The 68,443-nt window shown below is 53.5% G+C and overlaps 4 protein-coding genes across 4 annotated transcripts in view; 1 reads left to right on the top strand and 3 right to left on the bottom strand.

The window, feature by feature from the left end:
* The window catches only part of CD6 (CD6 molecule), a 31,768-nt gene extending 4,461 nt beyond the window's left edge, over window positions 1-27,307 (bottom strand). The window contains exons 1-7 of the mRNA XM_016200427.2: window positions 27,247-27,307; window positions 6,837-6,905; window positions 5,574-5,900; window positions 4,495-4,806; window positions 2,972-3,274; window positions 1,742-1,807; window positions 280-420 (exon numbers count right to left, since the gene is read on the bottom strand). Coding sequence (XP_016055913.2) covers window positions 280-420; window positions 1,742-1,807; window positions 2,972-3,274; window positions 4,495-4,806; window positions 5,574-5,900; window positions 6,837-6,905; window positions 27,247-27,307 — 1,279 coding nt within the window. The remainder of the gene's footprint in view (window positions 1-279; window positions 421-1,741; window positions 1,808-2,971; window positions 3,275-4,494; window positions 4,807-5,573; window positions 5,901-6,836; window positions 6,906-27,246) is intronic.
* Window positions 27,308-33,168: 5,861 nt separating this feature from the next.
* On the top strand, window positions 33,169-45,044 carry SLC15A3 (solute carrier family 15 member 3). The gene is made up of 8 exons (XM_087821905.1): window positions 33,169-33,717; window positions 36,684-36,973; window positions 38,741-38,888; window positions 40,451-40,561; window positions 41,226-41,394; window positions 42,760-42,918; window positions 44,242-44,397; window positions 44,849-45,044. Exons 1-8 carry the CDS (start codon window positions 33,169-33,171, stop codon window positions 45,001-45,003), a joined length of 1,737 nt encoding a protein of 578 aa, XP_087678031.1. The 3' UTR covers window positions 45,004-45,044.
* Window positions 45,045-45,055: 11 nt separating this feature from the next.
* Window positions 45,056-56,561, bottom strand: TMEM132A (transmembrane protein 132A). Its single transcript, XM_087821904.1, has 11 exons — window positions 56,406-56,561; window positions 53,911-54,125; window positions 53,458-53,676; window positions 52,472-52,803; window positions 51,028-51,177; window positions 49,787-49,985; window positions 49,560-49,703; window positions 48,326-48,528; window positions 47,337-47,622; window positions 46,748-46,939; window positions 45,056-46,337 (listed from the first exon to the last, which is right to left on the bottom strand). The coding sequence occupies exons 1-11, from the start codon at window positions 56,491-56,493 to the stop codon at window positions 45,288-45,290; spliced, it is 3,078 nt and encodes a 1,025-aa protein (XP_087678030.1). The 5' UTR covers window positions 56,494-56,561; the 3' UTR covers window positions 45,056-45,287.
* A 1,394-nt stretch (window positions 56,562-57,955) lies between these two features.
* TMEM109 (transmembrane protein 109) lies at window positions 57,956-61,486 on the bottom strand. Its single transcript, XM_016200494.2, has 3 exons — window positions 61,242-61,486; window positions 60,025-60,127; window positions 57,956-59,512 (listed from the first exon to the last, which is right to left on the bottom strand). The coding sequence occupies exons 1-3, from the start codon at window positions 61,476-61,478 to the stop codon at window positions 59,121-59,123; spliced, it is 732 nt and encodes a 243-aa protein (XP_016055980.1). The 5' UTR covers window positions 61,479-61,486; the 3' UTR covers window positions 57,956-59,120.
* Between the last annotated feature and the right edge of the window lie 6,957 nt (window positions 61,487-68,443).

Below are 68,443 nucleotides of genomic sequence, written 5' to 3'. Positions count from 1 at the left end.
GACACTTCCCTCCTCACTTCCCTCTGCCCAAACACACACACACACACACAGAGTCTGATCCTCTCTTGCAGCCTGAATTGGTCCACTTCTGCTGGGCATGCTGGGAAAATCCTTCCTATCAGGAGATGCTCCCGGGTCCAGGGCTGGGTGGCCACTGCTGAGTCGCTGCTACTCCTGCTGGGGTCTCTGAAGCTCATGCCCCCCTGGGTGGGTTGCGCCTCAGGCCTGCTTCTCCCCATGCCTGGGCCTTCCCTGTGGCTCCCAGAATTCTGCACCTACCGTATTTTCCTTTGACTTTCAAGAGGATGACGATGATGATGATGAGCGAGCCAAGGAAGAGCGCTCCCAGAGTGATGCAGGAGATGAGGAGCATTAGCTCCCGGGATTTCCAGCCCTCCATTTGCACTGTCACAGAAGGCTCTGGAAGCAAGAACCCCAAATCAGGGAGACAGGAATGGACAGGCTTCTCCTTGCCCTTCTCGCCTCTGCAACCTGCCTGTCGCTGACCCACTCTTCTTTGGACCTCTCCTCCTCTGCCCTTTCAAAAAGCTCTCATCTGCTCTTAAATGCCCGGTATGTAGTAGGTGCTCAAGAAACGCATCTTGAATGAATAGCTGGCTGAGCGAAACTTTCTCCTGGCCAGCAGCCCACAGGGATCTCTCTCTGCTCAACCATCACTGAGCGCGCACTGTGTGGCAACAGTGTCGCAGGCCATCAGGGTCTCTGCCTAGTGGGGCAATCAAAAAGTCGACTCCATCCAATCAGAGAGATGCCCGCTGTGGTGGAGGTGTGGATGGGAATCTGGGGGGCACGAGGCCCTGCCAGGGGCACCTAACTCTCTAAGGGAAAGATGAAGGTTGGCTTCCCAGAGAAGGCAACTCTGAACCACCCTAGTAGTGAACATGCCGGGGGCTCCATGCCTGGACTAAATAGTCACAAGAATAGCTGATCCACAGACCGTGCTTACTGTGTACTAATCCCTATTCTAGGTGCTTTGTAAAAATTAATTCGTTGGGGACTACCAACAATACTAGGAGAGGCGCTATGGTTATCAATCCCATTTTCTAATCAAGGGATCTGAGGCTAAGAGAGGTTAAGAACTGGCCAACATCACACAGCTAAATAGATAGGGGGCTGCGCAGCTGGGATTTGAGCCCCAGGAGTCTGCCCCTAAGCCGGCCAAGCTACACACAGCTGGCAGATAGAGCGTGGATCTGGAATTCAGAACCTTGGATGCAAATTCCAGCCAACACTGGCTGGCTGGCCTTTCACCCTCTGAGCCTGACCTCCTTCCTCTGTGTAAGGGTCATGATGAGACCTCCCCAGGGGGCTGCCGAGAGGATTAAAGGGTCAGGAAATAATGTCCACAAAGTGCTGGGGCAGGACCTGGAACCTTATAAACACACTGGCCGTTACCCTCAGTGTCCCCACCCATCTGGCCAGTGTCGGACCAGCTCAGCCCTCCAGCCCTATCCTCCTGCCCTGTGGGAGCTCGCAGGAGAGTGGGGAGTGGACTCCTGCCCACGCAATATCAGGATTCAGGGAGCTGTGCAGCTCATAAGGCAGGGAGTGGAGGGGAGAGGAGTGCAAGGGACCCAGAGAGCCTGGGGGAGGCAAGTCCAGCATCTGGAGGTGGGTGATGGAGGACAAGCCGTCAGGCCCCACCCAGGCAGACACACGCGCACACAAATGTACGTATGCACCCGACTCTCTGTGACACTTCGTACCCAGCGACACTCACCTATGGTGACCGGCAGTACACTTGTAACAACTTCAGAAGTGGACAGATTGAGCAACTTCTGGGAACCTGTCAGGAAGCACCACTCGTTCACTTGACACATAATACCAAGCACCTACTGTGTGCCGTGACAGACAAGTGACCTGAAACTGGGGGCACAGTCCTGGGAGGGCACATGGCTAAGGGCACCTGTCTTTCCCACCCTCCACAATAAGGAGGAACAGAGATTAAATGCTGGGAAGGTCCTTCGGTTAGAATATGGGGCTAATGAAAGAAAGCTCTTCCTTCTGTGTAATCTACACACCACACATCCCTTTCCCATTCAGTGGGGTTTGTTCTCAGGTGGGCCTCAGGAGGTGGGAAACTGACGTTCTCATGATCAGAAGCACTTCACAGGCAAGGAATGGCAAAATCCCAAAGTCCCATGGTGATGTTCCCTGATCTCCCAGCTACCCTGGGAGTGGCTAGTATCAGCATCCACATAGTCATGAAACCAAAGCCTCCTGCCTGGTAGACGGCAGAACTGGAATCCATAGCTGACATCTGAACTCCATAGACACGCTAATACCTTAGCATGTTCCCTCAGATCTAATGCTCTGGTGTTTTCAAACCTTAACACCTCTGAAATTGGGGTGATGACATCAATCATTACAACTGATGACATGTCAAGAGTTTATTTTGGTGGCATTTTTGTCTGTTGTGGTACATAAAATAATAATGGTGTGACATATCAATGCTGTCTTAGATTTGCTAAAATACAGTAGGATATGATTCATAGAGTGGATGTGAGGTTTAGCCAAAATAAGACATACCAAGGGCTCGGCAATGCCTAGTGCATGATTAGGGCTCTAGGCACTGTCACTGAGATTATTATTAGTGTCTCTTAATATTATTTTTCCTATGATCACCAGCCCTGGGATGGCAAGTTGGTTTCATCTCCTGAGCCAACTCCAGTCCACAGAAACCACTGTTAGCATATAATAATGCGCGATAAATATTTGGTTCATGATTCTGGGGCTGAGTCAAGGATTTGTGGAAAAGATGCCCTGGCTAATTAGCAACATCTGCCTGGGCATATTAGGGACAATAGTACCTCTAATACCAGCATTTGTCATTCCTGACCTAGTCCAAGCTGTGGTACTTGGGCTGCAAGTTTTTAGGCTGTGGATTCAGGTGGAATTCCTGGTCCAAATCTGAGGTGAGGGTGGAAAGGGGTGAGTGGGAGAGGAGTACCTGAGCAGAGGACCCTGGCTGCCCTGGATTGGCTGCAGAGGTTGGAGTTGTTGTACCGCCAGGAACAGTTCGAGAGGGTTGGCTCATGTCCCTTGCATGAGTAGTACATCCGGCCAGGCAGGGAGTGGGGCAGCCCCTTGGGTATTAGGGTCATGGTCCCACAGCCCAAGGCCCGGCAGAGCACCTGGGCTTCCGGTGTGTACCATTCGCTGTCACACACTGTGTTCCAGACCCCACGGAAGTGTACCTCCACCTGCCCCTCACAGCGGTCAGTGCCCCCAGTTAGGCGCAAGGACTGGTGCTCTGTAGGGGAGGGGTTGAGGGAGGCAGAATTAGATCAGGGTCCTTTGGGCCCAAATCCCCACCATCCCAGACCCATAACTGAAATACCCCACAGCCAGTCTCCACTTGTTGCTTTCCCTCCAGCACCTACATCCCCTTCTCCTCTGCCCCATCTGCCCTGGCTGCAGTACCCTACATCCTTGCTACTCAAAATGTGGCCCATGGACCAGTAACTCTGGCATCACTGGGAATTGTAGTGGGGAATGAATATGCCATATTTATATAAAACTACCCATATAAATCTTAGTAAATATCAAACCCAGCTTGTTTCTCTATCCTGATTTTTCTCTCAAAACTAGAGCTTGCATGTTAAAAGTTTTTTCAGTATACTTTATAGTTCAGCAGTTTCAGCTCCTGAGTGAACCTAAAGAGCAGCCTGACCTCAAAGGTTTCACAAAACCAGATGGCCAACTCAAGGATGCTGGCCGTGGAAATCCATATTGGAACTAGCAAGTACACTGCCTGCACCTCCACAGCCCCTCCCCCTGATCTCTCTGTTCTACTTTCCCTCTCCCTCCTTATAAAAACCTCTGCCTGAACTAAGATATTAAGATGGACTTTAGGACAAGAGTCCCCCAGCTTCTCAGGTTGCCAGCACTTGAATAAATCTCTTTCCTTCCCATCAACACTTGTCTCACAAGTTTGGCTTTCATTGCAACAGGCAGCCAAACCTGGGTTTGGTTACAGAATCTTGTTAGAAATGCAGAATCTCAAGTTCTGCCCCAGAACTATTGAATCAGAATCTATACTTAATGAGACATCCTCCCCCTCCCTCCCCCCAATTCCTGTGCACATTATAGAGAAGCATTGGCTGGATAAGTACTTCATGGCCTCATCTGGACTGCCAACAGGCTCCTTGGGGACCTCCCTGCCTCCATCTCCCCTTGCTGCACTGAACCAGGTGACCACCTCCCACTCAGGAAGAGCCTCACCCTAATGTCACCTCTTCCAAGAGGTGGGTAGGTTTATCCCTCCAGCTCTGGATTGCCTGCTGCCTCTAAACTTCACTTGGCTTTCTTTCTTTCTTAGGGTTATGTTTGTCTGGTTCTCATCTTCCCTCCTGGACAGTGACCATACAAGGACAGGGACAATCTCTCCAGCACTAACTCCAGGCCTGGTGTCCAGTAAGCCTACAGTAAGTGTTGGTGGAGGACTGAGGTTCAGAGAGGTCATCAACTGACCTGAGCACACCACACCAGCGTCCTCCTTGTGGCCACAGTAGAGGTCTCCAGGCAGCCCTGGGCAGTCCCACAGATAGGCCTCGGCCCCAGAGCAGTTCACCTGGTCCCGGTGGATGGGTCCTTGGCCTGGGGCAAAGTGCAAGCCTGGCAGGGCCTTGATAGCCCAGCCGCAGCTCAGTTGTTTGCACACCACGTGGGCATCCTCCAGGTCCCACGTGTCATCGCACAGAGAACCCCACTGGCCATGCTCCAGCATCTCCACTCGGCCAGCACATGGGCCGCCACCATCCACCAACCGCAGGTCACGGTTCTCTGGGGGTAGGAGGGGAAGAGATTTGTAGATGTGGGCAGAGAAGAAGGAGAGGAAGGGAGGGGGCAGCCAGGTGGTCCAGACTGGGCCAGATAGTTGTGGGAGGGGCTGTGAACCCAGTGAGAGGGGCTGTAAACCTGTGGGCAGAATGGGGGAACCCTGCAGGGCAGGGGACTTGGTGAGCAGAGGTGGGGGGACTGGTCAGGACTATCCAGCTGGGGGCAAAGCTGGATACTTTGTAGGCAGGGTTGTGGAGTGGGTGGGAGGGTCTAGTAACCTGGTGCAAACTAGTGGGTAGGGCCAGACCTCTGGTGGGTGGGCCCTGAAGAGCAGGGCCCAGGCCTGGGGGAGCCTGAGTGCTAAGGGACCCTGGGAACGTGGCATATTAATGTACATTCTGGGTAGGGACAGGAATAAAGGAGACAGAGTTCCAGAGTGGGATGAGGGATAGGACCAGTAAATAAAGCCTAGAGGTTCTGTTAGGATTGGGGACATATGGTGTGGGGTTGGGGACCAAGTGGGCCAGTTGGAGATGTAGGAGGGGGAAAGGTCTGCAGGCCAGATCTGAGGAAATGCTCAGGGCTGGAAATGATAGTAAATTGCAGGACTCGGGTGTGGGGCCAGTTGTGTTTGCCTTGGTGGTGGGTGGGGGTGGGAGTCAGGAGGGTGAGGCTTGGGTCCAGTGCCCAAGGCTGAGGACAGGAGTGAGGAGCAGTGGCTGAAGGCCGGCAAGGCTTGGGGGGCTCAGTAGGGGCTCAGACCACTGTACCTGTACAGGTGACCTGGGCCGGCCTCCAGTTGCTGGGACACGGGTACTCCACCTCCTTGCAGACCTGCCAATCGGTGCTGCTGCACAAGGCCCACGTGGTGTTCAGGGTCCCGCTGGCATTCCCTACCGCCCAATCTGGTGGCAGAGTGGGCTGGACCGGTAGCACCCCATCTGCCCCGCCGCAGCCCAGCACGCGGCACACGGCCTCGGTGGCTCTGGAGTCCCAGAGCACCCCGCACCAGGGCTCCCAGGACTGTCCTCGCTGAACCTCCACTGTCCCGCTGCAGCGACTGCTCCCGTTCACCAGGCGGACCCCGAGCCGCTCCCCTGGAAGCACCAGACACCATCTGAGACCCCCTGGTGGATTCAGACTCTGCCGATGTCAGAAATGTGGTGGGGACAAGCAGGTAGCAGGGGCCCCATCACTGGCCTGCTACGTGACTTTGAACAGTACCCCACCGACTCTGGGCCACAGGGGTTGGGCCAGTTCATCCCCAAGCCCCTGTGAGGCCTTGGAGTCGGGAAGAGGGGCTGAGGGTGACTCTAGAGGTTAAGGTGAATTAGGCCTGGGATGACAGAGAACCAGGGGTCCGGTCTCCACAAACCTACCTCTCTTGCCTCATCTCAAGAGCACCCTCATGTGAAAGAAGGGCAGTTCTGGGTTCAGAGGCCCCCCTGATATTGCGGGTGCCATGCATTCTCACTGTTCTGATGGTGCTAACCACAGTGGAGTGCCACCATGAGCCTAGAACCCTGGGGGACAGATGGAGGTGGAAGTGGTGATGGGGCTGAAGGAGTGTGGTGTGTGTGGTGGTTCTCCCTTCCCCAGAGCCCCTCCTTGGGGAATCACCCTCCCATTTTTGCCCAGCATTGCACCCTCAGTGTTAGCACATAGCTTTACACAGAGTAGGTCCTTTATAAATATCTGTTGAGTTAATCTAGGAACCATCTGGTGGAACCCATCCCCACCCCATCAAGGCTTCTTTAACTTGTTCTCAATTAATCCCCTTAAAATGCTCACTGAGCACCTTGTCACGTGTATGTGACTTTTTATCGGTGGCCTCTCAAAGACAGTAGTTCTAAGATCTCCAAGTGAATCTAATGTGGACCTTCAGCCACTGGGTTAGGAAGGAGAGGTGTTGTCTGAAGTCAGGGAGCCTCCCTGTTACCCTAAAAGTCCATTTCTCCTTCCTGTCACTCAGGGGCACCACGTGCTTGGTCTCAGAAAGCTGACCAGGGACTCCAGAAAGATCATTTCCTCACCTGGCTCCACAGGCTGGCTCTCTGCACTGCTGGTGTTGGGCTGGCCGGGCGGGGCTGGAGACGGGTGACCTGAAATCAACCAATAGCAGCCGTGGTGGGTGAGTGAACTCAGGCAGGGAGGGCACAGAGGTGCCTTGAAGGGCAGGGGGCACTTTCTGGAGCCTGCTGTGGCTATATGGGGCAACTGGAAAGACATGGGCCTGGACCCTGGGCCTTTGCCTCTCTTCAAAGGAGGCAAATTCTCAAGCTTTGGAGTTGCAGCATCCCCCACTTCATCGATTAATTGTGCACATGTCCTCAGAGATCACAGTGGAGCAAAGAGGAAGGAACAGGCCACAGGGCCAGAGCCACTCACTGGCTGAGCGACCAGGGAAGGCTCGGTGGCTTTTTCTGCCAGAGTCCCAGCTTGTTGGCAGTAACATTTAGGGAAATATTGTGGGCTAAAAGGATATAATACCTGGAAAATTAAAAGGACATAATATCTGTCATACAAAAGAAGCTTGAAAATGGAGTTATTTTTAGGAAAAACACTTTTGTTTGGAAAATTTGTTTGAGAGGTTCATACCAGATTTTAGGGTAACTGGTGCATCTTGGGTTGCGAACCATTGGACTGCAGAATGCTTTCAGACACTGAGAAATTAACATTTGTCGCGGACTGATTAGCCAGGCCTTTGCATATATTACTGCATTTTCTTTCACCAACACCGCGAGGTAGGCATTAGCATCCACTTGTCACAAATGAGGAAAGGGAGGCGCAAAGAATAGAAACCGATTGCCCGTGCCAGGTAGCGGGCCTCTGTTCTCCCAGAGCGCTGGCCACTTGGCCTGGGAGGCTGACTTGTTTGGTCTAAATGAGCATCTTCCTGGGCCCTTTGGCTTCTGTTCTGCTCAGCCAGCGGGGAGCCCCAGCAGAGACAGGAGGGAAGCCATGGAATTTATTCCGTGACTCCCTCCTGGAGAGATCCTTCGAGCAGGCTATGTCCTTCATCGGGAGGTTATCCTTCCTCTCAAGGTAGTCCCCTCTCCTAGACTTTCCCCTTCCAGGGCTCACCGAGCACTCCCTGGTCTGTGTCCTTGGACCAGGGCCGTAACAGCTCGGTTGCTCTGAGCTCCTGTTACTGTATCATCCTTTGTAAACAGTGCTTTTGTAATTAAGCCCCCTTCAAACTTCTATGTGCCCCCTGTTTCCTGTTAGGACCCTAACTGATACAGGGCCCGAGGCCACCAGCTAGCAAGTGGTAGAGCCAGCATTTGAACCTGTCTCCAAGGAATCGGCTCCAGGCAGAGCGGGGACATTCCAGTTTGTAAGAGCACAAAGGGACCATTGTGGTCACTGTGTGACAAGAACAGCCTTCACATTTCTGCACCTCTTGTGCTTAGGTTGGGGCCGTTGAAACCTAGGCAGGTGGACATGTGCCCACTGGGGGGCCAAGGCAGGTGCAAGGCAGTGAGCCTCCTCTGTCTCCATCCTCTCTGGTGTGGCCTGGGTTCTGGATGCCACGACAAGGTAAAGGGGGATGTTGACCCAGCTCGAATTTTGTGTAAGAAGCGAACATTTATTGTGTTGACAGGAAGATTGTGGGTGTATTTGTTACCACAGCCTGGTCTGGCCTAGCCTGACCGATACGGGGCTGCAGACACAGGCATGACTACCACACATCCCAGCCTCACCTGAGAAGATTCCGAGGACTCACCCCCAGAGGGGCGTGCATGTACACACATGCACACGCACCCCCCCCCCGTCCCGGAGGACACAGCTCTCCCACAAGCACCCGTGGGGGCCACTCCATCACTCAGACAGAAAGTAATCAGGCCTTTAATTGCCCGTCCTCACCAATTCCCTGCTTGGCTGCCCAGCCTGACCCCTGAAGGAGAAATGACTCAGAATTCAGAGCACAGACTCCACGGCTAATGAAATATTCAGAACAAGAATTCAGATGCCTTCAAGTTAGGATTTTGGAATCCCAGTTCCCACGGCAACAATCCCAGTGCTCCAGTGCGGTTTTCAATATTTCCACCAGTGCTGGGCAGGTGGGGAATTGGGATGCTGGCTGCAGTGCGGATGTGTGCATGACTCTGGGGTGTGTGTATGTGTGGTTGTGATCGTGTGTGTACCATTGTGTGTATGTGTTTGTGTGTTTGTATGTATGCGGAGGGCTCCAACTCGGTTCTGTGTCCTCTCTCTCTGGGTCTGGGAAGCCACTCTGTCATGTGTAAAGGCACAGGGGTCTTTTGCTAGACCAGAGAACCCTGGAGGGCAGGGCTCAAGGTTGAGTCAGCCCTGTGTACCCCAGGGTGCCCAACACGTTTGTTGATTGACTGACTGACTGACTAACTGACTGACTGACTGACTGACTGAGCAGGAGCTTCCAGCTCCAAGGACAACTTTTGCCAAGACAGTTTATTAATACTAAATATACTCAAAGGTTTATTTTCTGTGTCGCAGGCATCCTCCTGACCCCTGTTCGAGAAAGGGAGCCTGGCTTTTGTGTTCTTTGACTTCTGTGCTGCTGGAACAGAAGCAAGAACTACCTCCCTCCATCCAGGCCCCTGCTCATGGAGGCCCAGTGCTGGATCGGTGCTCCCCAGCCGTCGTTACCACCTGCCCCTGTGCTTCACACTTGTCTTCAAATTGGATTCATTTTTTTTGCTGCAGTAAATTTATTTGAAAATGAATCTTTAGCCTTTCTTGGGAATTGGCTTTACTGCATTAAGATGCATGAACATAAAAGTATTCATTACAGTTCTTTGAGCAGCAAACAGCTGGAAATAGAGCGAATGCTCATTTATTAGGAAAACTGAAAAAAATTACGGTCCATTTATAGCGTGGTATCTTATGCAGCCTTGGTAAAGAATGAAACAGACTCACACCGCTGGCTGGAGGCTTTCCACGCTGTGCTGAGCAAGGGAGCAATGTGCAGAGAAGAACACGTAGTATGAAACGACTTTTAAAAAGACATTGGTCACAAAAGCCCCCTTCTATAAACTAGTTATGATTATGTGAACATGGAGAAAGGTGTGGAAAAACACACAGCAGGTGATTAAAGTGGGCAAATTAAGAAGGTGGGTGTCAGGGGAAGGACAGAGCAGGGCCAGTTTCCTGGGGTTGTGACTGTATTCATGGGGCGCTGCACCAAGAGGGGCCCAGACTTGGTTTACTGCTCTGCTGCCTGCATTTTGAAATTCTTAATAATTTCTGAACAAGAGGCCCTGCATTTTCGTATTGCACTGGGGCCTGCAAATGATGTAGCTGGTCCTGGGGCTGAGTCATGACGGTGGGAGGAGAGGAGGGAGAGAGGGGAAGCGTTTGTCCCACCAGCCCCAGACCATGGACAAGATGAGGCCTGGCAGCCCAGCCACGGGCTGCCCAGCCCCTGCCCACCGACGCTCCAGCACAGGCTGGTTCCAGCACCATCTGAACCACCTTGTTTCAGTTCTGAGGCCAGAGGAGAAACGGACCAATGGAGCAAAGAGGGTCAGCGACTATTAGAACCAGGGAGTTTACGGGAAAGAGGGGGTCCCGGGACTATAGTGAATGTGTGTGTTTTGTGTGGTTTTTTACATCCCCTTGATGTTGTTAATGGTGAGTTACCGATAAACAACTAGAAAGGAAAAAAGAAACACCTTATAATTCTAGAAGCATAGCGTTGTCTCCCATAAGTAACTATGACTTGATTCAGAGGGGTTAGCTTTGTTCTGTCTTTGAAGGGACTTGGAGAAGTTGTGACACCCAGTTGGGCTGAGCTACTTTGTCATGAGACTGAGGCTGTCTTGTGGGCTCGGCTGGACAGCATGGTCCTTGCTCCAGAGGTGACAGGCATGGAGTGGCTGTGGGGAATAGACCAGGCTGTACCCATGGGGACTTCCCAAGTTCAGGAAGGTTGGGGTGACTTCTGTCCCTTCAGAATCCAAGGGAGAGTCGGCAACTTGGTATGTTAGTCTTATTGAAGTTATTTTACAGGATGTTTGTTCCTTCATTTCCATTTCCTCTCGTCACACCAAGGAAGGGCTCGGGGACACAAAGAACACTCGATGCACATGCTGTGAACTAAATGGTTGTGTCCCCTTAAAATTTATATGTTGATGCCCTAATCCCCACTGTGACCGCATTACGAGGTGGGGCCTTTGAGAAGTAATTAAGGTGAGATGAGGTCTTGAGGATGGGTCCTCAGGATTAAAAAAAAAGAGCAAGAAACATGAGATGCCTCTCTCCAGCATGTGAGGACGTGGAGATGAGGAGGTGGCCGGCCGTCTCAAACCAGGGAGAGCACCCTCCCCAGACACCAGGTCTGCTGGCACCTTGACCTTGGACCTCTCCCCCTCCAGAACCGTGAGAAGCAACCTGTTGAGCCACCGCCTATGGCATTCAGCTGAACCAGCCTGAGCCGGGCAGCACCATTGACGGAGAGGGGGGATGGCAAAGGCTCCGGGAGTCCTGGCCCCAGAGCCCTTCAGTCCCTCAGGTCAGAGGCATCCAGCCTGTCTAACTGTCTGTTGTCACCATGTCACACGACAGAGGATGTCCCTGCACGCCGGGTTGAGTTCCCCTTCCCCCCACCACGCCCAGGGGGGTGAAGGGCAGTGAAAGGCGCTGAAAGGAGGCGCAGGGCTCACGTGGCACCAGCGCTCCTGGCAGCGCGATTCTGGAGGCCCCTCGCCCTTCCTCTTGTGCTCAAGAAAGTGAGGGCGTGCAAGCGACATGGCCTGAAAGCTGAGAAATGAGTCTGTTGCCACCTGCATTCAACCCCATTAACATTTGCTGAACTTGTACCACGTGCTGGGACTGCAGCAGGAATTAGGGAGATCAGTATAACTGGGAGGACCCAGGAGTAGGAGGGTCCACAAGCTCCGTGGGGCATGAATGCATCTGCTAACAGTCCCCACTCCAGGAAATTCGTTTCTCATGACTTCGAGTGGAGACTCTGGGAAAGGCAGAACAGTGGTCTGAACCCATCTCGGCCATGTGACCTTGGGAAAGCCACTGAGCCCAGCTAGGCTGGTTTTCACCTGGTCCTGGGCGTAACTCATGGGCCACATCGATTGCTATGAGGGTGCATGGACACTAGTGAAATGCTTAGGATGTGGTATGTGCCAGCTGCCATTCTTAATGTCACACCCTGAGGCTCTGACCTGCTTTCTCCTGTCTAGTCCACAGTGGACATGGGGGGCCAGCTGGCCACTGACTATACATACAGCTGACTCTTGAGCCACGCAGGGGTTAAGGGTGCCAGTCTCCCACACAATCGAAAACCTGCATATAAATTTGACTCCCCTAAAACTTAACTACTAATAATCTTCTGTTGATCAGAAGCCTTACTGATAACAAAACCAACCAATTAATGCATATTTTGTATAGGTATTAATTATATACTGTGTTCTTATAATAAAGTAAGGTAGAGAAAAGAAACTGTTATTAAGAAAATCGTAAGGAAGAGAAAATAAATTTATAGTATTTATTTTTAAAAATCCATGTATAAATGGACCTAAGTAGTTCAAACCTGTATTGTTCAACGGTCAATTGTATATACACTCACCCGAGGCATAGAGATGTCTCTGAGGAACCCTTGGTTCTCTGCTCTGCAAAGGGGCAATTCCCGTCCCCCCCTCCCCATCTTTCTTATGAACTTTAGCAGAGCTGCCCCCCACTCGCAATGTACCGCTCCCTTCCCTGGCTCTGCATTGCGTCCAGTGGTCCTAGAGATGAGATGGGGACTGCAGTTGCCATGGTAACAGGAGTTCTCAAAGCAACGGCTCCTGTGGCCCTGGCCCCGAGGCTTGCTCAGGATCCTGTGCCAAACTCTCTCTTCTTTGCAGGTACCGGATGGTAAGATGGCACACCCCAAGTTTAGAGGGTCCTGAGCAGCTCAATAAAAATCCCTGGGGAGCAGATCCACATTTACCAAGGACTTTCTCTGTGCCGAGAGCTTTCCTACAGAACCCTCGTGATAACCCTGTGAAGAGGTGCCATTATGAAACCTGTTTTACTGACAAAGAGGCTCAGTGATACCAAGTTCCTAGACCAAGGTCACACAGCTTGGAGTTGACAGAGCCAAAAGTCAAATCCAAGTTTGTTCCCCAGATTCACTCTTGCCTCTGTATCAGGCAGCTTCGACCAGTGAGCGGAGGCAGGAGGTGTTCTGGGGAGGGGGTTCAGCGGCAGCAGGGGCCTGGGGGCAGGACATGGTCTGCTGTGCTAAGCTAGAGACTCAAGTATATGAAATTCAAGAATAAAATCCCCTAGAGTTTAGCCCTCTGTACACAGGGCAGGGCTGGGTTTCTGGGTTTCAGCGGAGCTAAAACTCTGCTGGGCTGTGCAGGGTTTTTCAGGGGGCCTGTCCCCACCCACCAGCTCTCAGGAGGGGCTCTGGTCGAAGTCTCAGAGCTGCTGGAACAGCAGTTTCTGGGTGAATGAAGCTTCAGCGTGGGCAAGGGGTGAACATCCCCCAGCTCCCAAGCATGGTGCTGAGACCTATCTGAGGTGCCTACAGCCCCCTTAAGAGAAGGGCCCCCTTCACGTCAGTCACCCAGAAGGCATCGGAAGTCACCGGCATCCCTCCTAGGAAGGAAACACAGCCGTTCCCAGGCAGGTGGGACTTCAGGCTGGGATCAGAATGTCCCCTGGGGGGAGCAGGGACCAGCCCTGACTCAGCAGCTGTGCCCACCCAGGCATGTCCCTGTGCCCATCAGTTCCATGCTCCAGGTGTGCCCTTTCCACCCAGCACCCATCCAGGTTCAAGAAGAAGCTGGAAGAGACTGAGAGTATTCAGCCTGACTCTCTGGCCACCTGCATCATTAACAGCTGGAGGCTGGCAGCAGCCAACAGCCACATGGCCAGCTGGACGCAGGAGTTCAATTTCAGGAAATAAATTTGGAAGGACGTTAACATCTGAACGCCTACTGTGTGCCCCTCCTCTATATGTATGGGACACACTCTCTTATTCATCTCCATAAGGGCCCCAAGAAGTCTCAGTTTTCCAGATAAGACAACTGAGGCTCGGAGGGATGAAATGACTTGCCCAAGGTCACAGATACTAGGAGGTAAAGCCAGAATATGACGAGAAAGATCTAAATTGCACCTTTCTGCAGGGTAGGTCGGCTAGGAGGAGGGATCACGTGGGGCAGCGACCCATCACTCTCTCTGGACGCCCTCCTCTTTCCTCTGCCAGTGCTGGAATCGAGGGGCTTCCCCATACCTCTGTGCAAAGGTGCTGGAGCCCTGACTTGAGTGCTGGGAAGACACTGCTACTTTCTCTGGCCCTAAACCCCAGTGGTGGATTAGACCTCTGGTCAGTGCCTCTCCCCACAGTGCGAAGTTTTTCAGGTTCCAAACTGGGGCAAGTGGACACCTGGTTGAATGTTTGGTCAATGCCAAAGTGTGACAAGCCCTCGGGAAGTTTTAAAGAAGTTGGAGGTGGGCATCCCAGACCCTGGCAGCCAGCACCCACTGCTTTGAGGTGAGGGTCTGGCTCAGACAACTGGCCTCTCACCCAGCCCCACCCCGTCCTTCCAATCCACTCCTCTGGCTGGTGACTTTGTTTCCAAACTCCAGAGTCCTGGGGAGCAGAGAAGCCGAGAAGCCGCCCCTATAGAGCTGGGGACAGCCTGGGAGAGTTGAAAGTGTGTGGGCTCTGGAGTCAGACGGATGTGGGTTCAAATCCCACCTCTTCCTTCTAATACGAGGATCTGGAGTTCTTAACCCCCGAGCCTCGTGAGCCTCATGAAATGGTGATGTTAGTCTCGGCTTCCCGGGGCTATCAGGAGGTTAGGGGAGGAAATGGCACGGCAAGGCTCGCCTCTCGATTGCCAAGCTGGGACACTCTTGCACAGCCCCTTCCTGCAATTCTGAGGCCCCAAAACCCCCAAATGGAAAGTGTTCTCAAAACTCTGTTGGTGGCAAGACCAGACTGGAACGTACACGAGGGGTTCACCGTCACTATTTACGTGGTGCCCTGTGAACATCATAGATTTCGCTGCAGAAACCTCGTGTCCCGTATTGGAGCCCAGCGGCTGACCAGGGCCCTGCCGGGATGTCACCTAGCATGCAATACTCGCCCCGCGTCAGCTTTCTAAACCTAAAGCCTAGGTTCTGAGTTGCACCTGGCCCCACAGGTTTCGGAAAGAGAGAGGCCCCCAAATGGTTTTCTGTCCCCCCTGAAGGAGTAGCCGTGCGCAGGAGTCCTCAAAACCTCAGGCCAGCACGGCGGCCCTGCCTTCCCCTCCTCTCCCCTTGTCTTCCCTAATGGAGCCTCGTCTCGGAGAAGAGTCTCTTTTATAAACCAGGGAGGAGGCAAACGCAAGAAAAGCGTGCAAGAGGCAGGGAGAGGGACCGCGAAGGACCCATAAGCGTAGGGCAAATGTCCAGCCTCCCAGGGACGGGAGAAACGCGAAGTAAGGCCGCAGGGAGCCTCGTTTACTTCCCTCGATTGTTGACAATGAAGAAGTGTGGTAGGGGGACACACGTGGCGCGAGGGGACTTGACTTGGGGTGGTGACCACGCGGTACGATAGGCCGGCGATGTATTATAGAACTGTACACCTGAAACCTGTATAATTTTATTAACCAATGTACCCCAATAAATGCAATTAAAAATAAATAAGTTTTTAAAAAGCAGCGTGGCGATACTGAGCGTTGGTGAGAATGGGGATCAGCAGGGCCTGTGCACATTGCTGGGCGGGGAGCAGAGCTGGCACAGCCGCTTAAGAAAACATTTCCATAGTCACGACCCAGAAATTCCACCTCTGAGTCACACACGAGCGTGCGCGCACACACACTCTCACACATGCACACACACACTCACCACTCACACCCACCCACCCACACACACACTGCTATGGGTTGAACTGTGTCGCACTAAAAAGCTATGTTGCAGGCCTGGCTCCCGGGACCTCAGAATGGGACCTTACTTATCGTGGTGAGGTTTCCACGAGGCACCCCAAGGGAGCCAGCGAACCCCGGGGGGCTAGGCCCGAGGCCTGGCCCGGCCCGGCCCTCACGGCCAGGAGAGCCAGCCCTGCCGGCGCCCTGCGCGGCCACCTTCAGCCTCCAGAACGGGGCGGCAGTGCCTTCCTGTCGCTCATGCGCCAGGCTGCAGGGCACCACGATGGCCGCCCGGGAAACTGAGTCACACACATGCCTGCCACAAAGGTCGCCTCGGGGGGCAGAGGCTGGGGTGAGCCCAGAGGAGCTTCCAGGGGGTTCTGGAAAGAAGGAGGAGGGGAACTGGCGAGATGGAGGGATGAACCCCTCACTCCCTTCCAGGTCACCAGAGTCTATACCCCGCAAGTGTCCCGTGGGTCTGAGTTCCGTGGCTCTGTTGACGTGGCTGGACTCGAGGCAGCCCCCACAGAGCCAGGTGACTAAAAATTATCCCTAAGGATACCCAGGGAGGGCTCTGAAGTCTATCTAGAGGGCAAGAATTGGGGAGCTGACTTAGAAGTCGCACCCTCGTGGGAGAGGGTCAGGGACTAGCCCAAGGTCACAGGGACGCGTTGGAGCCTGGAATGGAACGCTGGTCCACGCTCCCACGGCCGCCCCGACCAATACTGATCAACAGCAGCGCGGTGCTCAGCAGCACACCCACGGGCGTGCTCCGGTGAGACTAAGCTGCCACGATGCCCCGGAGACCTACACACTCCAACCTTCAAGAGCGAGAGGCCGCGCCGTGCGCAGGGGCTGGGTGGATTTCTTCTAATGTGGTTCTCACAACGTTTTTACAATAAGGATGACTAATGTTTACATCATGTCTGAATCTTCAGCTGGAATCGGGTGGGAGTGACAATCAGAGATGCTAGAGTTGAAACCAGCTCTTACTATGACCTTGGGTAAGTCCCTGCCCCATTTCAGGGCCTCAGTTTCTCATGGTTAAATGGGTGAGTTGGACCAGTTGGGGTCTGACTGCTGGAGGTGGGGGGCTCTCTCCCCTCTGACTGCCTCTGATTTTACACTGCCCACCAGACTGTGCTTGTCTCCCTCACAACACAACCCCAACTGGGCCCACTACCTCCACCAACTCATCTTCCCACCAGTTAGCAGAGAATTTAAGATTCCAGGCTAAATAGTTTTGCATCACAGAGTAGGCAAATTATTCCTTTCCTAATTCTCCAGTTCTTGGGCTCATGAGACCTTGGTGTTGCTCAGCCTTGAACCCCTAACACCGGTTAACAAGGGAAAGCTGCCGGGCTTGTGGAGCAGGGTGGTGAAGGACACTTTGTTTTCAGTGTCTTATTTGTTTATGGGAATGTATTCTAGTTATTGAAGTAATCTTGGTTTGAGATCTATGATAGTGATAGAAGGTTTCCAGGCTTCAATAAACACATTAAAATGGAGTTGACTGTAAAAAATATTTGCTAAATTACAGTACGCACATTAAGGCAAATCAGATCACATTCTTCTACACTTAAAGCTCTCTGATGATTTCCCATTTCCTCTGGGTTAATTCCAAGCCCTTACACAATCTGTGTTCCCTGACACCTGCCAACCTCTCCGACTCCATCTCCTCCCCCTCCCCCTCCCCCTCCCCCTCCCCCTCCCCCTCCCCCTCCCCCTCCCCCTCCCCCTCCCTCCATAACCTCCTTCAAGGTGTCAGCCTCATTCCTGCTTCTGGGCCTTTGCACCTGCTGTTTCCTCTGCTGTGAATGGCCTGCTCCCTGATCTCGGAGCTCCCAGCTAATCTCATCAATCTGATCTCTGCTCAAATACCCTCAGGGGCCCCACCTGTGTCCCAGCCCAGCCACTCTCGGTCCCCTTACTTGGCTTTATTTTCCTTGTTGCATATTTTCCTCTCTGAAATAATACTACTTTAAGGATGTATTTGCTCATTTGTCTATTTTCTGCATTAGAATATAAGCTCACTGAAGTCTGGGGCTTTGTCCCATGTCCTCAGTGCCTGAAACCAGGGCCCAACACATAATAGGAGCTCAACAAATGAATGCCAAAAATTGTAAAGGTGGAGGGAGAATGGCCCTGGTAGCAGAGAGGAGCCAAACCAAGTTCCAAAATCTGAGGCGAGGCCAGATGGAGGCCATCAGAGGCTCGACCTGCAGGGGGGCTCACAACTCGGCCTCGTCAGCACCAGCCTTCAAGGCACTGAGCCAACTGGCTCCCACCCACCGAGCCAGCCAAGAAAGCCAGCAACTAAATGGTGGAAAAAACGATGGAGTTACAGTTTAACTGTTGTTAAACTGCCTCAGGCCAGAATCGTCCATAATATTACAATTATCGGGTTAAAGGTTTGAGAGGGGCCAAAATATTTACATATTCTCAAAGAATCTGTCCACAAGATACATGCTAATTTAAAGGGGAAAAGAGTAGCCGTGCCTAGCAGGCAAGATCTTGGCCAAGCAATCCAAGTTAGACTACCAGTGATGGGACAAACTTGTAAAAAATAATATAAACTAAGCAACTTCAAAATGGAATCAGAGCTGCCATCCCAGAGGGACTGCCTTGTGGGTCTTCTCAAATCTTTGGAATGTTAAAACGGAGCAAAATAACCTCAGACTGGGCCTAAAGCAGTGTATCCCAGGCAACTGTTTGCAAAGATAACAGGAAAGCAGACGTGGTAGCCACCTGGCTGAAAATCAAAAGCATTCTTTAGAATTAGGATCACTGTGTTAGCTTATCTGCCCCTATAGAAATTCCTTCCTTCTGCAAATGCCCCTTGCTTTCACCTCCTAAACAGGCTCTGGGTTTCTGCCTGAATTAGTGCTTCCTGAATAGCCTTTTGGATCTCAAATAAGTGCTGGTTGCCTCTCACTCTGGCCTTTTATTTTTAAGTTAACAAGCTGATCCCACGTGCCTCTGGATACGTTGCACTAAGGACACAACATCCCTTCTGGGCTCTTCCTGCTGAAAGAGGCAGGACTTAGATCTGATCTCGAGGAATCAAGAGACAAACCCGGATGAGGGACATTTTACAGAGTAACTGGCCCTTACTCTTCAAAAAGATCAACATCAATGAAAGAGAAAGAAAAGCCTGAGAAACTGTTCTAGAGCAAAGGGAAATAAAGAGGCCCGGTGATAAAATGTGGCACATGAAACGGAATTTTCTTTTGCCTTCGAGGACATTGTTGGAACAATTGGCAAAATCTGAAAAGGGCCTGTGGATTACCTGCTAGTATTGTATTAGTGTTAATGATCTGGTCTTGATAAGTGCGCTGTGGTTAGGAAGGAGAAAATTTTAAGACACGCTGAAGTATTTCCAAGAAAGGGGCATTATGTCTAGAACTTACTCTCAAATGGTTCAGATAAGCATAGAAAAATAGAGAAAATGATGAAGTGATTGTGGTAAAATGTTAAGAGTCGGGGACATGAGTGAAAAGCATATGGAGCTTACAACTTCTCAGTAAGTCAGAAATTATGTTGAAATAAAGTTGAAAAAAAAAAAAAAAGAAGGCAGAGGGTGGAGGAGGCAGGGAAGCTGTTGAGATGGGACCAGCAACGCGAGGCCACTCAGGGCCCCAGCCCCGAGGGGGAGCTGAGGACACGCCCGGCCTGCCCAGCCCCGCCACGCCCTTGCGCTTGCCCTGTCGTGGAGAGGCCCTGGGCAGGCCTGCAGGCCCACTGCTCACCCTGCCCTGTGACCTGGGCACATCGCTCCCACTCGGTGCCTCGTGTCCTCTCCTCTGACAAGCAGGAGGGCTAAGCCTCAAATCTGGGGTGTCACCCAGCTCAGACACTGTCACGATGTTTCTAGAATACTACGTGGAGAGTTCAGCACGTGTTTCCAAGGAGCTTGATTCATTTGGCAAGGGTGTTTAGTTTAGTTTAGTGAAGGAAGGAAGGGAAACAACTTCCCTCTGAGCAGAGTGGGGGCAACCTCCTGCCCACCCTGGGCTTGTTTCCCCACCTCTGTCCCCCCTCGGCCTAGCTCCCCGGCACCCTGGGCTAGAGCTGAAAAAATATTATACTGAAGTGTAAAAAATTATACTGAAGTGTAGGTAAAATCTTCCCCCAAGCCCCATTTAGGAAGAAGTGCTGGTGGGGACCGGTCAGTGACCAGAAAGTGACTCTGGTCCCGCTTCTCTCAGCAGCCGGCTGCGTGGCTGGCGTGAGCTCGGAGCGTGAGTCTGCGATTCCGTAAAGTGGACAGAGCTGTGCTTGGCTTTGTGCGTAGCTGTGAGGACACAGGGGCTGCTCCTCTGTGTCTTCCCTCACTCAGGACTCAGGAAGTGACTTCTGAATTGGAAGTGGGGTGCTCCGATGGGATCCCCAAGACAGATTCCTCCTCGCCCCGTCGGCCCTGCCTGGCTGCCCAGGCTGGACTCCCAGGGGCTCTCTCAGCGCCATTTGCAGGCAGAAGGCAGTGGGGCCACAAGAGTCTACAAAACGTGGGCAGGAACCAGGGCTTCCTCTCCCCTCTGCTCTCCCTGTGAGCTCTGGTCCCGGGCCCAGGCCCAGCAGCAGTGTGGCCACGGGGTTCTCTAGCACCCCAAGGAGCCCTGTGTTTCCCCACATGCCTCATGGCCCACATCTCACTGAGCCTCATCCCAGCCTGGGCTCTGGAGGTTGCCTTAGTTGCTTCGTCAGTAAAATGGAGTCATCACTCATCACAGGGCTGCGATGCGGATAAGACAGGTTTACGAGTTTACAAAGTGCTGCCCGAGAGGCCACTGTCCTGTTCTTGCCTGGCTCACATGTGTCCTTTGTATGTGCACCTAGCACAGGCCTCCACTCTGCTTGGTCTTCTCACAAGTTTCAGCTCATTGAACCCTCATGACCACCAGTGGGGATGAATCAGGAAAAGAAAGCAGCCTGCATCTCAGCAACTTTGGGAACTGTGGCCCCAGTCACCTGACAAACCCTGTGGGACCAGCAGGGCCGGCTGGTCACAACTGCCTGCAGTCAGGGAAACCCTTAGGGGACTGTCACCTGGCCTGGCCTGCCTCCAGGCTGCTGCTCAAATGGGTCCTTTTGCTTAAAATGCTCCCCCACAACTCTTTTGAAATTAAGAAGTTGAGCCAATAGCACAGAGAAGTCCCAGCCTCACCATCCAGCTTCCCCATGGCGACAGCGCATAACTAGAGTAAATCACCCAACCTGGGAAGTCGGTATTTGCACAACACAACCAACCATCTCACCAGTTTCTGCACGCACTTGTTTTTTATGCTTTATGCCTGGAATGTTTGCCGTCCTCTGTGTGCGAAACCTTCTGCCCTCCACCTCCAGCCCCTCTGAGACAGTTGCGTCCCCTCTCTGGGAAGCCGCTGTGTCCCCAGGAGGCTTGAGCCCTCCCTCCTCTGACTTGCAGCTCCTGGAGACAGTGCAGCCCAGGGATGGAGAGCGTGGGTTTTGGAGACATGGATCTGACCACAGTATCAGCCACCAGCCTGGAACAAAATATGTAACTTTCTGAACCTCAGTTTCCCCATCCATAATGAAGGATGGTTGCCCGATGTCTAGGTGGAACCGGGTAAGCCTAGCCGATCCCTGGGGAATGGTAGATTCCCTGCAGTGAATGCATGGTTACGGCGGGCATTGCATTGCACCTATGGTTACACCTACCCAGGCTGACCCTCGTGTGTGTTACCACCTCCCTCACGACACTTAAAGTGCTCAAGGGCAAACCTTCATATCTCATACCTTGGTGCCAGCAGAAGGCCTAGCACACAGCAGGTGCTAAATAAATGTAACTAGATACCTTGCCACGCACGCTTTCCCTTGGCACATAGTGGCTCTTTGACTTCACCTTCATTCATTCCCGGTGTCAATGGGCAAGGTTAGTGCGCGGCAAACCCCTGAGGCTGAGCCATGGTGAGGGAGGCAGCCACTTTTGACGCCATCTGTCCCTGACAAGCCTCCCATGGGGCCCCAGGACCCCAGAGGCCCCCGGGGGCCATCCCTGGGTGCAATAGTGAGGCTGCAACATCTGGGAGAGATGCCTCAGACTTGGATGGAGCCGTGAGGGCAGCAACCTGGGGACAAGCCAGGCCGCTCTCTTCAATGGAAAGAGCACTGAGCTGCCAGTTAGGAGACCTGAGCTCAAGTCCTGCCACTTACTAGCTACAGACTTTGGACAGGTCTCTTAACCTTGCCTAACCTCAGTTTTCTCATCTGTCATGTGGGCAAATGAGCTCAAGGCGCAAACAGTTATGCTAACCACTAATCCTGCAGTCCCACGTACGAGGTCTCTGTCCTTGCTGTGTGACATTTATAAGCTAAGATTTTGGAGCGCTGCCATGTTCAGGCATTTTCAGATGCATTATCTAAATTAACTTTCACACCTCGGCGAGCCAGGTATTTGTATCCGTAGCATACAGGCAAGGAGAAGCTAAGAAACAACCCCGGGGTCACACAGCTGGGATTGGGAACCCAAGTCTACCTCACTCTAGAAGTTGTCATGTCGTGCCCATCCTGGGGCCAGTTTCTACCAATCTGCTCCACAACCAGCAGAGTCTCAGGGAACACACCCCAGAGGATCAGGAGTTTTAGGCCGAGTCTTCAGTGTTCAATTAGCTCATTTTTGCAGTGAGGAAACTAGGGCCAAAAAAGGAAGGAACTTGCCCAAGATTGCTCAGCAAGCGAGGCAGAGCGAGTTCCAAAATCCCCTTCCCCGCTCACCCCTCCTGAGGGCTCCTCCTGCAGCTGGGGTTCAGGTTCCCTGAGCTGAATCGAAGACATGAGTTTGGATACCATCCAACTTCAAGGCTCACCAGGAAGATCCAGGGGCTGTCCTGGGTGCCTGGGGACAGCCTGACATGGGGCCATCACGTCCGGGTGTCCCCTGGGAAGGTGAGCAGGCAGCTTCCCCAGGCTGTCAGGCATCGGGGCAGACCGCCCACCTCCACTGACCTTTCTCCCAACCAGTGTTTCCAAGCGTGGGGCACCCTCGCTTGGGGAAACGATTTAGTAGGTCACCGACATGGCACAAAACGCCACCTCATCACTGAGGGAAGCTATGCCCCCTTTTCCCTCCCAGCCTCTCTGCTTACTTGAAGGAGAAAATCCCCCAAGGGCTAGTCTTCAGCGCCTCTCTGATGCCCACGGGCCTCCCATCCGAGCCCAGGGAAAGCAGCTGGCATCCAGCCAGACCGGAAGGACATTGTTTTGTTTCCATGATGTTTATTTTCACCGTTGCTGCCATTAAGGTGATTTGCAATGGCTTCACCTTTAAGGGAGCAATGTAAAGTGTTCGTTTTATTTTCCTAAAAATAATGTATTTTCACTTTAAAATCAGTTAAGAAAGCATATTAAGTCGATCGTCAGGTAGACAGCTGCTCTAACAAACACGGGGGGCCCACCTCACCGCAGCCTGGCCCGGGGTCCGGCGCTGAGGGTGGGGTGGAGGGACTGGGGGCATGGTGACTAGGGAAGGAGGTGGGCCTGGGGGCTCCAGCCCCACCGCAGTCTACTCAGGGCAGGGCTGAGCACCGGTGCGGGCGTTAGTTGGTTTCACAGCTGTGGTCCAGGCAGGGGGAAGGTGGCCCTGTCCTGGGGTGGTCTTTTCCTCCAAACCCCTGTCCCAAAGCCTCAGTAGGGGTCACCTGCTGATTCTTCAGCGTCTGAATCTAACATCTGGAGACCAATTTAATTCCTGAGCTTTCCCATAAGAAAATGAGGCTGGAGTGGAACAGGCATTGGTAAATGCAGACTGAGCAAGGGAGGCCGTGGGCAGCGTTTCTAGAGCCTTCGGTGATCATTTGCATTTAGCTAAATGTGCTAGCCCAGCGCCCCAGCTGCCTCATCGCACATCACCACTGGACAGCCATACTATCTGTCCCCCCAGTCATCGGCCTGTGACCGGAGAGCCAGACTAAGCCAGAAGAAACATGCAGACAGCTGTCATACGTTATTTATATATCTATGGGCTGTCGTCCTGCCAGGCGGGGAGAATGTGAAAGAAAATAAAAAAGAATAGATAATAAACACATTGCTTTAACTTAATCCAATCGAGTGGTGGGGGCTAGACCCAGAGAATTAGGTTGTACCCCTTGGATTCAGAGGTCATGGGTCAAGGGACCAGCCCAATTGGAGGACATGGCTCTTAAAAAGGGCACTGCATGTCCCTCAGCAACACAACACAATTACGCCTTATATTTTGGCAAAACAACAAAGAAGCTGACCTCATCCCAGTCCACGGAGATGGAAAGTCCACCCCGCTCCAGATAACCCACGCCACCGGCAATGGCAAGCCCAGGAAGATTCGAATTTAAAAAAGAGAGATGAAATAAAGAAAACCCCGTAGCGGCTGTGTATTTGTATTAAGTGAAAGTTGGGTCAAGTTTTGTGTGTTCCTGTATAAAGCCCCGTATTTTTGATGTTTAAGAACATTTGGCCACTAGAGATTCTCACGGGTGTGATAGAGTTAATTGATGTTAGTGGAAATTTTAGGCTGAACAATTAAGAGAACTTGACAATGTCTGTACACATTATTAGAATATTTAAGAGAACTTAATATTCACTCTGTTTATGAGTTAGTTTTTTAGATCGAAGGCGTTCTTTGAAATCCTTGGGAAGGTTTTATTTCTTAATGGTATTTGAAGCATTTATAAGAAAATCAAATTTACTAAATTTGTAAATGTAGTTTAGCATATCTAAGGCAGTCTTGTCCCTATAAATGTAATGTGAGCATATACAGGATGGGGCCAAAGTAGGTTTACAGTTGTGAGTACATGAGACATATTTATTAATTATTGTATTATTTTCCATACGAACAGCTATAAACCTACTCTGACTTCACCCTTTATGTTATTTTAAATTTTCTAGTAGCCACATTTTTCAAAGTAATAGGTAAACACAACTACAACAAAATTTATTTAACCCAACATACCCAAAATACAATCATTTCAACATGTAATTCATATAAAAGTTATTAATGAGATACTTTACTTTTTTTTTTAACACATCTCCCAAATCTTCTGTGTATTTCCCATTTCCAACACATCTCAGGTCACACTACTGCATTTTCAGTGCACATTCTGGTAGATACCGTAAGGGACCGCACAGCCCTAAAGGAATCGAATCAGCTACGTGTGTAAGTGGGATTTATTATTTAAGGAAGCTTACTCTGTTCAACCTGATTACTGAAATAGTAATCAAAGACCCCTTGAGAATCACTGTTAAAAATTACTGGACTTATACATAAAATGAGATTTGTATGTTGAACTTCTAAGTTAAAATAGATTTAAAAAAATTGTTAACTCAAGAAACCATAATGGCTTTTTAAAAGTGACCACAAATAGCCTTTGCAGTGCACATCAGCAGCCCTCGAGGACCTCAGCAACCACAGTTCAGATGACGCCAGATCCCCAAACTCAGCACTGGCCCAGGGCGAAAGGCTGGGTTCTTTGTTATTGCATCGCAAGCAGAAGTCAGGTCTGACCGAGCCCTTAGGGACTGTCTGCCCAAAGCACCCCATTCCCCCAACAGGAACACCGAGGCCCAGAGAGAAGGAGCACACAGTGAACCAGAGGCCAGGACTGGCAATACTTCCAGCCTTTCCACCTCACCCTTCCCTCCCCAGTCATGGGCTTCTAATTCATTCCCTCCGCTTCTTCATCCTCAGCTAGCTGATCGGGAAACTGAGGCACAGAACTAGAGAGTAGGTGGACCCAGGCCTCCAGGGAGCAGCAGCAGAGAACTGGAAAGCATGGCTCTCTAGGCCCCAGTCTCTGTTCATGTCATTCAACAGCACAAACCAAGGCCTGACGAGAGGCCGACCCAGAGCCTGGGCAGAGAAACAGCTGTCTGAGGCGCCGGTGGAGCCTAGAGCTGGGACAGAGGAGTCCTGCTTGGCACCCATTGCCACAGCCAGGCCTGCCAAGGCCCCAGAGGGCCAGACCCCAGCCGCCTGCAGTCCCAGGGTGTAGCCAGTAAGCCCACCAGGCTGCACACACCACTCCTAGGTGAAGGCCCTGGAACTCGCAGCCCCATTCTCCCGGCTCCCTTTCCGCACTCTCCTCTGTTCATTTCCTTTCTACCCTTTTTTCCCTCCTTGGAGGTTCTACTCTCCTTTCCCCACCTTGATCTGCCCAACACACCAATTTGGCCACGGAGAAGCCCACAAGCAGATCTGGCTGCATGTGGCTGGGGCTGGGGCCTGCTGGACCAGGGCGGAGGCGAGAACCACCCAGGTAGGCCCGGTCACAGTCTCCCCACGCCAGCTCGCTCTGGCCACACAGAGGCTCCCTCTGTGCCCCTCTACTCCTGGGGGACTTTGGCTCACATTTCCTTCTGCCCGGAATGCCCTGCCTGCCAGACTGTGTTTCTCAGCTGTAGGACATATACCACTGGGGACCCCCAGGAGGGTGTAAGGAAGCATCATTTAATGCCATTAAATCAGTGAGCAAGCTGTCTCCTGCTAGAAGTGCGTTCATTGTCCCTAAAAAGTCAAGACAAAAGTAACAATTTAGAGCCACTTGTCTTTGTCGTTTCCCGCAGCTCCCCTTAAACACAGGCGGCAAGGTGGCAAGATGTGGGTTCAGGATCAAGGGCTTTGACATTCTTTTAACTTTTCATGAGCACGTAATTGAAATTAGTTTTCACCGCTGTTTATTTTTACTCTTACCTTTACGTTTTACTCATGGCATATGATGTTGGTTTTCCACTGGTAACAGTGACATAGTTTCCTTTCAAAACTAAACTTGTATTAGTAACAAGTGAGTCAACCGAATATAAACGCAGTTTTAAAAACACAAAAAATCACCGTTCTGGGAGTGGAGTAGGCCAGGCAGGAGTGTCAGGATGAGACTAGGGCTGAAGTGTAGGGAACTTGGCTCCAGAGGCCCCTTCGCTTCACTGTCCTGAGCTCTGCCCAGGCCCTGGGTTCCCGCTTCCCCTCAGGCACTGTGTAAGGTCAGTTCCTCTGGCCCAGACGCCGACCAACAGACCTTTCAGAATCAGACTTCATTCTGAGCCGAGGCCAGTGGCTGGGCCTCGTGGAGAACAGAGTGTGAATGATGGAAACGGGAAGGAGGGGTCCACTCTGACCATCTGTCCGTCTCAGCTCAGAGTGGAAGGTGCTCCTGGTACAGCAGGAGAGGCCAGGCTGACCCACACAGGGCTAAAGACACTCACATTCCCGCTCCCAGAGCTCAACGGCTTTCCCTGAACCAGTGTGAGTCAGGAGGCTCAGAACACGAGGTGGAGACAGAGAAAAGAGCTCCCCAGAGCTCCCCAGTGCTCCCATCCTCCCAGCTGTCTCCGATGGCCTCCTGATGGGTTGCCCTGGGTCTCCCTCATATGAAATTGAAAGCACTTGGCATCTCCACTACCAGGTGGACCCAGCTTCCCTCGGCCCAGAATTCTGTTTCCACACCAGTAAACCCTGGCAGGGAGTACTGGCTCCAAGGCTCCAGAAAGGTGAGTGGGAGAAAACAACCGGAAAGTGGGCCAAGAGGCCAAGAGGCCAAGAGGCCAAGAGGCCAGGACCCAAGTCCTCCAGCCAGAGTAGCAGGAGGTGGGAAAGGGGGGCTACCTGAGAGGGCTGCCGTCAGCAATCCGGCGATCACGAAGAAGGGCCTCATGTCTGGTACCATCTCTGACGGCTACGCGTGTCCACCGGCGGGAAGAGCCATCCCCAGGCCAGGGAGTAGCCTGGGCCCCAGGCTCGCCTCACAGCGCCTGCCCTGCGCCGCTCGTTTGTATCTTCCTCTAGCAAGAGAAAGCGCTCCCGCACGCATGCGCAGGTGGCACACCGCCTGTGAGTCTCACACCTCTGTGCTCTGCTTGTGGTTTTTTTCTCCAGGAAGCCAGGTCCTTATCACAGGGGCTCAAGGAGAGTGCAGCTGCCTCGGCTGTGAGCCCACCGAGCCTAAATGGACCCCAACAGTCACAGTGAGACACACACACTAAGGAAAAAGGAGGTGGGGGGGGCATGCCTCGTTTCTGGGGACCTGGTACATAATAGATGTTCAATCAATACATGTCGGAAAGGTGAGTGAGGGACCCACCATGTGTCCCATTCCACGGAATCTGGCTCTCATGGGATTACATCCCAAGAGTTACCCTGTCCTTGGGTGCAGTGATGGCTGGGAAGAGGGAAGGTGTGGTCTGGCACTTTTGAGAGGGAGAGCCTCTGATGTCCCTCACAGAATCGTAAATCAGGAAGGGCCTGAGACATGGTTTGTCCCCACCTCCTTTGCAGGCTGAAACCATCCCTTGAGATGGCCCTGGAGAGGCCTGTGACCCCTCCCCCTCGGGTCCCAGGCTGGGCGTTCATTCCTCTGAGGGAGTCAGGCATGGGAGCTGGCCCAGGAAGGAAGAGCAGGATTTCAACAGGTAGGGACGGGTGGTGGCCTCTGGGCCAGAAGGAGCAGAGAGAGCAAGAGGGGAGGCAGAAAAGCCAGGACTGGTTGGAAAACACCGAGTCGTCCAGTTGGGCTGCACTGGACACTGGGAATGAGGCAAGGGCCCAGTGTATTTAATTCACCACTGCACTTCCTCTGGGGCCTACAGTTGAGGGAATGAAGGAACATGACTTAATTGGGTTGTCCAAGCAGAACCCTTAAAGAATTTGAGGAAACTGGTTCAGACCTGGCCCCTTCCTGTATGACCCCCATCTCAGATTCACCGGTCCTGGCTTGACACCCCCTTGATCTTCACTTGTCTTCATTTCCCCACCAGTGGAATGGAGAAGATTTCTCCCTTGGGTCCTATCATCAGGGCATTTGATGTTGCAGATTTTGGAGCCACAGGGAGCCAGGCTCCTCCCACCTAAAACCCTTCCCTTCCCTGGGGGGTAGAAAGGGCTCTCGCACCAGCTGAGGCTGCCCTCTTGTGGGAGGTCAGTGGCAGCACAGGTGGTGGATGGGTGCCTCCAGCCTTCCAGATTTAATTTCACTCAACTGACACTTTGAGAAACAGCCGTGTGAGAAACTCTGGAATGAGCTCTGTGGAAGGTGATAGAACCACTACCCTGCCCTCGAGGAGCAGGTAGTTCACAAGCGCAGGTGACCAAACTGCAGGCCAGGGTAAGATGAATATATTGGGAGGTCTGCTGATGAGCAGGGTCTTAAGAGACAGATGTTTGAACGGGCCAGGAAAGATGGCTCGACTTTTGTTTCTGGAAGCATGGTAGACAGCATATCCTGAAAAGTTCTCCTGAAACAAAACACACACCAAAAAACAGCTGGATAAAAATATTTAAAAACATATTTAGAAATGCATAGCTGAGGTGGCAAGAAGTGAAGGATAATTACCAGAGACCAAAAATGACACAAAAGCACAAATCCAAAGAGATCATTGAGAGCAGAAGCTGAGGGTGTACTGAGGTACCTGCTGATCCCAGGTAACAAGAGATTCAGTTTAATGGGGAACTGAGTACTGAGCAAAGTGAAAAACAAAATAAAACCTAGACCTTGAATAGAACTGGCCTACTCACTTTGGGAAGGGACATCTGCTTTACTGAGTTTATGGACTCAAATGCTCATCTCATTCAGAAACACCTTCACAGATACACCCAGAAATAACACTTAACCAAATATCTGAGCACCTCGTGACCTGGTCAAGTTGACACATAAAATTAACCATCACAATAAGTCATTTTAAGTGAGAATTGCACAAAGCAGTAAATAATAGACTCAGTCCTTCAGAAACTAGATTGAATTATGATATATGTAGTATAAAATAAGAATGTTTCATAGGCTTAAAGAAATAAAAGCTGGAAATCAAAGGTATAGATAGGGACTGAGACAATTTTAAATGACCAGGAAGATTTTTTTTTTTAAAGTAGTACTTTTATCAATGAAAAATATAATCTTCAAAACTAGCAATCTAAAGACAGATTAAACAGCAGATTAACATAGCTGAAGAGAGAGCTAGTGAGCTGGATGACAGACCTGAAGAACTTACCCAGAATGCAGCACAGAGACAAAGAGATGGAAACAATGAAACAGATTAGTTAAGAGACACAGAGGATGGAACAAGGATTTGAATAGGTCGATCTGGAAAATTTCCAGAATTGACGAAAGGCACAATCCTCAGATCCTGGAAGCTCCTCCAAACAAAAAGATAATTAGCATGATAAACAAAAAGAAATCAGCAGCAAACACCTGTGGTAGCAAAAGACTACTTAAGTATTGGGAAGCTATCAAGATCTTAGTGGCAGATGTGAGTTTTCTAAAATTCGAATTTTCACCACGAAGCTCCCATTTCATCATGGACGACAAACACTGTCCGTTGTTTTCTTTGACCTAGCAGGCTCACTGAGTTCACTTTAGAAAAATTATCTGCCAGATCCTCACATCTGAATCACCACAGTTCCCAGAAAAGATGGTGTCCCATGAAGGAAACAAATAGGCAAACAAGAAGAAAACGAAACAGCAGCTAGTTCAGCTTGCAAACCAAATGGCACCAGCGCTCTTCCCGGAAGGGCCCATCCTGCGCGGATTCAGCAGAAGTGCCCTGTGTGGGCTTCTCCTCTTGTCAAGTAGAATATTCCAGAGACATGTATGTGAGGATTGTGATTTCATAATATTAATAACTAACTGCTTCATTGAGGACATTTTTAAGTAACTAGCAATTTTCCCCGTTTTACTCTGGGTGAGTGGGGGTGATGAATTCTATAGCTTCTGGTACAGTCTGACGCCAGCGCTTCCATTCATGCTAAGGCACTAGCGGCTTTACCCATCATTGCTGTCACACCAGGCAACTTGCATCTTCACACTGTATTACCATGAGAAGGGTTTGACCTCATAGGTCCCTGAAAGAGTGTCAGGGACTCATAGAGGTCCGTGGACCTCACTGTGAGACCTGGTGGTTTCGAGGGAAGGGCCATTTTTTGGTTTCCACCTATTCACAAGCCCAGGACCCCCTACAGGTGTGGGGAGGGGGTTGACCAGGTATAAGAGAAAACTCGATGTGAGTGGCAAGCCTTGGGAAGGACTGGGAGACAAGCTTGGCCCCACTGTTATCCAAAATATACAAAGAACTCTTAAAGCTCAATAGAAAACAACCCAATTAAAAAATAGGCCAAAGACCTGAACAGATACCTCACCAAAGAAGACCTGCAGATGGCAAAGAAGCATATGAAAAGATGCTGCACATCATGTGTCATCGGGGACATGCAAATTAAAGCAACAAGATGCCACTACACACCTAGTAGAGCGGCCGAAATCCAGAGCACTGGCACACCCAGTACCGACAAGGATGCGGAGCAGCCGGAGCTCTCGTTCATTGCTGCTGGGAGTGCCGACGGGTGCGGCTGCTTTGGAGGACAGTTCAGTGGGATACTCACAAAACGAAACGAACTCTCACTATACAATCAAGCCGTCATGGCCCTTGGTATTTACTGAAAACTATGTCCACACAAAAATATGCACGCAAATGTTTATTGCAGCTTTATTCATAATTGACAAAATTTGGAGGCATCCGAGATGTTTTTCAGTAGGTGAATGCATAAATTATGGTCCATGCAGACAACTGAATATTATTCAACACTAAAAAGAAATGAGCCATCAAGCCATGAAAAGACACGGGGGAAACTTAATGCATATTGCTAAGTGAAAGAAGCCAATCTGAAAAGGCTGTGTAGAGTATGATTCCAACCGTATGACATCCTGGAAAAGGCAAAGCTATGGAGACATTAAAAAGATCAGGGCTGCGGTAGGGGGAGGCAGGGGGAGAGACAATAGGTAGAGTACAGAGGATTATTAGGGCAGTGAAAATACTCTGCATGATATTATAATAATGGATAGAGTCACTATGCATTTGTCCAAACCCACAAAATGATTAGGATGTCAACGTAGGTGCATCCTCAGTAAAAGAAAATGTACCATTCTGGTGAGTGATGTTGATAGTGGGGGGGGCTGTGTGTGTGTGGAGGCAGGGGTGTATGGGAAGTCCCTGTATTTTCCCTCAATTTTGTTGTAAATCTAAAACTGCTCTAAAAAAAATAAAATCTTTTTAAAAAGTTAGACAAGATCCAATGGAATGTCTGTTCTACTGGGGGGACAATAAACTAGTCACTGAAGGAGGATTATGTGCACTGAAGACATTAAAACAAGACAGTGTGGCAGAGAAAGGGTGTGGAGACTCCATCAGGCAACCTCTTAGATGGGATGATCAGGGAAGGTCTGTGAAAAGGAGACATTTCAGCTGAAACCTAAATAAAGAGAAGAAGCCAGCCATGCAAAGACTTGGAGGAAGGGCAGTTCCGGCAAAGCAAACAGCAGATGCAAAGGCCCTGAGGCAGGAAGGAGCTCAGCACGTGAGGGGCACAGAAAGAAGGTCAGCGTGGCTGGACTTGAGTGGAGTTGGGGCTATCCTGAGGTTGGAGGAGGGCAGGAGTCAGATCTGGCTGGGCTTTTAGGGCTGGATGAGGGCCAACTCTTCACCCAAGTGCTCCGCAGGGCTCCGAGGAGGGGAGTGCTGAGGCCTGATTTTGATTTAGTCTGAGGTCCGCGTCCCTCTCAATCTTGACTCATCCCTATGGCGCCACATGCTTCTTGAGGATGCCTACTTCCTTCCTCACAGTGGCATTTGCACAATCCGAATTGCATTTTGAGGGCTTCCCCTGTGGTTTGCCCCTAGCTCGGTTACGGTGACCAGGTGGGCCTGTGTGCCTTGGTCCCCGCTCCACTGGGCCTCATTCTCTGTAGCTGCAAAGTGTCCGGTGAGGCCGAATGACAGCCGGCCTTTCCAGTTCTGGCGTTCTAGCTGGGGATGGCGACTGGAACAGGATGCCGCCAAAGGGGGACGAGGGGAGAAATGAAAGTGAAAGATGGATGTGTTCCTCCAGCCTCCAGAAAGGGGGGCAGGCGGGGGGCGGCTGGGCAGGCAGGGGGCAGCGGGCCTGGAAGAGGGGAGGATTTTAGAAAGCTGGGCGGGCAGGGACCCTGTGACCCAGGCTTTCATTTCTCCTAAACACCCCGCAGCATCATGTGACGCAGCTGGGTCCCAGAAGCAGTGAAAGGGGAAGCCAGGACCTCCCGGCGTTTCTCGAGAAGCAGAGGGCTGGACACAGGCTGAGCCCGAGGGGGCGCAGGAGGGGCCCTGGACAGGGAGGTCGGGGGGCAGGGAGGCGGCAGCCGGGAGGGACCGGCCAGGTGCTACCAGGCGAGGGGACAGCAGTTCAGAAGATCAGCTAGAAAAGAAGGGGAGGGGCAGAGAAGTCGAGGGAGGGAAGGGGGGGTGAAGAAGGGGAGAAAGAAAGACGGGGGACAGTTGGGAGCGAGAGGAGGGGAGAGGGGAGAGGGGAGCGTCCCCGAGGGGAGGGGACATCTGGGTAGCAGCAGAGGGACCCTGCGCCCAGAGAAAGACAAGTCGAGGGCACAGGGGAGCGGAGGGGGCAAAGGAGGGGGGAGAGAGCAATAAGGGGTGAGAAAGGGCGGCGGCCAGTGGGGGGGCGGGAGGAAAAGAGCGGGGTCGAGAGGGCGGGGCGGCGGCGCGGGAGCGCAGGATGCCGGGGCGCGGGGCGCGCGGGGCGCGCGGGGAGCGCCGGCCGCTGCTGGCGCGCAGGCCGCGGGGGCGCCGTCGGTGGCGGCGGGCGGCGGCGGGCGCGGTGCTGCTGGCGCAGGCGCTGGAGCGCGCCGCCTTCTTCGGCGTGGCGGGCAACCTCGTGCTCTACCTCAACAGCGCGCGCTTCCAGTGGGCCGGCGGGCAGGCGTCCCGCGCCGCGCTCGTCTTCCTGGGCGCCTCCTACCTGCTGGCGCCCGTCGGCGGCTGGCTGGCGGACGTGTACCTGGGCCGCTTCCGCGCCATCGCCCTCAGCCTGCTGCTCTACCTGGCGGCCTCCAGCCTGCTGCTGGCCACCGCCGACCGCGACGGCCGCCTCTCCTTCTGCGGCGAGGTCCCCGAGTCGCTGGTCACGCCCGCGTGCCCCGCGCCCGGCTGCCCGCGCCCCGCGCCCAGCCCTTACTGCGCGCCCACGCTCTACGCCGCCCTGCTGCTGCTGGCCCTGGCCGCCAGCTCCGTCAGGAGCAACCTCACCTCTTTCGGGGCCGACCAGGTGAGTGGCAGGAGGGCCGCCCGTCGGCAGGCCCCAGGGAGTGCTGAGGGGAAGCCAGGGACAAGGGCGGAGACCCAGGAGCACGGAGACTCTGGCTCCCAGGGTGACCTCGAGCAAGCCACTTCCCCTCCCGGGCCCAGTTCCCTTATTTGAAAGGACAGCAGGCGCTCACTCTAACAACAATTCAGTTAGCAATAGTAATCCAACCACAGTTACCCACCTTTCACTACCAGCCGCCTTCAGTGGTTTAACTCACCTAACTACCCAGGAGGCGGGTGGCATTACTGTCTCCATTTTACAGATGAGGACAATAAGGTTTCAGGACATTAATTGCCCTGGCCAAGGTCACACAGAGAGCAGGTCAAGGAGCTGGGTTAGGGTAGCTGGACTTCAGGCGTCACCGTGAGCCCCACCTTCATGTGTTAGACGGGTCTGGGGGCTAGGGCAGGAGCAAGCCTCTTCCTACCAGCTGTGCCAGAGGTCGAGCCAGGCCGGCTTGTTCAGATCCCAGCTCTGCCACTCACTAGCCAGGGCCACTTGGGCAAATGTCTTAACCTCTGAGCCTTTCTCTGGACCCTTTGGACAGAGCAGGGCACGTGGGAGACACTCAATAAATATTTGCTAAATGAATGAGAAAGTGCCTTACACCATCGCTATCTTTTGATAGCTCTACTCAATGGGATATTAGACAGCAATTTTAAATAATATGTAATATGATTGAAACAACCACGTGCGGTGTTGATGAGCAAAAGCAGATGTGAGGCTGCGTACAGAATGTAATTATAGCAAGGCGAAAAAACTGGGCGTCAACTAAAGGGGACAGCCTGGCAAAAAAATTATAACAGAGGTATAATCACGACACTGAACCAATTGTCCTGCTTTTCTAATTGTCCCTGTTTTTCAAACGTTCTTTAATCTCATGTTCTACAATCCTAAAAGGGACATTTTTAAGGAATCATTGCATCCAGCTGGCATCCACAGTCCAGCACCCAACACCGTTCCCAGTGTCCTTGCCAAGGAATTCCTCATTAGCCTGTACGGATTCCTTTGATGGTGGGGGACTTGGTGCCCCAAGCAGCCCCATCCATTTCTGAGCCACCGTTGACCTTCCTTCAGAACAGGAGACCCCACTATCTGCCGATAGAAACCCTTATCTTCCCTTAATTCTACTCATTCATTGACATCCCACTACAGCCCCAGGTGTCCCTAACCTGTGCTCTTGACCTCATTGACCTCCAGAGGGCCTCAGGTATCCAATGCCTCCTGTCTCTCCCTCCTCCATCCTGGAGACAGAACTGGTCTCCCCGAGGCCAGGCTACTGGGCAGTCTTCATTGGCATCAAGAGTAACAACAACTCCTGCACACTCTCCCATTTACTGGGCACGGACTTTGGGCGGCACAAGGCCACCCTGGAAGGCTGCTTTAGGGATCTGAGCCTGACCCCCAGGACAGTTCAGAAAAACTGAAGCAACTTGAGGCAGGATGATCATGATTGGATCGGTGTTCTTCAAAATGGCTCTGGCTACAGTGATGGGAGTGACTAGGGTGGGCCCAGCAGAGCAGTGAAGGGCTATTGAGAATTCAGGGGAGCAGTCAGATGCGGGATGTGAGGGTGGGAGGGCTTGGCACCATCTGGCAGACAGCTATACCCAGGACCCACGTGTTCAACACACCGCCGCTTTCAGAAAGGGCCATCCATCATTCCTGACAAAGTGTTCGTTTATGTCCTGAATCCTCTGCTGGGTCTTCCCCTTAGAGTTGCAATTGTCATATCCATTTATATCCAATTAAGAAATGGAAACGGCTGCTCATAATGGGGCCTATTCAATTTTCTGCTTGAAAGTCTACAGCACAGATGCTCAGTGAGCGGCATGACCGCCCCTCTCCATCGCCAAGAGGACCCTCAGACTCTCCAAGGGAGTATAGTTTTAAATGCATCTCTGTGGACTATCATTGTACATTTGGAAAAGGAAGAAAATACTTACCTTTTCCCCCAATGCAACTACAGAAAGTAAAGCTCGACAGAATCTTAGGTATAGGAAATATGTGTCTCTGGATAGGAGAGCAATGGAGTCAAAGATTTGGGGGTCACCAAAAAGGTGAGGGGTTTAACAGTGTACAGAATCGTTTATCTAGAGAAGTGACCTCCAGTCCTCACTGCTTTTTAGAATGCAGAGGCCCAGGCCCTGCCCCAGACCCGTTGAGTGAGAATCTGGGACAGGTCTGGGAGGGCGGGCAGCCAGTGCAGCTGACCCGAGCCAGCAGACCAGAAGGGGGCCTGGGGCCTGACTGTTGCAGATTGATTCAAATCCTGGGTAAAGATTTGCAGCCCTTCTGCCCTTGCTGGGGGGCCCAAACTTTGGGGCTGTGTTCAGGACCACCTGCTTTCCCTGATGATGCCAACCTTGTTCAGCTGGGCATAGATCAGAGGGAGGCAAGGCAGGGTGAAGGGACGGGCCACAGTAGCAAACTTTTTGCATCTCCAAACTGTGGAGGAAATTCACGGTTAGGCTTCTAGCTGTTCTTTCCGTAACATGCATACATCACATTTAATCGTGCGGAACTGAAATCTTTATTGGCCTTTTTTCCGATTATAAAGTTGATGCATATTGTAGGTTGCTCAGTCAGAGACAAAGGGATAAATCATCCAGAGATGAACAAAGTGCCATCAGAGACATCTGTTCTGTGACAATAAAAAAGCAATGTATGTCTTGGGCATGAAAAAACAGCTGTGCCAAAATGTCCTGATTGTTAACAAGTGACTCCTAAGACAAGGATTTATTCATTCATTCAACAAAATTTTTTTTGAGCATCTATTTATTGCTCAGGGATTAGGAAAGTGCTGGAATGCCCACCCACTGACTCAAGAAGTGTCTCTGTGGGAGAGGGAGTGCAGGTACAGAGACTACGCCATGGCAGGGTGCCCCTGGCCCTCTCTGGCCTTCACTCTCACCCCTGCCTGGCAGGTGATGGATCTTGGCCGCCATGCCAACCGCCGCTTCTTCAACTGGTTTTATTGGAGCATCAACGTGGGTGCTGTGCTGTCGCTGCTGGTAGTGGCCTTTATCCAACAGAACATCAGCTTCCTGCTGGGCTACAGCATCCCCGTGGGCTGCGTGGGCCTGGCCTTCTTTGTCTTCCTCTTTGCCACCCCCATCTTCATCACCAAGCCCCCCATGGGCAGCCAAGTGTCCTCTATGCTTAAACTTGCTCTCCAAAACTGCTGTCCCCGGCTGTGGTGCCGACACTCTGCCAGGTAAGGAGGGGGCTCCGGGTGCAGGGGGCCGCCGAGCCTGGAGAAGCACTCTGCTTCTCCTGGGACGTCATGGACTAGTTACAAGAGTTTCTGGAAGCCCTTTATTTAGGGTGGCCTGATCTACAGTGGGCCAGAGCTGCCCGCTGGGACTGAGGATGGCAATGGAGGTCCAGGCCGCGGTGGTGGGATTGACGATGGGCTAACTGGAGAAACTATGAGGATATTAATGGTCTTGAGAGTGATGGTGGCGATGAAGATACAGATGATGGTGTTAGTAGTTATGGTGACGATAAACCCTGTCAATGGTGATAACAATGGCAATAGAGGTGAAATGATGGAGATGATGGTGCCAGTGAAGGTGGTTGGGGATAATGTAAATAATTCTACACTTCCCTGATATTAAGCCTAAGAAATCAGCCAAACTGACTCCTCCCCCCTTAGCTGGCAAACAAGGGAGGGGAGTTCTGAATGGCCTTGCACTTGCACTGGCATTATGGCTCCCTTCTGCCTCTCTCCTCCCTAAGTTAACCAACTACTTATGCTAAGCAAACCTGTCTCCAGGCCTTGGAGGCAGTTACACCTTCTGTCAGTCGGGTCTAGATGGGAAAGGTGCACAGCATGCTTCCCCCAACCTCCTGCATTGCTCTCAGGTTTGAATGATCCATCGCTGCCTAACAAACCACTCAGAACTTAGCGGCCTGAGCAACCACCTTCCACTACCTCTCACGGTTCTGTGGGTGACGGGGCTCAGCCACTTCTTGTGATGTCACTGGAGGCTGCAGTCATTTGGGGACTTGAAAGGGCTACAACATCCAAGGCGGCTCACTAACATGGCTGGCAGCAAGGCACCTTTGTTCCTTCTCATGTGGCCTCGCCGTGTGGCTGGAGCTGCTCACAGCAAGGTGTCTGGGCTGCCCGAGGAGGGAGTGAACATTCCAGGAGTGGGTGTTCGAAAGGGTCAGCACAGTCACAAGGCTGGCCCGGATTCCAGGGCAGGGCAAATAAGCTCCACCCACTGACCCAGTGACACTCGCTCTGGGAGGGGAGAAGCTGATGGCTGTCTTTGGAAATGGCCACACTGGTATTGCCCCTTTTTTTAGAATCTCAGTGAGGCAAGGCTCTTGGGCAAGAGGGGATCAGAAACCTCTCACTACAAAGGGCAAATGGTAAAGGCTGCCCAGTGGTTGGTCTGCCCTGTCTCTTAGTAATGTTCCCTGCACTCCCTGCCTGTCCACCCCCTACTTCCTTGTCGTGTAGGGAGAGGGCTGTCACATTGAGGAAGATGGGCTTGGAGACAGCAAGTGGGGGAATTTTGGCGTGTCAGAGCTGTGACAGCCTCTCTCTCTGAGTCAGGCATGGGCTGGGACTTCCTTGGCTCCCATGGCAAATTGATGCCACGAGCCAAAAAGTCCCCCAAGACTCCTCGCCACAGTGTCTGGTCTTAGCTGCCTTCAGGACCCAGGGGCGGCAGCCGTAGGGTGGAATGGGTCTTGAGCAGCCGCCTTGCTACGAAGGAGGTGATAGTGATGACACTGACGGTGGCAGTGGCGGCACTGAAAAAAAATGACGATAGTAACAGAAACGCCATGGAGAGGGTAGCTTTGGACAGTGAGCACGCCTTGGTGATTAGCATCACGGTGCTAACGGTGGAGTGAAGACGGGGTGGTGTCGGAGGTGATGGCTGTGACAACCGACTATGGGGGAGGATCCGATTAGGAGGCCGTGGCGGGGGTGATGATAGCTGCCCTTTTATCTGTTGCCCCACAGAGACCCTCAAGACGCCCAACTGCTGCCCGACCAGAGGTCTCCCCAGCCTGGCCCTTCCCCCCAAGAGGACATCGCCAACTTTCGGGTGCTGGCCAAGATCTTGCCCGTCATGGTGACCCTGGTGCCCTACTGGATGGTGTACTTCCAGGTGACACCCGTGCCCTTTCGCTCAGGAGGGACTGGCTCCCCAGGCCCCTCTCCGTTTTAATCCTTCACTGTGGAAGCTCAGGGCAGGTGGACAGGGGAAGGGTTCACAAAGCAGACAGCGGGCATGGGTCGGGCACAGAGCCACCCCGGTAGTTAAGCTCCCTTGGGCGGTATAACATGAGGAGCTCTGGAGACGGGGCTGAGGCTCAGGAGCTTGAGGCCATGTCTCTGGGCCTGTTCCCTCGTGTGCAAAATGAGAGGCTCAGGCACTTGGGTTGCTCCGGGCAGCAGCTATTTGTCAACTGGTGTGGAAGGATGTCAATATTCTGATAAGAGTACGCCTGAGAATCAGCCATGGACACACACACACACACACACAGCTCTGCAGCCTTCAGATTTTTCAAATTTGGCAACTGAGGCCCAGAGGAGGTCTGCTGGTCAACCGAGACTCCACAGCAGTTAGGGGGCAGCTCAGTGCACTGAGTACTTTGTAACAGTGGTTCCCCACCTGGCCATGCCTCGGAATCCCCTGCAGAGCTTTTAAAAAATAAAGGGCTCCAGGTCCCACCCCAGACCACTGGAAGGGAATTGCTGGGGAAGTATCTCCTGTAATCAGCTTCTCAGATGATACTGATACGCAGCTGGGTTTGAGAACCACTGCTTCCCACCCCTCCCCCCGGGGAACATGAGCAGAGTATGTGTGTGAGCCTGTGCGTGCGTGTGCGTGTGAGTGTGTGTGTGCGTGCGTGTGTGTGTGTGTGTGTGTGTGTGTGAGTGGGCAGCAGGCTAACCCCAGCCCCTAATCCCCAGACCACAAGCTCACTGCCTCCCATACCCCCCCAAAGGAACAGTATTTTGAGCTGCAGGAGATGAGAGTCATGCAGGGCCAGGCAGCCTGCTGCTTGGGGGTAGTACAGGGGTAGGTGTCCAGGATGGGACAGGGACATGGCGTGTGTGTCCATGGCTGATTCTCAGTCGTACCTCTTGTCAGAATATTGACATCCTTCCACACCAGTTGATAAATAGCTGCTGCCCCGAGCAACCCAAGTGCCTTCCCCTGCCCCAGAGCCTCCTGTGGGACTCCCTGGATGCCCTTCCATTAGATAGCAACTGAAAAGGGTAATGCCTGCACCTGTCACTGGATCCAGAGCCATTCCGATGGGTCAACCTGTGGGACTCAGCTTGGCCTCAGTGTCAGATGAGCACTCCCCGTGGGGACAGCCATGTCATTATTTTCCTCATGTCAACAAACATTTACCCACGCCTGCTCTGTGCCAGGCCCTGGAGACACAGTATGAGTCCCACCAGCTGTGCCCAGCTCTGAAATAGAGCCGCCCACACAGCTCGCGGGCCTGGGAGCAGAGTGAAGGAAGTTCCCTGGCCAAGCCTGCTTCCGAGGAACAAGGAGGGTGGGGAGGTCACTTTCCCCCGAGGCTGGGGAGGGACAGCTGCCCAGCTGCTCTGTGCTGCTGCTGCGGAATGCCTGCCTCGGGCTGGAACGTCCTGGGGCTGGAGGCCAGGCGGCCAGCTCTGTTCCAGCTTCACCTCCACCTCTCTTGGCAGATGCAATCCACGTATGTCCTGCAAGGTCTTCACCTTCACATCCCGAACATTTTCCCAAGCTACCCTGGCAACAGCTCGGTGGCTCTGGGAGCCCAGGAGAGCAGCTACAAGGTGAGAGATGACTGGTGTGTCCAGCCCCCAGTTCAGACCAGACTTAGAAGAGAAAGAAATGAAGCTGCCTCTGCTCCCCTCGCCCAGTGGCAGGGTGTCCTCAGGGCACAGGAAAGGCACCTGGAGGGTGGGCAAACTTGTGCCACAGCCCAGCCACCCTCCCAAGGTGCTCAACTGCTCAAAAGAATTCAGGGCAGCTTCACTCCCAGCCATTGCTGCTCTGAGCGGGCCTCACTGCCAGTTTGTCCCTCCTCAGCTCTGCTTCTCCCTCTCTGGGACCCTGCTTTTCACCAGGACTTTCCAAACCAGCTCCTTAGCATTCCAGGGACTCATAAAATCAAAGACCTTCAGAGCTGGCAGATGAATGGCATATCGGCCACTCTACTTCCCTTTGTTGCCCATGACAGACATCACTAATCAATCATGGCATTCTTTATGCTGAGCCCATGAATGTTCCAGGGAGCCATGACCAATGGATAGAAGTTAGAGGAACCTGTTTGCTTCCATGATCCAATCCTATCCCCTAGTCACACAGCTGAGGAGTGTGCCTTCCGGAGAGGGGAAAGGGCTGACCCAGGGACAGTATGGAGTCCAGGTCTCCAGGCGCCAGCCCAGAGCTCCTTCTGCCCTGCTAGCCTGCCTCTCTTGGCTCCCTCTTGCCCAGATCCCTGAAGCCTGGCTCCTCCTGGCCAATGTTGTGGTGGTGCTGATCCTGGTGCCGGTGAAGGACCACCTGCTCGACCCCTTGCTGCTGAGGTGCAAGCTGCTTCCCTCGGCCCTGCAGCAGATGGCCGTGGGGATGTTCTTTGGCTTTGCCTCCGTCATCGTGGCAGGTGTGTGGCCTGAGTGATGGGATGTGGGGAGGAAGGCTGGCCTTGTCTGGGGGTCGGGAGAGGCTAGCTCCACTATGACCGATGCTGAAGCCAGGGGCCCTGGTACCCTCCACCCCTGGGTGCCAGTCTTGGCCTCCCAGAGGGTGAGAGCTGATGAGGAAACTCGGACCAAGAGAGGAAAACAGATTTTCCCCAGTGAGATGTAAGCTCCCCGGAGGCAGGGTTTTTTCCTTTCTTATTCACTGCTATGCATAATGCATGTGTGTGCTGAGCAAATGTGTTGAATTTACCAAAGACACGCAGCCTCTTGGTAGCACATAGGAACTTTTCAGAAAGTATTTATTTATTCTCTCCTTTCTTCCATTTCAAAAGAATTTGAAGCCACTTATAAAAAAAAAAAAAGGTGCTGGGGTAAAGCAGCTTTTCATGCTGTGGCACAAACCTCAGCCCTTTTCACTGGGTCACTTGATGATTAGAGTCCCTGAGCCTCCTTTAAAACACAGAGTAGTTCATTTCGACCCGGTGCAAGGCCCAGGCTTTGCCCACGTGGAATGCAGTCTAGCAGGAGCGTTGTGCAGGTTAAACATGATGAAGTCTGCAAAGCACCCAGCGCCGTGCCTGGGTCACAAGTAGGAGCCAGGGGAGTGACTAAACAGTAGTGTGTTGCAAGGATAGAAACCAAACGAGGTTCTTGGAAGCTACGTGCTTTAATGCATTTTGTCCTATTTCATCCTCACAATAATACTGGGATTTTTATTCCTACTTCCTGCATAAGGGAGCTGAGTCTCAGCGAGGTTAAGTGATTTGCCCAAGCTTACACAGATAGTCAGTGGCAGGGCCAGGACTGGAACCCAACTCCAGTGCTCTCTCCTACGCAGTGAAGGGGAAGGAGGTAAAATAAACTTGAAAGCCAGGTTAGAAACCCTGCTGTAATACTTGATGCTATATAGTAGAGGAGTCATGTGATAGCACAGAAAGTGGGCCAGCTTTGAAACCACACACTGGGGCTCAAATCCAGCCCCAATTACTTATCAGCTGTGTAACTCTGGGCTGGGCTTAACCTGAATTTCTCTTTCTTCATTTGCTAGAATGTATATTAAATGCCTACCACACAACAGGCCCTTGATTCATGAGAGTTGTTCCTGTTATTGAGTGCAAGACCTAGCTCTGAGCCTCCTAGCAGCCAATGCAAAAAGGGAAGAGCTGGAACCGGAATCTTGACACACACACACCCTAGTCCAGTATTCTCTTGCCTATCTGCTGCCCAGTCACTGGCTACTTAGTGAATGCCCTTCACATGCCAAGCTCTGCCATGGGGTGAACTGCCTGGAGTGGGCCTGACTGTAGTCACCTCTCCCCCACCAGGATTCCTGGAGATGAAGCGTTTAGAATACATCCATCACAACCAGACGATATCCCAGCAGATCGGGGAGAATGTGTACTATGCAGCACCACTGTCTATCTGGTGGCAGATCCCGCAGTACCTGCTCATCGGGATCAGTGAGATTTTTGCCAGCATCCCAGGTACCCTGGACCCCTCGCCTACTCTTGCACCAGTGATGGGCTCTGCCTGGTGGTGCCTTGAAGTCAGAGGTCTCATGGGCACAGCCTCTCGAGCTCATCTGCATGGAGGAGGCAGGATTTTCTGAGTGGGGCTGAATATACCCAGTGGGGATTCATTAGCACCTGGTTTGTGCCAGGCACTGGGATAGGCACTGGGGATTTGGAGGTAAGACACTTTCCACACCAACTTTCCACATGTCCCCCGCTTCCAAGTTCCCGCATTCTGTCTTTGCAGCTTCTGTTCCAGCTGCCTCAGATTGAAAGTGAACACCTGTTTCCCCTTCAGTTCTGAGCCTAAATGCCATCTCTTTCATGAGTCTTCTCCAAGCCCTTCCACCCCGGGCAGAGGGGTCCTCCTCTCCTCCCTTGTCATCTCTGTCACAGCACACTGGTCACTGTGTTGTAGTAATTCACTTATGTGTCTGCATCTCCGGATGGGCTGTGAACTGAGAGCAGGAGGGCTGGGCTGGGCTCGTCAATGCACCCAGGAGCAGGGGCCTACTCCGCTGCAGGCGCTGGGGGAGGCTGGGTGGGACTCACTGGGGAGGGCGGGGTAGCAGCCTCCTGAACTGTGGAAGTGACTATAGTGTGTTGGGGAAGCTGGGGGGGGGGGGTGCAGGTGGGGAGGGGACAGAATTCAGCAGGTGGCAGCAAAGGTCTGAGGCCGAGGGAACAGCACAAGCAAAGAGCTGAGCCTTGCAGGGAGTGCAGGGAAGGCTGGAGGTGCAGGTCCTTGTGGGTTGAGCCTGGATGTTGAGGTTTCTCCTGAGGGCAACAGCCCCACCCAAGGGGATTTGGGCAGGGAAAGGACCCCACTAGAAATACTGTAGACATCTGGTATGTGAGGAGGATGGGAGACGGGAGTTTAAGAGGCATTTGCAGAGGCTGGGCAGGAAATGCCCAGGGCTGGGGTTTGGCCCAGGGCAGAGGGAGCACAGGGGAGGGAGACACAGAGAAGAGGGCTCTGAGGTTGAATCAAAATGATTTGGTGATATTAAAGGTGGGAAGAGAGGATAGGGGACACAGAGGGTGAAGATGGCAGGGAGGTGGGGGAGGAGGGGAGCCAGAACCGTGGGACAATGTGGGAGAGATGTCCAGGTGGAGGTCCATGGGGTGGATGAGCGGGACAGAGGTGACAGGTCAGTGGTGCACTGGCATTGTCATAGCCACGGAGCAGTCAGTCATCTAGGGAAAGCCAGCGTGGGGCTGGCTGGGGGTGGGGGGAGTGTGGCCCAGTGGGCAGGGGCCTGGGCCCCTTCGGTCATCCCTCTTTCCTCTCTGCAGGCCTGGAGTTCGCATACTCAGAGGCCCCGCGCTCTATGCAGGGCGCCATCATGGGCATCTTCTTCTTCCTGTCGGGGATGGGCTCACTGTTGGGCTCCAGCTTGGTGGCACTGCTGTCACTGCCAAGGGGCTGGTTACACTGCCCCAAGGACCATGGTGAGTGGAGGCCTCCCGGGGAGTGGGACATGGGTAGAGGGTGGTGGCAACTGTTGAGTGCTTTGCCCTGTAGCAGAATGAAGTAGCGGGCTGGACTCAGAGAACGGGGTTCTAGCTGCAGTTGGCCAGTCACCCACAGCATAGCCTCCCCTTCTTGGGCCTCAGTTTCCCCAACTGTCAAAAAGGAAGCATGGAACTCAATGGACCTCCGAGGCTCCTTCCTGCTTCTGGAACTCTGCCATTGTGGCTGAGGGGTCACCTTTCCCTGTGGTATTGTGTTTTAAGCCTCAGAAAGAATAGCTAGCTCATGGGGAATTGTAGACTTGGGGCACCCAGGTGCTAGAGGGCTTCTGCCTAGTGTCTTTTGATTCCACCTACTGGCCATGCTGCTTCAGCTGCCAGCGCCAGGGGAGCCCTGCCTGACCCAAATACCATCCTCTCCTTTCTCCAGGGAACATCAACAACTGCCAAATGGACCTGTACTTCTTCCTGCTGGCCGGCATTCAGGCTGCCACGGCCCTCCTGTTCATGTGGATCGCTGGTCGCTATGAGAGGGTGGCTCAGGGCCCAGCCTCCCAAAACTCTCCCAGCAGGGATAGGGGCTGACACATGCCCACCCCCGCTTCTTTCCACTGGAAAAGACAGCAACAGTCGCAGCTGGGGTTTCCTTCTCCATTTATTCTGTACCCAACATTAGGATGAAATGATTCCCATAAATAAGAGGCATGAGCCTTTCCTCATGACCATGGTCCATGACAAGGAGCAGAGCAGAGGGGCCTGGGTGGGAGTCCATTTGAGGGACCAGGCCGGGGACATGGATCAGTAAGCACCAGAGGATAAGTAGGAGGCTGCCCGGCTGGCAAGCCTGGGCCAGGCAGGCTGGGGAGGGGTCAGGAGCTGCCCCGGATCCTTTCCATGTAGCTGCGAAGCTCCTCAGGGTCCTTCAGCCCCATGTCCTCACACACCCAGCGGATGTCCTCCTCACCAGCCACCAGGATGGACTGCACGGCAGGGGCCCCCGCGAGCTCCTCTGGCAGCTGGGCTGGGGGGACTGGGGGGGCTGGCGCAAACGTCACAAACTCTACACGCTTCCGCCGCCCCCCAGCTTCTTTCCTGGCCAGGGTGCTGGAAGAGCTGGTGGTGCCCCCAGTAGGAGCCGGGGCCAGGGTTAGGGGCTCCCCTCCCCCACTCTCACAGGGGCAGCCCCTCTCCCCCTTGGGTGGGCCAGGGGACTGGCGGTCTAGCTGGCGGCTCAGTTCCTCCTGGTCAGTGCCCAGCCAGACCCAGTTGTGGGGCTGGGGGGAGGCAGGGTCAGTGGCGCTGTCGGGAGGCTCCTTGCGCTGGTAGCGCAGCACGAAGACCACGCCATTGACCAGGAAGATGAGGATGGCGAGACAGAAGATGCCCAGCAGGGCGTACATGCCTAGCTCCAGGTCGGTGACCCGCTGAGGCGCGGGGACCATCTCCTCCTCCTCCTCCCCCTCCTCCTCCCCAGCCTCTGCCTCCTGCTTCCCAGGTTCCTCTCCTGCCCGCTCAAACTTGCCCCTCACGTCCCCACTGCTCCCGACACTGCCTGCTGCCTGCCCTTCGCCACCCATACTGGCCTCTGTGGCTGGTGAGCCCCAGGCAGGGCTAGATGGGAGGGCAGGGGCTGGAGTGGGAGCAGGAGGCGGCCCGAGCCAGGTGGTGCCAGAGGCCAGGGGCACACGGTGGCGGCCCCGGCGGCAGGGCTCAGGCGGGTGCAGAGACACGTGCAGAGGCAGCCCCTCGGTGCCCACCCCACTCACCACCACCCCAAGCTGGGCACCCCGCTCCTCCGATGGCAGGACGGCGCTAGGCTCCTCGGCGGAGACGGAGAGTCCCAGGTCATGGCGGTTGTAGAGCTCGGTGGGGGCCAGGGTGTGGTCAGAGAAGGACAGCCACAGGGAGAGGGCCACCTCCTGTGGGGCACACGGACACAGGCAGAGACACGCGAGGGCACGCACGCATGCACAGAGAGACCACTCCCACAGAGACAGGCCACATGGAGGGGGAGAGACCAGAGAGAAAACAGACACAGGCAGATAGACAAAACACAGGGAGAGAGGGGACGTGTGTCAATCACCTGTTGGCCACTCAGCCCCAAGGTCTGAGTCATCAGGAGGGTCCTCAGAGCCATCTAATCAACCTCCCACTAACACACTCCAGCCACTGCTTGATCACCTCTAGCTGCAGAGAGCTCACTACTTTCCAGGACAGTCAGTCCTTATTCTGAAAATCCTAAGATGAGGGGTCGAAGTACCTCCCACCCCCCTGTCATCAACCCCCATCTGGAGATGTTGACCTTATCCCCCTGATCCCCAGCTGTCACCTGCTTTGGGGCGGGAAGGGCTGATTGTGCCCAGCATGTGGCTGTGACCTCCCCAGGGTGGGCAGTGCCCCGGCTCAGGGCCAGTGATATGCCCATCACTGGCTGCACCCGAAGCTCCAGGACGGAGACCTTGTCATCCGTCACAGCCAGCGCCTGCTCCCCCAGGATGGAGTCAGACAATGGGGACCGCACCTGAGGGTGAGAAGGAGCTGGAGGTGGGGGTCCTCACACACAGATAGCCTTTCCCCTCTGAGACCCCAGTAGCCCCACAAAGGGATCGGGTTTCTGCTCTCAGCACCTGCACAGGCTGCCCTCCCCAACCCTTTGAACTCTAACACTACACCCTATACATACCTGGACCCCAATCCTACATGTGGGGGACAGTTCCCTCCTCTCATCTGGCCCCCACATACCCAACCCCAGCCCTTCTCTAGAGGGCTTTTCCACATTCCATGGGCCACCCATTCTCACCCAATCCCACTGGGCTCATACCTCCCCAGATACATACTCCCTGAGCCCCCTCCGACACCCTTCACACCTGCCCGTGAACACTGGGGACCACCTACACCCTTCCAGAGGGGCTGCTCACCTCGATAGAGGTGACACCGGGCTCCCGGCCCACCAGGACTCGGCCTCCCTCCAGCGACGCTACGCGGGGGTCCTGCACGCGCGCGTGGGGCGCCACCAGGTGGGACACGTCCAGCAGCCAGTCGGGGCCTAGCAGGTGGGTGAGGCGGCGGCCGCCGTCCAGCGGGTGGGCCGCAAAGGGGACCAGGAAGCGCACCCCAGCTCGCTGGTACTGCAGGCGGCAGCCCCGGGCGCGCCGCTCCGCCTCCTCCCCCGCCGCGGCCCCCGCCGCCTCGGGCTCCTGCGCCCTGCCGGGAAGGGGCGGCCGGGGCGGCGTCAGCGCAGGCCCCGCCCACAGGCGCCAGGCCCCGCCCACAGGCGCCAGGCTCCGCCCCCGGAGGCCTCACCGCCCGCAAGGGGGGCCACACTTCAAACTCCGCCCACAGTCACACCTGCCGGGTCAGGTCCCTCCACCTGCAGGCGCTGCAGCCCGGCCCCATTCCAGATTGGTGCCCCTGCCTACCCATCAAGCCGCTCCCCGCTCCTCCTGCTCCTAATTGGAACTTGGTGGCAAGAAAGCTCCCTCAGCAGGGAGACAGTTACTCTCTAGAGAGCCTGGGAGCTTAGGTGCCTGAGGCCACTGCACCCTTGGGCTCTGGTGGGACCCCCTCAGTATTTACTGAGCTAGGTGCCATATTAGGCTTCGGGGATTTAGCAGTGAGCAGAACAGACAAAACCCGTCTTCAAGGGTTTACATTCTACAGAGGGGGCAGACAGTGCACAAACAAGATGAATCATGATATATCAGAAAAGGGCGGTGGGGAAGGAGGAGGGAGAGTGCGGAGGTCGGCAACGACATGGTCAGAGGGGCTGGGATGGGTGGGGGGAACCACAAGCAACTGGGCATTTTTTCAGATCCCCGCTGGAGCCCATGGCTGTGTCCCCCAGGCTCCCTCTCAGTCTCAGAGCAACTTCGCCAAGGTAAGCCAGCTTCTCCAGGCCTCCACTCACCCTTCAGCTGGGCCGGGTACCCTCCAGCCTCGGACCTGTTCCAGGGTGGTGTCAGTCAGCTCAATGCGCAGGGGCAGCAATGGGGCCCACACAGTCAGCCGCAGCGAGGCCCGCAGCCGGCGCCACCAGAAGTCCACCCGCACGCCTAGAGCACCCCGGCTCTCCTTGCCGGCCACAAACACAGCGTCACAGGCCTCCGACACCTGTGGGAGGGCAGGAGGTGGGCTAAGCCAGGGAATACAGGTATGAATCAGAGAGAGCAGAGCTGACCCCGCGCCATAAAAAGGGATACAGCTGAAATTCGGTTCTGCATTTTACTGTAATGCATGTCCTTAGATCAAGATTTCACCATGCATCCAAGATCCATTCTCCCTGGAGGAACCAGCCATTCCAAGTTCACGTGGGGCTGTTGAGGAAACTGGCTATTCGCATAAAACAGAAACTTCCTTCTGACAGAGGAGGGTTTGAACCCCCAAATTTGCCTCCTTAGTGCTGGCATCTGACTTTGGTGCTGGAGCCACCTGGCAAGGAGCTAGCTACAGGTAGGTAGGAACCACATACACAGGGGCAAAGTGCCACCAAAAGTGGCCAAAGACACTTTTCTTCATTCAGGCGGTCAGGATTTAGGAAATGCAGGCTCCGAACTTCCCCTCTTAGGACTTCAAAATGGATAAAGTTGCCCAGCCCTTTTTTTACCTCACAGGTCATGATGAGGCTCTAACAATCATAATAATCATTATTTTTATCATTATATATTTATTATAGCAACAGTAGCTGCCATTGTTTCATCTCCTGCTCTCTGCTGGATACTGTCTTAGGGTATTTTGAATTCTTGCAATATCCCTAAAGTACATTCCCATTTTAAAGCTTTGGAAACTGAGGCTCAGAGGGGTTAAGAGACTTATCCACAATCACACTGCTAGTTGATAACAAAGGGTTTCAAACAGAAACTTTCCGATCCCAAAGTACATGCTCCTAACTCTCCCACGGCAGTTCCCTTGCTAATGCCATAATAAACATGAAATGCCTAAGCTGGGGGCAGCTGAGGTTACATAGCTCCCACTTGACTCTGTAGAGAGGTGACGGGAACAAAGGAAGGTGAAGCTGTGTCCCCCCCCAAGAGGTTTCTGGTGACAAAAAGAATCTGTCCTCTGAGTAGGGAAGGAGGAAAGCTGTGTGTGCATCACTATGTGCACAAATGCATACTCACATGGGATTGGCATGTGCCACTCACCTGCAGGACCTGGGCATTGGCAGACTCACAGCCAATGTGTTCTGTCACCTCCACCAGAGCCCCCCCACTGTCCACGGTGACAAGGCGCACAGGGACATGTCGCGGCACTCCAGTCAGTGGTGCTGTGTTCACCACCTCCTCGGCCTGAGGGTGCGGAAGGAACTCAGCCCCAGGCTCTTCACCTCACTCGGCCCCCCGCCTGGCTGGGCAGAAAGGGCACCCCTTACCTTGGCCAGTGGGACAAGGGCTCTTATGTCCCGCTCCGATACCAGGATCTCCCACACCACTTTGTCTTTCTCTGCTTCGGGGGCCTGGCCTGGATACTCCAGCTGCCATGTGACAGGGCGAGTGACTGCCACACCTCCACTAGTGCCATTGTCCACCAAAAAGTCCACCCATAGGAACTCGGACAGTTCGAGGAGGTTGCTGGCCAGAAAATAAGGGAAACTGAGTGTTTGCTAGTAGCCAGGCACTCCTGTATTCATGAGGTAGTTCTACAATTATCTCCATTTTATAGATGAGGAAACTGAGGTTCAGAGGTTATATAACTTGCTCAAGGTCACACAATGAAAAGTGGCAGGGCTGGGATTAAACCTAAGCTTCCTGGCTCCAGAGCCCAAGCTCTTATCCACTCTTGGCACCTAAAGGATTCATGTAGCTACTTAACCCCGCCCCCCCTTGCTTGCTGGCTCTCCTGCCTTCCTGGGCTTCCTCCACTCTAACCTCTGCCTTACAGCCATCAGGGTGGCATAAACATCTGATTCAATTTCTGTCAGGAAGGAAGATTCACTTCCAAACACCAGGACTGGCAAGCGACCCCCTGGATAATAACCCTCCCGGCTTCCTTTGACCAAGCACCTGCGACGTGCCAGGAACTGGCCTGGATGTTGGCTACACAATACCCTATTTCATTTTCACAAACCCTAAGGGATGCATTATTATCTCCATTTTACAGATGAGGAAACTGAGGCTGGGGGGAGGGACAGGGAGAGGACTGGTTTGCCCAAAGTTATTCATCCAAAAAGTGTCAAAACCAGGATTTGAACAGCAGCTTCAAAGCCCACGGCCTTGACCCAGGGCACGAAGAAGAAGAGTTTGTACATGTTAAGAACTGCAGCTGGGCTTTTGGAAATATTAACAGCCCCCACAAAGGGACCCATCTGGTGATGGTGGGAGGTGAGGTAGTGGCTGTGAGAGCTGTAACTGGGTGGCCAGGATAGGTTGGCATCACCTGGAATAATTCTAACACTCACTGTACCTGGCACATGACTGGGGAGGGATAAATAGTAGCTGAATGAATGAATGAATGAACACTACACTGCTTTATACCGCTTCCTAGGAGTCTGTTCTTGTGCCTGCTCACACAGGAATATGGATGCAGTGTGGCAGCCTCTTCCCTGGAGCCCCATAAATCAGCCCACCAGCCCTCCCTCCTCTGCCCCCACCCCCAGGGGAGGGAACTACTCACCTGGAGTCTGGCCCTGTGGGCCCAGCTCGGTGGCAAGTGATGAGGGTGGTGTGGTGCTTGGAGCCCTTGAAGCGGTCAAGCTTGGAAGTCCAGAGGGTGGGCTGGGCTGGGCGGGCAGCAGTCACATGCAGCCCCTTCTTCACCTTGATCCTGGGGAAGGACACAGGTTGAGTTTGTCTAAACTGTGAATATGACTCGAGGAGGAAGACAAGGGGCTAAAGATGCCAGCTCCTGCCTGGCTCTCCCCGGTTCAGGGCTCAATATCCTCCTCTGCATCCTCAGACCCAGGAGGACCCTGTCTCAGTGCAGGTCCTGCCATATGGCTCTCCTCCTCTCAAAGGCCACTCATGACTCCCCACTGGACACAAGGTCAAGTCTAAGCCTGGCATTCAAGGCCTTCCAGGGTCTGGTCCAGTTTTATCTTCAGCTGTGACATCACTCTTTGTTTTAGCTGCACCAAAAGTTCTTCCCCCAACACACAACTCCATTCGTGCCTCTAAGCCTTTGCTCAGGCTGTGCCTTCTGCCCCGCCTGCCCTTCCCTCCTTCGTCTGCTTTTTCTTCAAGCCTCCAAATACCATGTCCTTTAGAAAGCTGTTCCCAGGGCAGGATGAATTTCTGCTTCCTGCACCACCTAACCTGAGCCCCTGCAGCACTTTGTACCTTCATCGGCTCATATACTCCAGTTCATGCCCGTCCAGCTCCCTTCCCTACCCCTGGGGGCCCTTAGTGCCAGGAGGGGACTGGGCCTTGCTCCTCTCTCCAGGAAAGATCTAATGAGTCTATGAGCGAGCACAAGACATGAGAGACAGAGAGACGGGACAGGCACCTGAGAGACACAGAGGGAAGGGACACACACAAATGCAAATATGGAAGAGGCAAGTCACACTCTGCAAGTCCTTGTCACTGGGATTGGGTTGGGGGCTGCTTTGGGGGAACTTCTGCAGAAAGGGATACAAAGAGGAGGTCCTTTCTGTGGAGAGGCGCTGACTCTGTCCAAAGGTGAGGGACCAGTGGTGAGGGTGGCAAGTGGGAGAACAGGCAAGTGAATGAGACGGGGGCAAATACCCCTCCTGAGGCATTAGAGCATTAACTACCCCTAGGCACTGCACTTGCCAGTTTCCAAGCCCTTTCCTGTTTTCCCTCCCTGAGCCTCTCAGCTGCCCTGTGAAGCAGGTAAGTTAGCCCCACAAGACAAAGGAGTCTTGGGGAGGGGCCAGAAGAGGGGAGCTTCCTACTTCTGACTTCAAGTTCAGGACTGTGTCCACTGCTGGGTCTTGCCTGCTGTCAGGGCAATCGCAGTGCTTGGCCTGGAGGGGGTTAGATGGACCCATGTTTTACAGAGGTCAAGGATTCTAGTAAGAACCACAGGAGGAGTAGGCTCCTGCCCAGTCTTCCTGCAAAGGTTCCTGCCTCCAACCCACCCCTAGGGGCCTGGTGCTCACCGCAGGGTCAGGACACTGGCTGTGAAGTTGTGGCGAAGCAGGAGGGTGGCACTGAAGAGCTGGCCAGGCCGCACAGGCACATCAGGCACCCGCAGAGTCACTACCTCATCCAATGGCACCTCTTGGTATTGCGGGGGGTCTGCCGGGCGCAGCTCCACACTGCCCACTGGCAGGGCCTGTTCTCCAGGGTCCTCGTCCCCACCAGGGCCACAGCCCCCAGGGCCCTCGGCGGTGGGCTCCAGCGTGTAAGCGAGCTCAGCCCGTGTGGTGGAGCCCGGGGAGAACCAGTGGGAGGGGAACTCCAGTTCGACTACGCAGGCGCCCAGGGATGGCTGCAGATACACAATGGCCACCGTTGGTATGTCAGGAAACCCAGAGCTGGAAGGGACTCTGACAGGTAGGGCCAGCATGGGCCAGCGACAAATCCCAGATGACACAGCCAACTGGGGACAGGGCTGGGGCTAGGTCTCAGAATGCGTCTATGGGCCACTTTTCTATCTTTGGGAATGGTCTCATTCCAGAGGGAGCCGGCCCCAAGGCCTCCCCGTAACCAATGCCCCACAACCACCCTGACTACAGCTCAGGTTTCTCAGATTCCCAAAATCCACAAAATACCTCTCTCTAGTGGATTCCTGTGCTAGCCTCCAAAAGAGTGGAAATTGCAATTATAAAAGTAATACTGGCAATAATGCAAACCTTTGCTGAAAGGTTGCTCTGTGCCAGGCACTGCATTCATCTCATTTGTTCTTCAGTCCAACTCCATATGAGGTGAGAATTGTTATTGCCCCATTTTAAAGATGAGGAAACTAAGTCTCAGAGAGATTAAGTTACTTGCCCAAAATCATATACAATGGACTAAACTCCATAAGGGGCCCTAAACAACAGAGAAGACTGGAGTCAGGTGGTAGGTGACCCCCAAACTTCCCAGGAGTGGTGAGCCCTCTTTCCTACTCCAGGGCGAGCCTGGGTGGGGCCTGTACACTCACCTGGAAGCGGCATGCTCGGTGAGCTGTGCCTGCGGGGTGTGTGGCATGGAGCCGGGCACAAGGCAGGCTGCCAGGGCCCGGAGGCCAGTCCTGCCCTTTGAGGTGGAAGAGAACTCGGGCGTGGGGCTCTGCTGGAGTCACCGCCACTTCCACTGACACGGCCCGCACGTCCCACGGGACCGGCCTTCGGTGGGGCTCAGTGACCCGAGGAGGGACAACCTGCAGAGAGAGTGGGGATGCTTAACAGGTAGGGGGTGGGGGGAAGTAAGATGTGGGAAGATGGAATGCCAGCCTTCCAATTCCAGCCTGGCAGGAGGAAGCCTTTATGGGCCTCAGTTTCCCCTCTGGAAAATGGTGAGCATAGCTGGAGCTGGGGCGGGCCACTAAGCCACACACGGCAGACCCTGGCTCTGAGTCCTGTTAGCCTGTGAGTCCCTGGTGCCCCCTCCTTACCTGCTGAGTGGCAAAGGGTGGGTAGGAGGCCCGAAGAAGTGGCTGAGCCCTGGGCCAGGGCTGTAGGAGCAGAAAGGTCTCAGACCTGGAGCCCAGAGAGGAGTTGGCAGGTGGGTATCGGCCCATCTGCTGCACACGGAAGTGCTCAGGGGCATCCAGGAGCTCCAGGGCTGCCGGCAGGTACACGGGGTCCAGGGGTTCCTGGTCACAGTCCACTGGAGAGGGAGAAGGGGTAGAGAGAGATGGTGAGAGCTCCAGAGCAGGCAGGGACACAGCGACGATGGGCAATGGAGGAAGAAAGAGGGTTCTAAACGTCCCACCCCTGGGACGCAGAGGGAATCTCCCCACCACACAGATAAGGAAACTGAGACCCAAAGAGGATCACACGGGTAGCATGTGACAGGGCCAGGATTTAAATCAGAGTCCAGGACTGGATGCCAATCCCGAGCCATTCCTTCTTCTGCCTTCCTCCCTCCATGCCTCCTCCTCCTCCCCTATTCCTACCCCCTATATAATTGCCTCTGATGCCAAGGCATTTGTGGGGTGCAGCTCTCTCCAGACAGGGCCTAGGAGGTAAAAGATGGTGACCAGGTGAGCTTTGTAGAAGTAGAGATCCTTTCTCTGCCCCTAGGCCCTTGGCCAGACTTGGTTGGGCATCCACCCTGCCTCCTCCATCATCACCATGCACCAGTTTCCCAAACTTGTTCCCTTCTACTCCTGTCCCAACTGGGTACTGGACCGCATGAGTGGGAAGGCGTGGCGAGTGGGAACCATGAGCCTGGAAGAGTCTGGTATTCTATAACCAGGACAAAGGACCACTAAGACCACACTTGGTTTGTGCCCACCTGACTATTAGTTCGCCCTAATAATAATAATTCACATTTTTAGAACACTAACTATATGCAGGCTACCATTTAAAACACTTTACATACATGTATTAACTCTTTCAGTTTTTGGAATAACTCTGAGAACTAGGTTCTATGACTATGAATCCCATTTTATGGATGCAGAAAATGAAGCTGAGAGGTTAAGGTACTTGCCTGGGGTCCCACAGCTGGTGCATGGTGGGGCTGGAAGTCAGAGTCCAGGCATCAACCCCTGGACCATGCTTACAACAGTGTTCACTCCCTAGACTGTAGGTCTCTCCCTCCTCCTTGAGGTCCAAAAGTGAACATTACCTCCTTAAGAAAGCCCTCCTTGATTGCTTGGCCTCTCACCTGTCCCCTCTGTTACCTGCACCCCTCACTGCCTTCTCTGAATTTGTTATCTTCCTGTTTATCAGCCTGGGCCTTGTCTTACGTCTTACTTATCCTGGATCACAAACTGGGCAGCTCTTCCTGGAGAGAATGTCCGAGGAGCCTGGAGACCTGCATTTACATCCTAATTCTGCCTCAATCAAGGTTGGGTCAGTCATTGAACGTCCCGGAGCCTCCCTTTCCTCACCTGTAGAACTGGCATTTAGTGACACTGTAAACGGGAGAGGGTAGAATGGAGGGGGGGTGTCATTGCTGCTGCATAATGGATGTGACAAGGCTTTCCTCATCTCTCTGTGTAAGGGGTTACTGGGACTCCTGCAGGGTCCCCTGGGGAGGGGAGCAGGTGGCTGAAAGCAGCCCCAGAGCCAGCTCCCTCTCAGCCCCACTGCTGGGCTGGGGAACTTGATGGTTTCAGCCTCCTTCAAGACCCTCCCCCATCAATGAGCATGTGTCTGAGTCACTCACCCCTTGCCCCCAAGTGTAACAGGTGAGTGACTATGGCTCCCAGGGGGCAGCCACTGGCCTGCCTTCCTCCTACTCCATTGCCTGGATAATTACAAGATGCTGGGAGCCTGACTCCCACGGACTTCCCGCATCCAGGGCTCAGCTCTGGTGGGGTGAGTGGGGTAGAGAATGCCTCACTATCTCCTACTCTGCCAAGGCCCATTCCAAGGGCAGTCCCACAGGGGGTCGCTGCCCCTTCTCCAGTGATGGGGGTTTCCATAGGGCTCAGGAAGGCACGGATGGGTCAATCTCTTGAGACTCCAAGGTCAAAGAACCCCTGGGGCAGGGGGAGAGCGGCTGTGTATCTGGAAGGTCCCAGCAAAGGGGCTGCTTCCCACGCCCGGGGGAGGAGGCTGGGAGCCACCAGGGTGCAGCTCTGCGCAGGGCAGGGCGCGGGAGCCGGTGCGCCCGGGTCGGGGGCGGCCGGGTGAGAAGCCCTGGCCGGAGGGGAGGCTCGGGGAAGGCGTGCGACCGCGCAGCGACGCGGGGATGTCGGAGAGAGTCCCGGGACCCGGCTGGCCCTGGGTCAGGAAGGAGTTGCCGGGCAGTGCAAGGCGAAGGAAGCAACCGGCAGGATCCCGGGGTAAGGTCTCCGCAGCCCTCCGGGCACGCTGCGGGCGAGCGCGGGGGGTTTAGTCCGAGCAGCCGCAGCTTCCCGGCTCTCGGACATTGCGTGCGCCCCGCCTGGGCCGGGGCCCAGCCGCCCCTCGTCCCCGCCCCCCCCCGGCCACTGACCTCTCACGACGTCCAGGGCGAGGGCCACCAGGAGGCAGAGCCAGGGGCCGCAGGGCCCCCGGGGAGCCGCTGCCGCGCGCCCCCCCATCCGGGTGCACACTCTCCCGCGGAAGGCGGGCACTAGGCGGGTGGTTCGGGTGGCCGCGGGCCGCCCGGCATCTCCCGCGCCCGGCCGGCGGAGTCCCGGCCGCCGCCCGCCCGCCGCACGCCCGCGGCTGCAGCTGCCAGACAATGGAGCGCGAGCCGGGCTGGCGGCGGGAGGCAGCGCACGCAGCGCGGGGCTGTCCCTCCGCCCCGCCGGGTCCTAGTGCCCGCCGGAGCCGCTGCGCCCGCGCGCCCCCAATCTCCCGAGTGGGGAAGGCGGCCACTTCCCCGGACACTGAACAGCGGGGGACTGACCGCCTCTGCCCAGAGGGACGGGGCGCGTTCCGTTCGCTCCCTCTCTGAAGCTCCCGACTAAGGAGGAAAAAGCCACTTCCTCTGCCTCCCCCCCCACCCCCCCCGCCCCACACGCAGCTCACCTGTAAAGGCATCTGACACCTGAATCAAAACCCGAATTCAAGGACCGCGGGACCGTGCTGCTCGGGGTGGAAAAGGGTGAAAGGGGATTGATAGGGCCGGGTGACAACCACCTGGGCCTGCCCTGACAGGCGCCTGGGCCGCTCCCGGGGAGGAGGGGCCCCAGGTGCAGGCAGCTGGAGTTTCTTGCCCAGCCCCATCCCGGAGAGGCCTGTGGGCGTGGGAAGTGTGAGGGCTGGCCTCTGCTCCCCACCGACGGCCTGCCTCCCGGATCCTGGCCTCCTGCGCGAGGCTTGCCTGCTAGGCAGTGCTGGGAGAAGTTCCAGAGCAGGGCACCTGGCTGAACATTAGCATCTCCAGGGAAGCTTAAAAAAGAAAAAACCACGCCCAGGCCCCTCCACAAAACAATTGATCCAATCTATGGGCTGGGTTAAGAACCACAATGCAGGAAACGCGGGTCTGTTGGGGGAAGAAGGGAGGGCAGGCAAGTCTCCTGGATTTAGGCCAGTCTTTGACACTCCTGCACAAAGGGCGGGAAGGGGGTGCAGATGCCCCTCAGTTCCTGGAAGTTTTAAAATGGGGAAAGGCGCCCGGCCAGGCCAGGCCCAGCGGTTGAGCATCGACCTATGATCCAGGAGATCCCTGTTAGATTCCCGGTCAAGGCACATGCCCAGGTTGTGGGCTCCATCCCCAGTCGGGGGCGTGCAGGAGGCAGCAGATCAATGATGATGCTCTCATCATTGATGTTTCTATCTCTCTCCCTCTCCCTAAAATCAATAAAGGTATATTTAAAAAATAAAAATAAATAAAATGGGGGCAGGCCTCCCTTGTTCCTCAGGCTCCTGGAGATAAGGGTACCTGGTACCAGTCTTCCTTCCGGTTCCCTCCCCTCCTTCCCTTCCAACCAGCTTCACACTGCCCCTGCTGGGAGAAGTCAAGAAAGTTGTGGGACTCTACAAAACCGGTTTAGCTGTTGAAGGTGAAATCAAAGCAATCCAAACTTTAAGTAATACATTTTAAACGGAACAAGATAATAAAATAGCGTGCACTTTATTTAAAACCAACCGCGCGCTGATAAAAATATATATCACTGCAGCTGTGATTCCACATCAAACCGTAACAGTAAGAACTGGGCATTTATTCATTCTTCATGTCATGTGCGTCATGTGCCCAGCCTGGCAGAGGAGGATGTCCACCTCCACCAGAGCCTCAAAGGAAGAATGGGAGCCCTGGTCCCTGCTCCCGCAGAGCATGTGAAGGGAAGGGGCTGTGGTGCCATCTCTGGTGTGTCTGCTCCATGATCCTCCCAGGCCACTGGAGTGGGCTTTGATCAGCAGCTCCTTGGTGGCAGTGAGTGGAGAGAGAGATGGAGACCCGCCTGGAGCTCTGCTGACAAGGAGCTCCTTCTTCCTCAGGTCCCTGAAGTCCCCACAGGGGAACTGATGGCCACTGCATGGTCCTACTTGCAGGCACAGCCTACGAAGCAGCTGTCTCTTGCTTTGGCTGAAGGGAAATCAAGATCCTGAGAGGAACCACTCCTTGACACAAAGCAGCCACAGCATGCCTTCCTTCACACAGTACAGCAGCAGGCAAGCACAGGGCCTGCTGGCTCGGATTTTAAGGCACTTGTTACAGACTCAATGTACATCTTGCCCCCAGCCCCGTGGGGGAATGTCCCCACTTCCCTTCCCCACAGGTCCCATATGGCCTGCCTCTTTCCCCCCTGGGCAATGAAGGGGACAGGAGCAGGCCTTGAGGGACAGTGGTTTGGTAGGAGCAGAGGGCTGGAAGGAGACAAACGGGGAGAGAGCTGGAACTTGGCAAAGGAGAAGCAAAAGGACAAGAGAGCAAGAGCATCAGCAGGGAGGCAAGGTGGTGGCAGAGTCACAGGAGGCCAGTGGCAGTGATGTTCACTGAGAACCGATGCATGAGCTGGGGGGATAGGGGTGCCTTCCAAGCTGCCCTAGCTGACACAGGCTGGGAGCAGAGAAAGGGGCAAGAGAACCAATCTCAGACAGAGGCCCAGCAGGGGGAATGGTCTTCCTCCCTCTCAGCTGGGGGATACAGAGATAAAAGTTCTGAAGGTTCAGAGACAGGGCGAGACACAGGTGGGGGCTGGAAGGAGGGCCAGTGACCCAGGAGCAGCTCAGCTCTTTGGTATGACAAAGGTGGCGGTGGCGTTGTCAGGTATCCTTCTCACTCCTCCTCCATGCCCCGGGTTCCCTTGGCCACTCGCCTCTGCCGCCAGCGCATCTCCTCTACCTGGCGTTCCAGAGACCGAACCTTGGCCTCCAGTTGTGCCCCTGAGGCCCGGCTGCCAGTGATCCGGCTCACCAAAGCATAGACGGTCAGCAAGACCAGGAGGAACAAGGCCCGGGTGGAAGGGTCGGGCACCGACCTCACCAGGGCCACAAAGCCAACCAAGAAGATGACAAACTTCAGGCCCCACAGGATCCGCCCCAGCAAGGCCAAGACCAAGCCGAGGACCAGGGACAGAAGCCAGTAGATTACCAGGGCCCCTGCTCCCCACAGCAGGAAGGTCTGGACCTGGCTGGGGCTGAGCTGCAGGACCTGGGTGAGGTGATCTCCTGAAAGAGGGAAGAGTCACAGAATCAGCCAACCTAGAGTGTTGAAGGGCCAGCAGGGAGTGGGGGGTTGGGCGGTGGAGGGTGGGGGGATGGAGGGGTGGGGTTAGAACTCAGATAGGGGAAGGGCTTAAACAGCCCTGCAAAGGAAAAAAAAAATCCTTTCCCACAGGGCCACAGAGATGTAGAGATGTGAGCCTGAATCTTAGCTCTGGTTCCTGCCGCTGTGGGTAGATTATTTCCCTTGGTTGAGCCAGTCTCATCTACAAAATAGGAGTAATTCTCTGGGCTGTGGGTAAGTTAAATGAGATACTATGGCTCAGCATGATGCTTCTCCTGACATGAAGCTAACACCTGGTAGGTGGTAGTAGTTATTGGCCTACTCTTATGTTGGCCTCTGGGGAAACCTGGGAGGTGTCAAGAGGCTGGGGAAAGTTTAGACCCTGAATAAACTCCCACAAACAGGAAGTGATAGGCTATGCTCCAGCTGACCTCACCAGTTCTCTGCCACTTACCATCTAGCCCCAAGGCATTCAGCAGCTGTGCGGTGATCCCAGACAGAGCAAAGAAGGCCACAGAGATCCATGAGGAGATGCCCCACATCAAGTGAGACATGGTCTGTGGAAAGAGCAGTGCTGAGATGAATCCAGAATTAATGAGGCTCTTCTCCTCCAAGCCTCACCACCACCACACAGGCAAGGCCTGGCAGGAACGTCTCCCACCTGCTTCTCAGCCAGAGGTTTGCCCGCCAGGGCCTCGCGGAGGGGTCCCTTCCACAGCCACCTTCCAGTGCACAGGGATGGGCAGTAGGCCATTTCTCCCTGAACTAGAACCCAGGACATTTGGGTCCTAATTCAACTGATTTGCTGAACACTTTGCTGGTGGTAGTAGGTGTATATGGATGGGGAATCATCAAATCCCTGTTGTTGTCACCCTGTAAAATTGGGGTGCTCCTAACCTCCCAGGGAATCATGAAGGTGTGTGAAGTAATGGCTGTGAAGGGCTAGGATGCTTCAGTGAAAAAGTAGTCAATCAGCTCTACTATGTTATAGATTTTATAAAAAATCGTCTCAGCCATTTAGTTCTACCTATCAAAAGTATGCGACACCTCCATGGCCAGGTAGCTCAGTAGGTCAGAGCGTTGTACCCATATGCCAAGGTTTCGGGTTCAATCCCCAGTCAGGGCACATACAAGAATCAGCCAATGAATACATAAGTAAGTGGAACTACAAACTGATGTTTCTCTCTCTCAAAAAAAAAAAAAAAAAATATGCGGCACCTTTTTTGGGATGCCATTAGGTAGAAGAGAGAGCCCTGCCTTAAACCCCTGAGGCAGCCCCCCCACCCCCACTCCTACAGATGAAGAAATCATTCAGGTCTTGATATTTTGCCAACTTACAACTTTTGGTCAAATGCAGATCAAAGTCAGACTCTATAGTCACCCAGTGACATGGGTTTGTAAAGATAGCTCATTTCCCAGCCTTTCTGGCAAAAAGGAAGGGGGCAAGAACAAGGGAAAGGCGGGGGTGGAGTTAAGGGCCTTAGGGCAGAACTCAAACAATGGGAATGCAAGAGGCAGGTACAGTCTGTTTAATTTTGTGGAATTTGTGGCTCTCTGCACCAGTGATTATGACAAACAGAGGATGTAAAGCCAAGAACGGTGACCACAAACAACATCTCCTCGTTTATCTTTCTCATTGTGTGTAGTCACGGCAGGGACCACCTTCCTTACCTCTGAAACCAGGTGTACGGTCTCTGGTCCAATCCAGGCATCCAGTGTTCCCCGCACAGACCGACCTATCTGGGTCAAGAGATCAACTGGGACCTCCCTCTTCTGCTGGTGTGGTGGCACAAAGTCTCGAGGATGCTCGGACGATGCTGAGTGGAGGAGGATGAGTGCCACTAGGACCATCAGGACCACTTTGAACAGAGGCTTGCCTGATGGCCAAGTGCTGCCTGAACCTGCCATGACTGAGTCTGTAGGGAGAGAAGCACAGGGTGAACCAGACTGACACAGAAACCCACTCTCAGCTACGACCTGCCCCAGCACCCTCCTCCACCCCTACCCTGTTAGTTGAGAAAAGCAGAACTGGGACTTCCAACTTAAGCTGGGCACAACCGTCTGATTCACGGATTCCTCTTTCCCATCCTTTCCCATTGCATATTGATTAACCAGTGAGTATTCCCCAATGTCTTAGGGTGGATGAGAAGATCTCTCTAATGCTTACTCCAGTTCTAGAAATCTGAAGGCCTGTAGGCTCTGTGTCTTAGGTGCTTTGGGCATAAAAAAATAATTCTAAGACTATAAGGCTTTGTCCCCAAGGAGTTTATAATCTACTTAAGATAAAGCTAATATAAAAAACAACTTAAAAAATAGCACACAAACAGGATTACCACCATATAACAATATAAGGAAAAGTGCCCAGTTACATCCTCAAACAAGAATTTAAGTGCATATATGCCATCTGCTCTGCAGGACCATCATGTGAGGTAGGTATTATCCTCCTCACCCTTATTGGTGCAGATGAAAGAAACTGAGACAGGAGTTAAGTATTTGCCCAAGGTCACTGGACTAAGTAGAAAGGCCAGGAGTTGAATCCAAGCCTCTGCTCTCAAATCACACACTCTGCTGGAGTGCAGGTAATACAGCAGATCTCAACTGTGGCTGCTCACTGGAATCACGTGGGAGCTTCACAAAGGACTGATGCTGCTGTCCCACACTGAGGCTCTGATGTCACTGTCTGGATGTCCCTAGGCTTAGATCTGAAAGAGCTCCCACTCTGTGGAGCGCAGAATGGAGTGTGAAATTGAGACCCACAGACTCAGAAGGACCTCAACTCCCCAGCCCGCAATGTAGGCAAAAGGTTAAAGCACAATCTTTAGGGAAAGGTATTATTATTAATAAAAAGCTAACTATGCACCACCTATCTCATTTAATCCTCATAACAACCCATTACGGAGGTATTGTTATTATCCCTCATTTGACTGATGAAGAAACCGAGGTAGGATAAGAAATATGTGGCAAAATCAGGATGTGAATGCAGGTGCAGCTGACATCAGACCCCTTGCACACACCACCCTGCCATATGGTCTCCAATGTAACTCTCGGAGGTGATTCAAAAGTCACACAGTAGCTTATTCATGAGCTAAAAGAACTTTGGCATCTACCAATCATCTCCATGGACCACTGGTGACAATTTACTTAACCACTTTGGGTTCTGTGCTCCGATATTGTGTTATGTGATGCTATATGCAAGTTAAGACACAACAAGTACTGACTCATTGAAGCAGGTGAGAATCAGCCAAGACGTGTTCCAATACCAACTTCTCTTTGCCACTATGCTTGAGAAATGTCAGAGAGCCTCAGCTTCGAGGCTCAGAAATGAGCCTGTTGCTCCAGGGAGTTTCCATGATTCAGACCTGAAGATCAGAGGCTAAGCCATGCCCCTGAGGTAGGAGCAGCCAGGTGCTTGAAGTTTCTGCAGTTACCAGGGCACCCAGAGAGTTGGCCAGAAATCAGAGCCATCAGGATGGAGAAGAGGAAAGAGAGGATGCTCCCTTTCTTGCTTAGTGGGAAGGAGGGGAGGGGGAGTTCAAGAAAGGGTTATTTATAAAAATATCGCATTCGGGCACTTTCTGGTCCTGAAACAGCTGCTCTAAGTCTCTCTTGAGACCTGTAAAATCAAACAGGGCTGCAAAATATGCAGTTCATGTGGAAGGACCCCAGGCTGGGAAGCCTTCTACTCTTTTTGGCCCAAATCAAGAACCAGATGGTTCCTGCCTGCCAGTGGTCGGAGATGAGGAAAGCACCAGCCAGTTCCTGAGCTATCTGGGTCATAACCGCACCAGGGACTTAAAGAGCAGTGTTGCTATCTTGGGTTGGATTCTATATCCAAGGACCTCCACCAGCAGGAATCAGATGTCACCTCCTCCATTCTAGAAGGTCAGGGTGACATGAGCTGCTTCCCCCACGGCAGCCTGCTGAGTTCTGCGCCAGCCTCCACTTTCAAGCGGCCACCTGCCCCAGTCGAGGAGAGCTGGGGAACCTTGAAATAAACCCTCCACACGAGGCAGGCATTGCTCTGCCAGCTGACCTTCTGAAGTGCATTAGAAACCTAATCTAACAGGATTTTGGAGTGTGTGCCCTTTGCAGATAAGAGTGCAGATTACTGGCTGGTCCATTTCTTTGAATTGTTTTCTTTAACAGGAGTCTTTCTCTTTTCTCCCAGGTTAATCCCAGGCAGTGAAAATCTGACCCATCACCATTAGGACTCCTCACTTCAGCCCAATCACACACTTTTATTAAAGCAAGCCATGGTCAAAAGCAGAAGCAGTCTCGGGCTCTGAAAGTACGTCTTAAGCATCTTCACCTCCTGCAATGGCTAGCCTCAAGTAGTAGGCACTCAAAGATAACAAATTGTGTGTGTTGCTTTATAATTTACAAAGTGCTTGTTATTTCATCACTTCATTTAACTCTTAAAACAATCTTATAAGGTACTGCTACTCTCCACATTTTATTCAGAAAACTACGGCTTAGAGAGGTCAAGTGACTTGTTCAAGTTTACACTGCAGAACAGGGACTTGACTCCAGAACCCAAAATCTAAATCTTGCCCTTTTGCTCATTCCACACCCCTATGCTGCATCTGTAAGACATGGTCCCTGCCCTCAAGGCACCTAAAATTCTCCCCAGTATCAACAAGCTCAAAGTGAGAGGACATCCAGACTCCCAGGATGAGGCTCCACACCAGGAGATGCACCACCTGCTGGGCTTACAGGTCACGGTTTTGTACCAAGCAAGAGGTATGAGAACAGCAAAAAATTGGGACTAGGCCAGCCACTGCTGTTCAGGAAGCTGCAATATGGCTCAGGCAGGGCCAGGAAAACCCGGCTGAGCGGGGAAAACTGCTTCCTTTAACTGTGGTAGTGAGAAGGCACTATATGTAGGTGTGGTTTGCTAAGAGGGCAGGGTGGGGCGGTCCACATACCCCCCTCGCCAGGGCTCCTTCCCCTGCTTAGTTTCCTCTCACACTATGAATCACTACATGGCAGGAAGGGCAGCTGACTTAGTGCCCTCTTCTGGCCCTGATTTCCTCATTGTTGCTCACGGCTGCCCCTGTGGAGAGCAGTGGTTCTCAACTTGGGTTGCCCATCAGACTAGTCTGTGGAGCCTGTCGAAGCAAGGATGTCTGCCCCACCCGAGCCAACTATCTCAGAGAGGGCTCAAACTCTTGTTTTCAGAGCTCCCAGGGATTTCTGATGCATAATCAGCAGTACAAAGCCCTAAAAGCGTACCAGTGTACAAAGGACCCTTAATTTTGGCACCAGGCTCAGTTCTGCCACAAACTAGAAGCCACTACCTTGTGCCTATTAGTTTATCTGAGTTTCAGTCTCCTCAAATGTACAATGGGGTTAAGCGGGGTTAAGAGTTATTGCAATGAGTTAACATGTTTTTGCAAGAACTCTGTACACTGTACACATCTATGGAGATGTTGCAGTACAACACAAAAACAAAAAATAATAATAAAAAAATAGAAAAAACACACAAAGAAATGTTCAGTACACAAATTGCCAATATACCACTCATTACATTGTAGCAGAATTTAGCAGTTTATATGCCTGCCTCCCCCTTTAGACTTTGAGCACTTTGGGGTCAGACTTGACAACTAACTTTTCTTGGAACCCCCAGAGGCTAGCATACAATGACTAATACGTGCTTGTTAAATGACTATTAGAAGCCTGCAAGGAAGCCGTTAGGGTAGCAATGGAGAGCCATGGAGAGGTGGGAAGAGGGGTTTATTTTAAAGTTGATCCAAATATGCAGCGGCCACCCAAGGACAGCTGTGTTGAAAGGAACCTCCTACACGGGGCGAAGCTGCCACTGAGGGGAATAAAGTCAGTGCCCTGGCAGATGGGGGCAGCCCCCGCTAACCCTCTCACAGCTGCTTCCCAGCAACTGTTTGGGGGCAGGGTGACAGGCAAAGGGGCAGCTTCCCAGCCGCACTGAGCCCTGCCCAGGGCCCAGCCTACCCGAGACAGGGTGTCAGTGGCATGCGCTATTTCGAACCGTGTGTTCCCTGCCAAGCCCTTGCTGGGTGGCGTCTCTGGCAAGGGACCTGGCGCGGCCCATGGGTTCGGGTACCGGAGCGGGGACTCGGAGAGAGGCCGCAGGAGGCTGCGCCGGGGGCGGGGGCCGGGGCCGGGGCCGGGGGCCGGGGCGAGGTGCTCAGCGCTGGCCTCGTCCCAGAGCCTGACCGCAGCCGCGCTTCGGCGGGATTCCCTAGCAGCGCTGGGAACCCCGTGCTCCTGGGAAACGCGTGCCTCCTGTTACCTAGTAACGACGCCCCCTGTTGCATAGCAACAAGGACCCAGGTCCTTCGTCCGTTTTCCCGCCGCGCGACTCCGGACCCCTCCCCAGTCCCGCTCGCCGGCCTCGGGGCTCCGCCCTGGCCCCGCCCGCCGCGGCCGCCGCCTCCCCCGCCCCGCCGACCCCGAGCCCAGGCTTCGGCTCGCACTCACCCGCCTCCGGCCGCCGCTGCTGCCCTACACGTGCGCCTTCGCGAAAACGCGCCGCAAAACCCGCGCCCCAATCCCCGGGCGTTGGTTTATCGTCTGCGCACGCGCAAGGCGGACTGCGCCCCGGCGCCCGCCGCTCCCGCCCCCGCCGAGCGCGGTGTGCTGTGCGCATGCGCTCTGCGCTCCCGATTTTGTTTTTCCCGAGCTTTCCCACCCGGGAGTCGGCGGGTCGGAAGCTCTAGCCGGGAGCGGAAGTCTCCGGCGGGCGTGGGGAAAGGCGTGACCATATCTGGCCTGGAGAGTGTGGAAACTGGATCTTTGGGTTCGCGGTCGAAGCCTGGCCCCCCTCCAGCTCCTCGGCGTTCCGGGCAGTGTAGTCCTTGAGCGCCGGAGCGCCTCCCGGGCGGTGCTCTGACGGAGGGACGCTAAGAGCCCTTGGTCTTTCCAGAAACTTTTTTCGCTAAAAGGCACAAGGGAAGAGGTGCTGTGTTCCCGCCACACAACGCTGGGGAGATGCATCCGCTCCCTCCGGGAGCAAGTCCACACCCGAACTCTGCTGGGGGTTCTCAAAGGTTCAATTGTAGAGAAGGAAAGGAACCAACCCATACCCCGGTCTCTGCAAAAAACTAGAAGCATTCAGGGGGTGGAGCGGGGGGGGGGGGGGGGGGGGAGCAGGGATTTGGAAGGAGGCGGTCCTTTGCCTGCTTTGTAGTTCTAGGCATGTCGCTTCCTCTCTCTGAGTCTCAGTTGGTTCCACTTTACTATAAAAATACTTCATAGTAGGTGTGGGAATTCAAAGTGTACATTTAAAAAACATCCCAGTTGCTCTCCTAATGTTTAGATCACATTGATTGCCCTGGGAAAGCTCCCCTTTGATATTAAAGCAGCTCCTGGGTCTGTCCTCTAAAAGGGAACCCTTTCCCACCCTACCTGAGTCAGACTTCTATGTTCTTCCAAGACTACCCACAGAGTAACAACCAGCCTGTCACCTCTTCCAGGTGATTCTTTCCTTCAGATGCTTGTCAGCCCATCTATCTTGCTCTGGACCCTCATCACTTCTGGCCTCAGCTAAGGGTCTCTTTCTTCCCCAACAGGCTCTGGCAGTGTTACTCAGAGACAGGGAGACCTTGGTTGTCTTCTTGCGGGAAAGATTTCAATCAAGAGACAAAGTGTAGAAAAGCAAGCGAGAATTTATTGGCTGCAGCAAAAATATACTTAGGACATGAAACAAGGAAGGTGCATAGAAGTAACAGGAGACCCTAGGCTGGGGTGCTTTGGCGCACTGAGAAGTCAGAGAGAGAGAAGGGGACAAGCTCAGGGACCTTGGACCCAGGAGAGCGAGCATTGGGATGTTTATTTTTAGAGTTTTAAAGGCTGGGTGTTTAGGAGAGGTATTAGGGGAAGATTTTAATAGAATATTCATCAGCTTTATGCTAACATACCAAAATGAGGTTTATTCTTAATTTGTCTGTCCTTGGGTGTGGTTGGCAAATGACACTAACTGGATTTCTGTTATCTGTCTCCCTGAATAGGGTGATTTAAGCTATCTACCCTCTGACTGGGAAGAGATGCAAACCATTTACTCTCAAGTGCCCTTGGTTTAGGGAAGATAGGATTTACTACGTGTCTGCAAACTGCCGTTAAACTATCTGAGTTTCCCTATTCTGCTTGTCCTGGAATTTTCCTAGCTTCTTACTATGCTTTAACAGTAGTATCCTGGGCCTCCTCTTCCAGCTTTTCTAACAGTTGCATCAAGTTTAGTAAGGCACTTTGAAAATATTAAGTCCTCACAACAACCCTATGAGTTAGTTCAACCCTTGCTAGCACTGCTTTGTTTTACAGATGAGGAAATGAAGGCAGAGTTCACACAGTTTACTAGCTTAATGGAACACAAAATATGACTTCAGAGTTCATGCGCTTGGCCACTGTGCTGTATTACCCTTCATTCCTAAAACTTTTGTACTTCTCTCCAAGCCTCTGCTTGTGCTGTTCCTCCCCTTGGGACGCCCTCTGTTCTCCTCTTATATCTGACTTTTGCCCACCTGTCAAAGTCATGATCATTCACACCTCTTCAGCGAAGAAAACTTCATTGACCATATCTGTCTGTCCTGCTGCTTGGTCTGGATCCCTCACAGCCTGCACCACATGTTGTATACACGATTTCTGGAAGAATCTTATTTTATATATATCCACAAAGAATCCTACACGATTTGCATTGGAAGGGAAGCAGAAATCATGTAGGAAAGGGGCAGAGAAGCTGATGACTCCCCCCAAGGGTGCAGAGCAAATTGGTAGTGGAGGCAGGACCAGAACAGTTTCTTGGCCAGTGTTAATTTCTCCATCCATCTGCTTCTGCTTTCTTCACTGGTCACCTCTCAGCGTCTATCAAAGGGAAGTGGGAGAAACACCTCAGGATCACC

Source organism: Miniopterus natalensis, chromosome 11 (genome assembly GCF_054644295.1).
Source record: "Miniopterus natalensis isolate mMinNat1 chromosome 11, mMinNat1.hap1, whole genome shotgun sequence".
NCBI classification, from domain to species: Eukaryota; Metazoa; Chordata; class Mammalia; order Chiroptera; family Miniopteridae; genus Miniopterus; species Miniopterus natalensis.
Note: the sequence above shows the minus strand (reverse complement) of the source record. Positions and strands in the feature narration are given on the sequence as shown.

What these genes read in the sequence shown, in the direction of transcription:
- SLC15A3 (XM_087821905.1), top strand. Translation starts at nt 33,169, where the DNA reads ATGCCGGGGCGCGGGGCGCGCGGGGCGCGCGGGGAGCGCCGGCCGCTG. An exon ending in TGGTGCCGACACTCTGCCAG is followed by an intron (nt 36,974 to 38,740) that starts GTAAGGAGGGGG and finishes GTTGCCCCACAG; the next exon opens with AGACCCTCAAGACGCCCAAC. An exon ending in ACTGGATGGTGTACTTCCAG is followed by an intron (nt 38,889 to 40,450) that starts GTGACACCCGTG and finishes CTCTCTTGGCAG; the next exon opens with ATGCAATCCACGTATGTCCT.
- TMEM132A (XM_087821904.1), bottom strand. Translation starts at nt 56,493, where the DNA reads ATGGGGGGGCGCGCGGCAGCGGCTCCCCGGGGGCCCTGCGGCCCCTGG. An exon ending in ACCGAGCATGCCGCTTCCAG is followed by an intron (nt 52,804 to 53,457) that starts GTGAGTGTACAG and finishes GTGTATCTGCAG; the next exon opens with CCATCCCTGGGCGCCTGCGT. An exon ending in CCGGTGTCACCTCTATCGAG is followed by an intron (nt 46,940 to 47,336) that starts GTGAGCAGCCCC and finishes TCTCACCCTCAG; the next exon opens with GTGCGGTCCCCATTGTCTGA.
- TMEM109 (XM_016200494.2), bottom strand. Translation starts at nt 61,478, where the DNA reads ATGGCAGGTTCAGGCAGCACTTGGCCATCAGGCAAGCCTCTGTTCAAA. An exon ending in CCGTACACCTGGTTTCAGAG is followed by an intron (nt 60,128 to 61,241) that starts GTAAGGAAGGTG and finishes CTCTTTCCACAG; the next exon opens with ACCATGTCTCACTTGATGTG. An exon ending in GAATGCCTTGGGGCTAGATG is followed by an intron (nt 59,513 to 60,024) that starts GTAAGTGGCAGA and finishes TCCCTCTTTCAG; the next exon opens with GAGATCACCTCACCCAGGTC.